General features: G+C 37.9%; 1 long non-coding RNA gene across 1 annotated transcript; it reads left to right on the top strand.

Annotated features, from left to right (window-relative positions):
- The first annotated feature begins 41,496 nt into the window (after positions 1–41,496).
- On the top strand, positions 41,497–51,636 carry LOC134159037 (uncharacterized). The gene is made up of 3 exons (XR_009963002.1): positions 41,497–41,560; positions 51,044–51,109; positions 51,390–51,636. It is a non-coding gene; the product is annotated as an uncharacterized LOC134159037 (long non-coding RNA).
- The last annotated feature ends 20,453 nt before the right edge of the window (positions 51,637–72,089 follow it).

Here is a 72,089-nt window from a genome sequence, read left to right as displayed (position 1 = left end):
GCTCCCGGAGGGACGGAGAGGAGAATCAAAAAGAATGCAACTCCCACGGGTTGAGATAAGAACAGTTTAGTAACTAAGGTATAACACAGATCACTACTGCTACCACCAGTGATTAATGATAAAGGAAATAACAAGGGAAGAGAATACAACACCCCAGCACCAGCCGACCGATTTACCAAGCATGCAGTCTCTTCCGGCTAACTTTAACATGGAATACCTCTTTGGTCAAGGTGTCCTGTCTCTGCTTCCTCCCGGCTTCCCCTCCTCCCTGGCAGAGCATTTCCTTGGCCAAACCAAAACATCCTTGTTATCAGCTCTGTTCCCGAGCCGAAAGTCAAAACACTGCACTGCACCAGCTACCAAGAAGGAGAAAAATGACTGCTACTGCTGAACCCAGGACACTAGTCCATAAGGCAATTTTATTCATGCTTTAACATAAGGTTTTTATCCCAAAGACACTGCATGATAATATAAACTAAGTGAAAATGAATGCTCTGATGAAAATTAAGAGACATCACCCATGACCCACAGATGGAAAAGCTCAGTGTATGTCAGCTAGCCATTAGATGTAACACACAGCAACTACACTCCAAATGCAAGAAAGGCATTAGAGTTATTACTTTATTTTCAATTTACCAATTTTCAATTTGCAAAACCATAAGTAACACATTTTCATTTTTTTTGCTATTCACAGGAGTATGTTTTACTCTTTCAACAATTTTTAAAATGTGACTATTTTTATTTCATTTAATCTTTTGAACATCAAGCAAAAGCTTTGTGTTTTCTTTAGTGTATAAAGCTATATCCATTGTAAATAAAGTTGTTATAGAACTAATGGTAAAGAGATGGGGCTATTTGGCAGCTAGGAGAAATAAGTAGAAGTCATTCATGCTTTTGAGATTCTTCACTAGTCTGTTCCACAAGTCTCACACATTTCTCTGTCATCACAAGATACGGAAGTGGTTTACATGCTAATAGAAGCTACAGGTAAGTATTGTGCCAAAATGTGAATAACGCAAGTATAAAGATGATGCCATTCTCCTGGCTTTCACTGCTCTTATTTTTTTAATCTTGTTTCTTATAGAATGAAATCCTTAAATGTGTAATTAAATATAAAAGTAGGATATTTGCTGAATGAGGCTTTTGATAGTCAGCATTTTTCTCACCTAATCTATTATTTTGCAAAGCAGGTGTCTTATCTAAACTATAATTCCAAGGTTATTGGAAGGACATCTCTGGGTGCCATATGCCTTGTGATGGTATGGATAATTGCCTGAAGATTCACATCTCATTTTGGTGCCTATAGAAAGGATTTGTGTATGTAGCTTAAAACTGTCAGAATTTTATTTGGCTGATATAAACTCAAATCTAGAAGAAAGCTTTCATTAGGTAAAATATACTCCCCATTTTAATCTGGAAAGAGAAGCACACATTTTTTTTATGATTGTTCTTTGTATCAAGATGAGATCTCAGGTACTTAAGAGGGCAGCATTTTCTTTGTAGGGAAAACCACACAAAGTCTTAGCACACTACAGTCATACACAATGGCCTTATTGATTCCCTGTTTTGTCTAGCCTTTAAATAGAAATAGCAGTCATAGATGTCTAATAATGGCAATTGAAAAATTTATTACCCAAAATACAAAAACTTAAAGAAAATTTGCATTTTTCTGTTGGGTTTTGTTTTTTCCTGTTACCTCTTTTTCATTTGTGTCATGTAATCACCTTTGAGTATCCACTGAAACTTTATACAGTTGGTATCATTTTAACATATGCAAAAATACAAAAAATACCAAAAAATAATTATTAAACACAAATTATATTTGATTATTTTAAGAAAGAGCACAGAACTAAAATAGGTTTTATGTATTTCTGTAGTTTGATAAAACATAGGTATATATATGACCTTTAAAGCTCTGTTCCATCTTCAACACCATAATATCTTACTATCAAACAATAAAGAAAAATAGAGAAAAACAGTAATAGTAACAATCATGTTTTTCATATGTGTGCCAGAGATCAATACAATATTGATGTTGCAGGTAAGGACTTTTGTTCAAATTTACTAGGAGTTTGTTCTACTGAGAGTTTCTCTGACTAAAATGAAGAATGAGACCAAAATTGAGCCTTTCCTAAATTCAAGCTTTTATCAAGTTAAAAGATGTAAAAACAAGAGAGCAGTTCATAACAGACTGCAACATTAATGCAGTATCACTGAAATTGAAATAGGCTGTAAGTATTATAGCATGAAAAGAATGCTGATACTAGTAGCTGAGAAATTTTGTTAAATTTCTGGTTATATGTATGAATCTCTATATCCCTTATTTTTTAGTAGATCATTCTAAATTACATGTTTTCTTTTTTTCCTAATTTTCTTTGCAAACTTCTAAGATATATTCGTTGTTGGTACGCATATTTGTCTGTTCTCTCAAATTACTACTTATCTATTCATAAGGCCAGACAGAAAAAATCAAATTATTATGAAATTTTGGAAAATGACCTGAGAAGGAATGATCTGTAACCAAATATATATGAAACTTTACATTCCTTTTGTATCCTTTTATTTATGGTATGAAATTTTATTTTAGAAGTTCAAGGTGAACACAACTTTTAAAACTTATGCTTAATACTGAAAAAAAAAATCTAATTTAAATTTTATTGAGCTGGGAAATAAATATTGGATGTGCAGATTATGTTAACGTTGTATATTGGAATGATCATTTTCATTTTGTCTGTCTGATTTACAAATTGCATAGTTGCTGTTCATGTTCTGTGAGACATAGTGCAGCAACTTTTAAAGCAAAAATGTTCTGTTTTTAGTTTAGTTGTTGTGTTATGTCAGATCAGGACAGATCACAACTCACAGGTGTGTGATACAGGCTACCATCTTCCAGTTGTCTTCTCTGTTTATTGTAAAGAAAAAAAAATACAAGCCAAAACCAGCTTTTAAGAAATTCTGCTGATGATCTTTCAAAATAGTGTTACTAATAGAGCATTATTCCACAAAATGAAAAGTGGGAGCCTGGTGCTTAATTTGCTTCTTTTAGTTAATTTCTCAGAGGTAGAAGTGGGCATGGTTTTACTTTTACTATATCTATATTCAGTATGTGTCTTTCATCTTTATTCTTTTAGGTATCCTTTTGAAGTCAGTCTGTTGGGGATTATTTAGTTAGGTTGCTTGTTTCAATATTACCAGCCAGTAAATGACATAAAGACCAAAATGAAATCAATATTCCTCTAAGAGCAAGGAAACAAGATCAGCTATATTCTGTTCACATTCACAATAAAGACGAAAGATGTAATTTTAACAGGACAATACAGAGTAAAGGAAAGGTAACATATTTGATACAGCTGCACTAACTGATAGAAAGTAGGTCAAAAGAGGAAAGAAAGACAAGTTGCTTGATTAAAACTAAAATTAAGGGAAACCTAGCTCATATGTCAATGTACTGTGGGCTATATGTTGGCATTTAGCCAAAGCCTTGAGTAAAAGATATCATCAAAGAAAAAAAATATAGCTCAGAATCACAATTCTTTTTTGCTCCCAAATTGTGAGGGTAGAAAAATACCAATGAAGTCAAAAGAAAAGCAATTTTCTCATGGCAGCTCTACATTCGGTGCAGTATGTTTTCCACCAGAACCCAAAAGTAGCACTGGTGTTCAGGGAGGAAGATAGACAATAAAAATACTGACTCTGATCTGGTCATCTGGCAGACAACATGAGAAGTAATTACAGTAACACTGGGGATACCCTGTGCAAAGGGTTATGTGGTAGCATTTCAAAGGAGGGGAAGAAATTGAACTTACATAGCATATACATTTGTATGCAATATAACATCATTCCATCAGGGATTATAACTGCGAAACTTTAAAAAGACTTCACTGTACACACGATTACAGTAGTAAAGGTCATCTCCCCAGACTTAAATACCACTACTACCTCACCCCCTGATTACGGAAAAGAAAGACTCCAAAAAAGCACATATTCTTGTTGCAATATTTTATTTGTAACTCACAACAGTGCTACCATTTAGAAAAATCATGGCAGTCTAACATTTCTAAGCCCTAAATTTCCTAGTGATAAAAGAGTCACTAGGACTATGTACTTTAATTTCCCTCATGTTACATTTCTTGCTTCATTCACAAAAATCTGTCATGGACAAGTGCATTTTGTAAGCCTTTGGAGGCTGATGTGTAAGAATGCATTGCCAGAGTCAAACTAGCTTTGAACATACTTTCTTTAAAATGGGAGAACATTATTACTTTTTGAACTTATAAACAAGTCGAATAAATAAGCCACAGCAGAGCATGGCAAAAAGTGATTTTGCTACATCAGTTAACTAGCAGTATTGCTTCATTCAAAGCAATCTCTACACAAGTGTGTATTTTGCTCTTTAGAAATACTTTGCTGCTTCTCATGTTTGGAAAACCTTTTACTCATTTTTCTTTCTGTGTTAGGCAAGCTCCAAGACTTATGCAAAGTCTATATAAACAGGTGATGCCAATGAGGACCCCCACTTCCTGTGGAGTGTTTAGCTCAAAGAGACAACCTGAAATAAACTTTAGTTCCTAGAAAAAATCCAGGATATAAGTAAAATGACCTTTTTGTGCTCAAAATAGAAGTTTAGGAAAGGGAAGGATATCTAAAAAGATAAATAATTTTGCACCTTATAGCACCGGCTGTCATGGGAATTGAAGGTAATCAGATTCATTCTGGTAGCAAAATCAGCTAATTCCTAGGATGATTTACATAACCCATGGTCTCAATTCCAGACCTTCAAACAAAAGCCATTCTTAAACCTGGTTTTCCATAAACAGAATCATAACTTACCTGCTCTTCTCTCAGTTCCATCATGGGAAAATACCCCCTTAGAAGTTTTCTACTACTTACCAATCCACAAATATTTCTGCCCCCTCAACTCAATTTGGAACTTCTGTGCTGTTTGCCACAGCTTCAAGGTCTGTTATACAGACCTGTCTTTGAAAGAGTCCTAGCTGCTGTGTGAATTCAGCTAGGACTAATACCTACTTGACTACAAACAAATCACTCACTGAGAAAGATTGAAGCAGACTCAATATATGACTGGAGCTGGAGAAAAACATTTACCTACAATGAATAAATTTCTCTTTGCTTACTAGAAAGACAGTATCTGTGTTCTGGAGTGACACAAGTGATATATTAAACACTGATTTTCAGAGCTTCTGTAATCATAGAACAATATTTTCCTTAATGCAAACATAACAATGCAAATGGGGAAGAACTAGCCTTCAGTAGAAACCAGGTGTAGTTTAGAGTAAGAGTTATTCAGAGTATGTAAGTAAAAGCTAGCTGTAATTTGGGAAATACTGTGACAAGGACCCTGAAGCATAAACTTCTTAACAGGTGAGACACACTTAACCAGTTCTTAACAAAAGTAGTTTAGAAAGTTGCTCCCCACCTGGTTTCATGCATCTGTAATGATAGCATCTAAAGTTTTCACCATGTTTAGTGCCTTCAGCCTTGCTATTTTGAATTCCAAGGAATGCTGCCTTCAGATATTCAAAATCAAATAAACCAAACCAAAAACAAACAAACAAAAAATCAAAACAACCAAACCCCAGTATAATGGGATAGCTGGAAGACAAGGAGTCAAAAGCTCCAGAAAGTCCTGTTACCAGCTATCTAGAGAGATATGAACACAGATAACATGAATGATCTCTTGACCAGGACCTACCTCCTCAGCCAGGTCAACAAACACCAGGTTGTTATGCAAAGGTGGTTAATACCCTTTACTGGCTTCCTCCACTGGAGCTAGCCTGGTATCAAAGTCTGAGAAGAAACTGTAGGGTGTGAAGCAGTTTCACACAGGTTTTAGTTAAAAGTGACTACATTGATGAGAAAGGCAAGATTTCAGACAACCCCGATTTGGGAGTTTGGCTCAGACATATTTCTTCCCCTCAGTCCTTAAGACATGCATGTGATCTTCTTCACTATATAAAGAACTTGCTTGTCTACTTCCATCTGCAGACTCTGAGTTAAATGCTTTTGTTTTGCCTATTTCAGGCAATTGTCTTAAAAGATAGTTGTCAGATTCATCTGAAATAATCTTCAGTAAGAGGGCACCATATATCATTCCATTGTCACTCTGACTATAGGGTGAAACATTCTTTAAATGTGAAACTTGGATACACTTCAGTCTACCATAACCCTGTAAAAGTTTTTCAGGAGGAGAACCCCAGCAAGTCTCTTGGAGTTCCCAAGAGACAGTATCCCCCACACTGAAATTGTACAACCAAGGTAGCTGTTTCACCATTCAGCTCAGAAACAAGAATAAACAGGTAGATGACAATGTAGAATAAGAAATACAAGTTAAGAAATACTGGGTCCCTTGTTTATTATTCCAAGAGAAATACTTTCCAGAATATACCATATTTTCCGTCTGTACTACCTAGAAACTGTGCTGTGATTTTTGTCTTTGTGTTAGAAGCAAAAGGACCCAAGGGGGGGCAGTGGGGTAGTTGCGCATATTTTTGTCAGAGTTAACCTACTGCTCATTCCAGCAGCAGAGTTCACATCTCTACCTGCTCCATACATGAGGCCTTTTACTTATTGTGTGGCTAAGGAAATGCCACAGGGCTGCATGTGCTCTATCTTCACAACAACTCCAAAAGAAGGATTAGACTTCTGCAGTTTTACATGCTGTGTAAGGTTGCCACAGCAAGGTAGTGAATTTTGCAGAAAGTTAATCCTACAGCACCTTATCAAAAAGAACAGAGTCTAAAATAAGTTTAAAAGATCCTTATCTGCTCAGCAAGAGGGCAAGAGGCAGAAAGCAGTTTGAAAGTGCAATCCAGCTCTCTGAAGTAAGGATCATGTTGGGAGGATTGCTGTTGAATTAGATTCACAGTGAAAATTTTCTGTAAACTACAGTATATTGCTTACATCCCCTTTCCACCCAAAGAAGAGGCAAATCGTGACAAGAAACAATGATGCAAAAGAGACTTCTAGGGCTAAACCTAGTTCTGCCTAATCTATTAATTTCTACAGAGAAGGATTATCAAAAATGCTGATATATCTTCTCTCAGGCCTGAAACAAGTAACAGTACTGATTTGTGCAAATTAAAGGTTTTGTATGGAATCTTTTATTGTGCAGTAAGATAATTCACCTTACCTAAAATAGGGAGCACCATGAGAAATGTGCGACATTCTTTTCAAGCTTACACAGAATTTAGAATAAAGTCTGTAGATGACATTTTGCTCTGGTCCTGGGCCCAGCAGTAGTTGTTGTTGGGCTGTAATGGAAAATCTCACTTTTCTCCTTTGTTTGACTCAGTGTATCACTAGTTTTCTTCAGATCTTAGTGAATCAGTTCAGGTAACAACGTAAGAGTGGAAGGGTTCAGGAAAAATATTATTAGAAACCTTGTGGAGATGAATAGTGTCCAAAGAATAACCCTTATGAGTCTGCCTGTGAGGCAGAGAGCAAAGGTAATCCCATTGTGTGAGTTTCTTGAATTCAGTCATAGTCGCAGATGCATGGTGTGAACTCTTTATTTAGCTATATTAATAGCAAATCCAAATCCCTAAATAGGGAATTGAAAGACAGCTTTTCCTTGCAGAGAAACATACTGAAAAACCATGCTTGCCATAGAAGAATAGTAACGTTAATGTGAGTTCAGCCAAGTTTGAATAGATATTTCCTCTCCCATTTTGATCACTAACTGATCAGATAGACTTTTCAGAAAAAAATAAATAAATTGCTAACACTGTGAATATTAACATAAAAAATTACTACAGCTTTATTATGCAAATATTTTTTAGAGCCACAAAACTAAAACTGCAAGATATCATATGTGTGACTTTGGTCTTCCATTCAGTCAAATTCTACAACTGCTTAAGATGAAAATGACTTCTCAGTGGTTTCTCAGGTAAATTTATTCACAGGAATAAACATTATTGTCTCATTTCCTCCATGTTAAAGTCCTTAGGTAATAATTGAATATTGAGAAATTACTGGGTTTTCCCTTTTTTCATTTCTTGCATAATAGTTGTGCTTTTTGTCCCACAAAACCTTTGGGTTTTTATTACAGCATGAAAACAACATACCAACAGTGTGCTGTGTTGTTTCGATATACTGACTACAGCAGAAAGTGAATAATATACATTCATTTAAAAAATTTCCATCAAAATAATCTATTCAAATCATTATTTTATATGTTCACCTAAAGCTGGAGGGAAACAAGCCATGGGAGACTGTGAAATTTTAAACAAGTGTTATCTAAGATTAGCATTCCGAGAATTATATAATTGATAAAGATTCAGATTGGGCACTGAGGAAAAATGTTTCTAGGTAAGGACAATACAGTATTTTGTGATTCCACAAAGGCTCAAGTCTGAAAGGGATTAATATTTTTTCTTAAATTTACGTATTCATTTAATAAGTGTTTTGAGTAATTTGAATTTGGCACTAAGATGTCAATAAATGTTATTTTTCATTTTCATTATAAAAGTCCATTTCTCTATTTCATTCAATTTCTTGAAGAAATTATTAATGCCTTTGTGGTTAAAAACATGTTAAAAACCTTAACATGCTGTGAAGTATACCTTTAGTCCAATATCTATATTAATAGAAACCCTCTGCAATTTACAACCTTGAAAAACAGCTAATAGCTATTACTTGGTTTTCATCTCATTTATTTAGTACTGCTTTAACTGAATGTTTTCTTGGTCTGCAATGAAATTCACCTTATTCCTACATACTGAATATCTTGGCAAGAAAAATACAGTATCCTTTTACTATCATTTAGATAGACTTGTTTTCTCCACGGATTCAATAAAAGGGTGCTTTGAAAAGTGATTTTTTTTTCTACTGACATTGTTTTGTAGGAAAGGTCACATTGACATTTTGAAATATTTAGGATGTAAAAATCAGATATTGTTGTCCTGTTTTTTGCTGGGATAGAGTTAATTTTCTTCCTAGTAGCTGTTACAGTGCTCTAGTTTGAATTTAGTATGAGAATAATGTTGATTTGTGTTTTAAATAAAAAATTTGAAATATTGCAATATTGAAATATTTGTAGTTGTGCTTCTGCAGTTTTCTTTATGTGAAAATTTTTCAGAACAACACTCTCAATGGCTAAGGGAGCAAGGCTTTACATGAGACAACCTCTAAAGAAATCTTATAGAGGCTGGGTGAAGGAATTTGCAACTGTTTTGTGGACATCTAACAATCATTACTCATGTTGCCACAACCTATGAACTGCTGTAGCTCTGTTTGTCCTTTATATAACCTTACATACAGTAAGCTAATTAGCACTGCAGACTTACTTTGCAGGGGAGACAGGTATAATAGGGGAAACAGTGCATGGGTAATGATCAACTATAATGAAAAACTGAAATGGTGAAAAATACTTGCTTAGGAGATTCATACTGGCAGTAGGCAGAGTTATTTGTCTGCATAGATGGCCTTGAGATTTTTATGGTTGTATTTGTATATTGTCATTCAGTTGCATTTAAGATTTAGAAAGAACTTTATTAAGTTATTAAACCAAGCCTATAGATGCTTTTGCCTTATTCATGAAGTAGCTGCAAATATTCAGTATGCTGTATTACGCAGAGAAGAAAGAAGGAAAAGAAAGAAGGAGACCCATTTGAGAAAACTCCAGAGAACTGAGAAACATTCATGAAGGCTGCTAGGCAGGTGAGCAGATTGATTCTACATATAACCTCCAGCAGCAGATATTTCACAAATGATGAACATCTTCCACATTGTGCTCCAAAATCTCAGTCCAGTCTCATTTTCCTCAGATACAATAGATAATGTGAAGCCTGCTTGAAAGCAAAAGAATTTCCATTTTAAAAAGCTTTTTCTTTCAGTCATCCTTTTATCAAAATCAAAATTAGAAATAACTGCATGATTCTTCATTTTCATTATAGACTGTCTAAGAAACTTTCCATTCTTTCTTTTAAAATGTCTCATTATGAATTATTTCCTTGAAAAAAATGAAAATCCCTTGATTTTCAAAAAACATTTTGTGTAATATGTGGGTTTGTGTTAATCTGAGAGCCTGGTAGCAAAGACAAGCACTGTTACTACCCCTTGCCCTGGCTCTACTTTCCCTTACCACTTTCAAGATCATGAGACACAGAAAGACCTGTGACGGAAACACCCTCTGTTTACCTACCAACCCAACAGAAGGTGAAATCCTGCTACTCAAAATTACTCTGGCTGGAACTTTGCAGCAACCTCATTGACGTCTGTGGGCTGCTCATAGAGCTACCTTTGATTGTGGTCCTGAGATCAAAGCACATGTATGGAGAATACAAAGGTCATACACAATTCATCTTAAAGAATTTATTCACGAACAAATTTTCAATACTCAAGGAATTAAATAATTCACTGATTGCTGGAGATTCCCTCACACTTACCAATATGTACCAACCCACATATCAATAATCAAAACAAGAACAATGAAAATAATATTTTACTAGGGGTTTCTATATTATCAGTATTTGTGCAACATGAGAAACTACGTACACTGGTGGTTTCAATTCTTGTGGTATGTTTGTCAGTTAAGTAAAAAGTCTGGTCAGTACCTGAAGATAAATACCAAAACACACCAAAAGTTAAAAACAATCTTGCTGAAAGCTGTATAGTGGACCTTAATGACCTTTAGTTCTGGGTCTGATTCTGATATTGATAATTCTTTATGTATGAAGTCTGAGTTGGTGACTCCAAAAGTAAAAAAGAGAAAAAAGTCTAATCCAATATATCCAGGAAACACAAGTTGTTTAAAGAAAACAGAGTCTGCAGATTAAAGATAAGAAAGAAGCATGCAGTCAGTTATCTGCATTGTCAGTATTTTAACTTGTGTCTTTGCTAAAATATTAGTCATGTTTAAGTACGTTTAGATTTTTAAGTCACTTAGCCTTTTCTCACTCCTTTTTCACTACAGGTTTGTTATAACTATCTTCACAGTTAACATTATTTTTCTTGATTTCTCTATTAGTTATAAATTATTTTCTGTCTTAGCATATGTCAATAAATATGGAAAACTGATGCATGAATGTGGATTTTAGGGTGTCATACATGTCATACACGTAAGCTGTTAATTCCATCTATCATGCAACTTTTCAGGAGCATTATAAAAAGGCAAAAAATAAATTAATTATTCTAAAAAGGAGATAGGTCACAGGTTAAATAAGGTTCAAGTATGGAAAAGTGTCTTTGGCAAAGGATTTCATGATTAAAGACAGGAGCTACACCTATGTGAGTAAGTTAAAAAGGGCCCAGACCTGGGCCCTATAAATTAACTGGCCATCTTGTTATATCATAGATTAAGTACCATGTCCTCATTTTGGCCTGTGCCAAGGAGTATTTTCCAAAAAAAATGCTGAAGCATCATCTGGGGCTTATCATGAACTAGTGACTATTCCCCAGTAGACCAGCCTCTTCCAGGGAATAAGAATGTTTAATAGAAAAGATATGACTGTGTCAGTTGGCTTCAGGATAAAAGGATGTATGCTGGCACTACTTATTTCATGGGTATAAATGTAGTCACAGGGTTACAGCTGATTCTGGACTATCTTCTCTTCTGGTGTCACAAGCCTCCTTCTTTTTTTGGAATGAGAAAGTCAGTTGACTTAAAAATAATTAAATGTAATTGAAACATGTCTATATATCTATGTTTTGCTTCTAGTCATTCCAGTCTGTTTGTTGCTAACGTAACTTTCTTATATTTATTTATCCAAAGTGATCTCTTATCACTTCTTCATCGTCTGCTATTTCAACTTTCTTATCTATTTTTCTGCTTTTTTTCTTTCTCCTTTTGCCATCCAGAGGAACTTGGACTAGCTCAGGAACCTCATAGGTTCCACAAGGCCAAGTGCGAGGCTCTGCACCTGTGTCAGGGAAACCCGTGGTATCAATATAGGCTGGGGGATGAAGGAATTAAGAGTACGCTAGAGGAGAACGACTTGGGGGAACTGGTGGATGAAGGATTGGACATGAGCCAGAAGTGTGTGCTTGCAGCCCAGAAAGTCAACCATACCCTGGTCTGCATCCAAAGGAGTGTGGGCAGCAGGTTAAGGCAGGTGATCCTGCCCCTTTGCTCTGGTGAGATTCTATCTGGAATGCTGTGTCCAGCTATAGAATCCTAAGTACAGGAAAGACATGAACCTGTTGGAGAGGATCTAGAAAAGGATCACAGAAATGATCAGAGCAATGGAGCACCTCTCATATGAGGACAGGCTGAGAGACTTAAAATTGTTCAGCCTGGACAAGAAAAGTCCCCAGGGAGACCTTATTGCAGCCTTTCAGTACTTAAAAGGGGCCTATAAGAAAGACTGGGAGAGACTTTTTAGCAGGGCCTGTTGCAGTAGGATGAGGGGAAATGGTTTTAAATTAAAGAGGGGAGATTCAGGCTACGTGTGATGAAGAAAATTTTACAGTGAGAGTGGTAAAATACTGGTACATGTTGCCCAGAGACATGGTGGATGCACCATCCCTGGAGACATTCAGGGTCAGGGGGGATGTGGTTCTGGGCAACCTGATCTAGTTGAAGATGTCCCTGTTCATTGCAGGGGGTTTGGACTAGATGACCTTCGAAGGTTCCTTCCAACATATCTATTCTATGATTCCATTATTAATTTCTCAGTATACTTAATTATTTGAGGATACATAGTGGCTCATAGAAACATCCACTATGTGGATCAAAACACTAACTTTAAACAGGCATGTTAACATAATGGTAAATTGAAATGCTTACAATTACAAAACCATAATCTGCTTCACATACCTGGTGTTTCTTATATAATCTGTAAAATTAGTTTATTTTGGAGACTTTTTTTTTTTTATCAAGTTCTTGAGAACATTTTCCATTCCTCCCAAGCATGTACTTTCCTTATTTTTTGAAGTATGCATTATCTTCATCAAGAACCCATCATTCAGAATTCCTGTAATCATGTCATTAACAAATGTTTTATATCACTGGAACTTGGATTAAATTATATACCACTCATTTTGATTCCAATAGTTCATTTCTTATACCAGGTTTCAAATATATATGTAATGTATGGTTTCTACAGTAAAAAAATATATTTGCCAATTGGATATTCAAGAAATAAACGAAGAGTTGGAGTAGAATGATTTTAAGTATTGCATTTACACTTTGATATTTAATATATAGGAAAGATAGAATTTACATGATTGAAACTGAGAATGTGAGATAGACTTACATGTTATGATTTCTGGTAACATCACAGTTTCCTTGATTTATTTCAGCATTTTGAGATTAATCTATGTCTTCCATCAGGATGATTATTTTTCTCCCACACTAGTAAAGTCAAGGTTGTAAATACCCTACTTTGTCAGTACCCATTTTATCATTGGCTACTTCAATACTAGCATAGTCTAAATAGTCAATTTCCATTATCTGCTTGCACAGCTTACTGCTCCATATGCTTCTGATACTGAAGAAGGAACAGAGAAGTAACATCTATGACAGCTATTGCTACTCTTACACATTAGCAGTATAACCATCATTTCTCTAAATTTCTTGTCTTATTTAGAAAAGAAGGTATTTGGAAGCTCAGTCTTTTGGTTTTGATAGCTTTTCCACTGTTTTGCCAATTTGCTTCCACATGGACTTGTTCTCAGATACATCAGACTATTTCTAATGCTAGACAACTTGGTGATTCGACAGCACCACAGTGTTTTACACTGCAACTGATTTCACCCACTATAAGCATTTTTGGGCTGGTGTCACTCAAATGCATGTATTGGTGGGCTGGGTCAAAGTTGCTAAAACTGGTAGAGGACAGTGAAGCATGCAGCTTGAAAGGTAAGCTGTATGTGGATGAAGGGGTGCAAAGCCGTGATTCTGACTCAAAGACAGCTGTACATTGTGCTGCATTGCACTGTGTCCAGCATGACCTTCCATTTGCCTTGTGCATGAAAAAGGATTTGGCATGCTGGAAGTCATCTAAACACAGTAGTTGATTTTGATAACAAGGAAAGAGAAAAGATGTATTTAAATAAAGTATGAAATTCATGGTTTTTTTTAATTTTATTTTCACTCAGCTACCTTTCTACAGGAATATATATTTATTTGTCTGTCAAATATTCCTCCTCAGATATTTTCAGTAAGTGATTTTTCCCATACCTACACTGATAGCCCTAGTACTCCTCACATGAATTTGTACTACAACTTTTAAAACTTTTATTTTATAGTTGCAATTTTCAGGCATTAATAAAAATATGCATGTTACCTTAAACAGCTTATTGCAATAGAGGAGTAAACAACAGATAGAACTGGAAGATATGGGTAGTGAAAAAAGGAATACAATGCATAATCGGAATATGCTTCTGAATATAACAATTGGTGGAACTCAGCAGCTTCCTCTTCAAAATCATGGAAAGTGATTCCTATTTCCTTCACTCAACTACATTGTATAAAACTATAATAACATAATACTTACATAACAAGACAAATTAGTAGTAAGAATGGGAAATAGGTTAACATCCTGAAGAAAATGGTCTGTTTTCTCTCAAACTTATTAAATATTTTCTCAGTTTGACAGTCAGCAAAGCTGGAGATAAGAACTCAGTAAGACTTAAATTTATACAAAGATTTAATTTGGAAGTTCTGTCTTCAGTGAGACAAATTACTAACATTGAAAAAACACCCAAACCCTCAAGCCTTAATCGGATAGGAGGTCATCTGACAAGATTTAGGCCTGAGCACCTTAATAAGGGAAGTAAACTGGGAGAATGATAGTCTTGCCAGTGACACAAAGTATCAGACAAGAAAATTCATATAAATACAACTTGATGTCTTGCTTCCTGAAAGATATTTATGGCATTATGTAAGATCTGTCTAAAAACAGAAAGGTCCAAAAATGACAAAAGAATAAGAAGAAAAAAAAAAGAAAAAAATAAGAAAAAAGAAAAAGCTGTACCAACTTCCACCTAACACACAGAACATATCACAGAAAAAATATGCTGTTATTTTTATTCCTGTGAAATGCTGACAGATTTCACAACAGTGTTTCCCCAAAAAAATATCGCATCTACATGGTTGCATTAACAAGGCTTAGACCTTGCAATAATTTCTTTCAGACCTTCCATGTTATACCATTTACTATGTTACATGCTATACCATTTACTATGGTATATACAGAATGATACAGAAATGTGCCAGTCCTTGAATACATGGGGGACAAAGGAACTCCTGTGGGCTTTTCAGAGTTCTGAAATGGTGGCAGTGTGGAAAGCATTTGTTTCAATTATCCATGCTTTTCTTTGTGTTATTGAATCTTCTAGCTCATTGCTGAGCTTTAAATAACTAAGGAGTGCAGCATATCAATGCATTACCCAATAATTTTTTTTTTCTGTGATATTTTAATTGAACATACTGAGTTATGGGTATCTAAACAAGAATTCTCTTTATATGATGGGTAGTGAAGGAAAAAAGTTTGCATTGTCTAAAATATTATGCATTTATTGACAAAATGTGCATTTATTGACAAAATAGTATCAGTACAGGCTCAATATTATACCTGTCAAAAATATTCATAGGAATATTTTGTATGTGTCAAAAACATTCATAGGAAAACCCAGCGAATACTTCATTTGTTGTATCTCAAGACAAAAGTTTTATCATTGTAAAATTCAATTTATGGATCACCGCACTTTGTCAATAAATTACAGTTCTTGAACAGGAGCTATAAAATGTCTAAGTATACAAAGGATGCATTGTTCCAAATGAAATATACCTAAACACATGATTTCATGTGCCTGAGGAAGAAGTTCTTAAATCTTGTCCTAGTCTTCATTTTAGTAAGTTCAAAACCATAAGCATCCTAACTAGAAGGAAGTGCAGCAGGAGGGCCAGGAGACCTCCTTGATGGATAAGGAGTTGCTGAGGAAGATTCAAATGAAAAAAAGAGGCTTATAATAAGTGGAAGTAAGGACAAGTGGCCTGGGAAGAGTACAGGGATGGTGTCCGAGAAGCTAGGGACCAGGTTAGGAAAGCTAAGGCCCAGTTAGAATTAAACATAGCTAGAGGTATTAAAGATAACAGGAAGGGATTCTACAGGTGCACAGCAAATAAAAAACAGACTAGGGAAAACGTAGGCCCCCTCAGGAACCTCTCGGGAGAACTGGCTACACAGGATTTGGAGAAGGATGAGGTTCTGAATGACTTCTTTGCCTTGGTCTTCACTGGCAAAGGCTCTGAGCAAACCACCCAAGTCTTGGAAGGCAGACCCAGGGACTGTGAGAATGAAGACCTTGGGCCCACTGTAGGAGAGGAACTGGTTCGAGACCATCTTAAAAACCTGAACATGCACAAGTCCATGGGTCCTGATGAGATCCATTCACGGGTCCTGAAGGAGCTGGCAAATGAAGTTGCGAAGCCACTGGCCATCATATTTGAGGAATCATGGCAGTCAGGTGAAGTTCCCAATGACTGGAAAAAGGGAAATATCCCCCCCATTTTCAAGAAGGGGAAAATGGATGATCTGGGGAATTCCAGACCAGTCAGTCTCACCTCTGTGCCTGGCAAAATCTTGGAGCAGATTCTGCTGGAAGGCATGCTAAGGCATATGAAAATCAACAAGGTGCTTGGTGACAGCCAGCATGCCTTCACTAAGGGGAAATCCTGCCTGACCAATTTGGTGGCCTTCTATGATGGGGCTACAGAACTGATGGACAGGGGTAGAGCAGTTGATGTCATCTACCTGGAATTCTGCAAAGCGTACGACACTGTCCCACACGACATCCTTGTCTTTAAATTGGAGCGACATCAATTTGATGGATGGACAACTCGGTGGATAAAGAACTGGCTGGATGGCTGCACACAAAGAGTTGTGGTCAATGGCTCAATGTCCAGCTGGAGACCAGTAACAAGTGGTGTCCCTCAGGGATCGGTGTTGGGTCCGGTCTTGTTTAACATCTTCGTCAGTGACATGGACAGTGGGATTGAGTGCGCCCTCAGCAAGTTTGCTGATGACACCAAGCTGTGTGGTTTGGTTGATACGCTGGAGGGAAGGAATGCCATCCAGAGGGACCTTGACACGCTTGTGAGGTGGGCTGATGCCAACCTCATGAAGTTTAACCATGACAAGTGCAAGGTCCTACACCTGGGTGGGAGCAATCCCAGGCACAGCTACAGGTTGGGCAGAGAAGAGATTCAGAGCAGCCCTGCAGAGAACGACTTGGGGGTGTTGGTTGATGAGAAAATGAACAAGGGCCGGCAGTGTGCGCTTGCAGCCCAGAAAGCCAACAGTATCCTGGGCTGCATCAAAAGAAGTGTGACCAGCAGGTCGAAGGAGGTGATCCTGCTCCTTTACTCTGCTCTCGTGAGACCTTACCTGGAATATTGTGTGCAGTTCTGGTGTACTCAACATATAAAGGACATGGACCTGTTGGAACAAGTCCAGAGAAGGGCCATGAGGATGATCAGGGGACTGGAGCACTTCCCGTATGAAGATAGGCTGAGAAAGTTGGGGCTGTTCAGCCTGGAGAAGAGAAGGCTGCATGGAGACCTCCTAGCAGCCTTCCAGTATCTGAAGGGGGCCTATAGGGATGCTGAGGATGGACTCTTCATTAGAGGCTGTAGTGATAGGACAAGGGGTAAGGGGTTCAAACTTAAACAGGGGAAGTTTAGATTGGATATAAGGAGGAAATTCTTTTCTGTTAGGGTGGTGAAGCACTGGAATAGGTTGCCCAGGGAAGTTGTGAATGCTCCATCCCTGGCAGTGTTCAAGGCTGGGTTGGACGAGGCCTTGGGTGATATGATTTAGCTTGAGGTGTCCCTGTCCATGGCAGGGGGGCTGGAACTAGATGACCTAAAGGTCCTTTCCAACCCTAACCATCCTATGATTCTATGATTCCTTCTATGATTCTATGAATACATTAGATGTTTTGCATCACTTCGCAAAATAGAAGATCAGGGAATACGAGAGGGAGATAGAGTACTGGAATCATACCCTACCTTCCCTGGGACAGGCACAACAGGAAGACAGAATACATGATATGAAGGATCCCTTATGGTCTCTCCACCTGGCTGAACATAGTGACTTAAAGGATAAAGAAAAATAGTGGCAAATTCCCGCCTGGCACACCCTGCATGTCTCCTCTGTGACTACGCCGCTTTCCCAGGTGCCGTTGCATAAGCATAGTAATTTTGGACCTCAGTAAAGGATTCAACAGATGTCTCTCAATGTCTCCTCCATATTTCCCTGGAGAAACTGGCTGCTTATGGCTTGATAAAGTGTATTCCTTGCTGGGTAAAAAAACTGAATGGGTGAGCCCTAACAGTGGTGGTGAATTGTGTCACATACAGTTGTCAACCAGTCACTAGTGTGTCTCTCAGGGCTCAGCATTAGGACCAGTCTTGTTTAAACTTTTTATTGACAATCTGTATGAGGTGATCAAATGCACTCTCAGTAAATCTGCAGAAGAGTCTAAATTAGATTGGAGTGTTGATCTGCTGAAGGATAAGAAGGCTCTGCAGAGGGATCTGGACAGGCTGGATCAATGGGCTGAGGTTCAACAAGACAAAGTGCTGGGTCCTGCATCTGGACCGCAACAGCCTCATGCACCGCTACAGGCTTGGGGAAGAGTGGCTGAAGAGCCGGTATGTTGAAAAGGACCTGGGGGCATGGATTGACATCTGGCTGAACACTGAGCCAGTGTGTGCCCAGGCTGCCAAGAAGGCAAATGGCATTCTGTGCTGTATCAGAAATAGTGTGGCCAGCAGGCCTAGAGAAGTGATTGTCCCTCTCTACTTGGCACTGGTGAGGCTATACTTTGAATCCAGTGCTCAGTTCTGGGACCCTCACTGCAAGAAAGACATGGAAGTGCTGGAGCTGGTCCAGAAAAGGGCAAGAAAGCTCGTGAAGGGTCTGGAGAACAAGTCTGATGAGGAGCTCCTGAGGAAACTGTGGTTGTTTAGTCTGAAGAAGAGAAGGCTCGGGGGACCTTAGCGCTCTCTACAACTACCTGAAAGAAGAATGGAGCAAGGAGGTGTCTGGTCTCTTCTCCCAGCTAACAAGTTATAGGACAAGAAGAAATGGCCTCAGGTTGCACTGAGGGAGGTTTAGATTGGATATTAGGAAAAAAAATTGTTCACTGAAAGGGTTGTCAAGCCTTGAAACAGGCTGCCCAGTGAAGCGGTTGAGTCACTATCCCTGGAGGTATTTAAAAGATGTGTAGATGTGGTACTCAGGGACGTGGTTTAGTGGTGAACTAGGCAGTGCTAGATTAATGGTTGGGCTATATGATCTTAAAGGTCCTTTCCAACCTAAAATATTGTATGATTCTATGATTCTTTACTGGCTGTCAAAACACTTGAGTTAAACTTTTTAGGTAGATGAGTCCACCTGGGCTTCTTTCCAGAGAAGAAACTACCCAAAGTAGTATGCAGAAAGAATTAGGAGATTTGCGGGCTTTTTATCTGCTAGGGAGCAGTCTTGGAGGCACGTATACGAGGAGGCACATCTTATGCCAAAACCCAGCAGCAGGGCTGTGCTCCACTGCCCCATCCACCTGTAGACTAAGCACACTGACATCTTCAATCTCTGATTGCCGTTAACAGGGAAAGCTGGTCCCTCTTGTGTAAAAGTCAGGCTGTTATAAGTGATGCAGCAATTTGGCCCCAGTAAAAATAGAACTGGTAAAGAAGAAACCAGTTACTGGAAAACAGGTTTACATTTTCTCCCCCAGTCCTCCAGATATCATAGAGGAACTTTTTAACTATATACTTTTTTTTCCTTAAAAAGACTGATTTCTTTCATTCACACAGCTCTCTGACAGAAACAGAACTTACATGGGTTGTGCAGGTGCCTGTGGTTATCCATAAATATAGCTTTTTTTAAGTGAAACAATGGGAATCTAATTGAATAACTACCTTAACCAGTCAAGAGATTTTATTTCTTTCTTTACACAATAATTGCAGACTAGAACATTTATCTATTTAGCGCTGTCTTCTTTAATCAAAAGCTTGCAAATAATTTATAAATTTCTTATGTACTGCTAAAGGTAAAAATTAATTTATACGTATTTAGAATTTCCATCAGATTTCAAAAGCCTGATAAATGGAGAATTGAGACATTGTTTTAGAAATCTTCAACCTGTACATCTCACATTCTTCTTGCAGGTATATACGATTATTTGTCAAAACATAAATACATTCTTTTTTTGCAACACAGATACATATATACAAATTAATGTCACAACTTTTCTGCTTTTTGAAGATCATGTTTTTCTCCTTTTTTAAATTGCTATATGTATTTTGCATAAACTAATAGCCAGGTTAGAAATGGCATAGCATTTTGTACAGTCTCCAGCTATAAATTTGGTATATGGCCATAAAAATCCAATTTTAAAGAGTGTTTGCCAGCTAATGGGGGATATGAGTTACTATTTGAATTTCAGAACTGCATAAAACATGTAATTCCTTGGGTGAAAATGTTCACTGGTAAGTTGTGGCATAGAGGTCTTCTGGCTACAGAGATAAGGCATGAGTGAATACAGAATGTATTTGAAGATGAAGTCACTTTCTTAATCTTTGAATTTCACAGGTTCTACAGTTTAATATGTCTTTTAAAGTTTTGCTAGTGTATTGAAGAGTTTCTTTAGAAAAGCAAAACATTCTTTAGAGCCAATAGTAAGCTTCATGTGTTTAAGGATACATCTGTAATCACTGAAAACCAGAGCTCAGATTTCTAGTTTCTGCATGGTTATTTTGTGAAGTTGACTGTAGAATTACAAGATGTCAATTCCAAATATAAATGCTACCTGTCCTAGGACCTGTCAACCTCAAGAATGAAAATGCAGCATTTCTGAAATAAGTGTGATTTATTTTGAAGGTCTTGTAAACTAAATGCTTACAATTGTTACATTTATATTACAGTTATTGAATATCTAGGAGATTAATAAAAAGATGACTTGCTTTCCTGATTTATTTCATTTTTTACTACAGATATTTTGTACTTTGTAGTGCTAGCTAGGCCTGAATTTTCATGCTTTCCATGCTGAAGTCTAACTCAGCAATTACAGACAGCTGCTACTGTGAATATTTCCATGTACAATGGAAATCTGCATATTTCCAGGAGCAAGAAGTACAGATATGTGATCTGTATGCATAAAAGTCGCTTGGCATATAAAAAATAAACCAGCGCTTCCTTTTATTTTTAAGTATCCCATGTTCATTCTAGAATGAACATACTTTCATAATTTGAAATATTACTATAAGGGTTAAACACATGGGAATCATAGGACTAGCTGGTGGCATGTGTATGCTAGGTTTACAAGGACATCTCATGCATAAAAAAGGATTTTTTTATGTTCACTGATCTACACAGTTTGATACTTGTTTTTCATAATGTCTCTGGTTCAATATTGGCCAATTTGTCAGTCTGTGACCTTGCTGTGTATGTGAACAAGACTTTATGGAGTACACAAGCAAAAGGGTGTGTTCTGTATGCTAGTTATGGAAGCAATTCAAGCCATGTGTGGTAGCCCAATATGTTTTACTTCTCTTAAATCAGGTCATCATATTATTCCTTAAAAATTCCATTTAAAGGCTTACAAATGTCCCCAGATGTTAGACTCCCATAGGAGTTTGATGTGTAAATATGAAACATTCTTACTATTACATTGTCATTAGACTTTCTTTTCTTCTTGGCGGTCACCCAGCCTTAGCAAATGTCTTTGTCTATTTCTCCTACTAGTGTTGAATTTCCTCTTTTGCCTTTTTCAACAAACATGCATCATGAAATTTAACACAGAAAGTAAACACTTTATCTTTTCAACACCTCAGAATACTCCAGTCTTCTATATACCTGTATATTTTTAAATGTTTAGGCTGAAAGGTAAGTTGAGAAAATGTCATTTAGGATTGCAGAAGAGAAATCCTAATTGAAAAGAGGTAACCCATAAACTTAAGGTTATATACCTGCTTATGCAGCTTCCCCAGGTATGATTATTTGTCTAAAGAAAATCACAAGGAAATAAAATTTCTGTTCGCATTTCATTGTACATAGCACTCATCACAATCTTCATTTCCTTCAAAGATTTCTTATTTACCTAAAGTGAGAGTGGACTGAATACTTGTGTGCTTGTTCAATGACTCATTCAGTGACATGTTAACTAGGCAGTGCATTATATACATTTATTTCATATTTAACTAAAATGTTCAATTCAATACAATCCAGGTGTTTGACAGTGCATAGACATTCCCCTTAGTATTGGAAAACCTCAACTGAAAAATATTTAAGAAGATGAAATCAAACAAAAAGGAAGACCATTTATTGCAAAAGCATTTTTTTCATCCTTGCAGAATATATAATTAGTTATTACATTTCAGCCAGATTACATGTATCAAAGCAAAGACTTCTGTTTTCGAGATCCTGCCTTTTCGCAATACTTCTAGTTGAGTCAACTTACAGTTGACTTCAATTCAACTACTTCAGGGAAGACTTCAATAAAATACTAGAAGGATTAATATTCCTACTCCCATTAGGGGCATGAATATCAGATGCTTACTGTATGATTACATTAAACAGATTAAAATCTTCTGTGAGTAGCTTGCAGTGTTGTTAGGATTTTTACTGTTTTGTGTCTCAGTTCCTTATAGTGGCTTTTACAGATTAAATGAAAACACAGAACTCATCTCTCTTTTCCATGAAATGTTTTGCCCTAGTGATTATTCTTTACTTGCATTCTTGGTTACATCAAATAGACATTCAAGATCATAGGCCTGATTGAATTATAATATACCAATGGGTTGTCTAAACATGAAAGTTGTATCTTTAAAGAGACAATTCTCCCAGTCTCATCTTGCAAAGGCACAAAATAATGTTTACAAATAAAATGAATGCTTTCATGGCCCATCTACTTTCCCAGTGGGAAAAATGAAAAAATAGAAAATGTGATGGGTATATGTCTTCTTTTCAGTCTTCCCTGTAAACTCAGCCCAGTGAATATTGTCTTCCTCTCTCTTTTTACCACAGTGAGGCAACAGCAATGCAGAGTAGCTTTATAACATCAACAAATTAAAGGGAAACAGCTTAGGCAGTGTTTTCACTTGTACATTTATTAGCGCAAATGTATTGCTATTATACCTCACAGTACTCGACAGCAGTCCCTGTGAAGTCATAAATATAACTTTCCCTGTAAGACCTTTACAGATCCTTTGGATAATTGAATAACAAAATGCAATGTAATCCAATTTTACAGTAAAATGACAGAAATTGCTTTCCTAACACTTTAACTTCATTTTTATTAGTAACCAAATAAAAAATTTGAAAACTTGAGAAGCATACTAGCAAATGCCCTGGTAAAGAAGATCTCTACTGGTGCTGCTAGGAAAAAGCTGTGGGTCGTAGTAGTAGGGGACTCTACACTGAAAATGGACAGAAGCACTCACCTGCCAGCCAGACCCCGTCTCAAGGGAGGTGTGTTGCCTACCAGGGGCATGGATCAGGGATGTGGCAGAGAGGCTGCCTGCTCTAGTAAGTCCCACTCCTGGGGATACATGTGGGTGCTAGGGATATAGAAAGTAGTAGCCTGGGGAACATAAAGAGGGACTACAGAGCCCTGGGGGAGGTGGTTAGGGGCTCTGGAGCTCAGGTGGTCTTTTCATCAATTCTCCAGGGTACAGGGGAGGACCTAAAAAAAAGCCAGGATGATTAGCCAGGTTAATAACTGGTTAAAAGGGTGGTGTCACAGTCAGGGATTTGGGTGTCTTGAACATGGGACCCAAGCTTGTAGGCCAGGTCTGGTGGGGGCTGGTGGAGCTGCTCTCATGATAAAGAAGGGAAAGAGCAGTTTTGGTAGGAGGCTTGCCAGACTGGTCAAGGAGGCTTTAAACTAGATGTGTTGGGGGGGGAGGCATCATTCCTTTCCAACACACCCAGTCAGTTGCCAGAACCTATAATAAATGCTTGGAGCAATGTAGAGATATCCCAGCCGCTCCAGCCAATGAGCCGGCTTCAGTTGGAGCTCGGCTCAGATGCCTCTATACAAATGAGCGTTGCATGGGGAACAAACAAGAGGAATTAGAGACGTGTGCACGTCTACGGGGTATGATATAATAGGCATCACAGAAACATGGTGGGATGGCTCCTACGACTGGAGTGTTGGAATGGAAGGTTACAGACTCTTTAGGAAGGACAGGCCTGGCAGGTGGGGAGGGGGGCTTGCCCTTTATGTAAGGGATAAGCTGGAGAGTATGGAACTCTGTCTGGGGACAGGTGAGCAGTCCACAGAGAGTTTGTGGGTCAGGGTTAAAGGGAATATAGCTATGGGAGACATTACTGTGGGGATCTGTGTCGTGGTTTAAACCCAGTCAGGTAATTCGTTCGCTCACTTCCCCCCCTTTTCTTGCCCTCCCCCTGCTCTCGGAGGGATGGAGAGGAGAATCGAAAAGAATGCAACTCCTAGGGGTTGAGATAAGAACAGTTTAGTAACTAAGGTATAACACAGATCACTACTGCTACCACCAATGATAATAATGATAAAGGAAATAACAAGGGAAGAGAATACATCATCTCACCACCAGCCGACCGATAACTCGCCCCCCCAGCCCGACCAAGCTCCGACCGATACCTCCTCCAACCCCTCAGTCTCCCAGCCCTTCCGGCTAACTAACACAGCACTGTACCAGTTAACACAAAGGAAAAACATGACTTAGCAACAACCGAGAACATCGGCTTCACCAACACTGTTCTCAAACTGGAAGTCAAAACACTGCACTGCACCAGCTACCAAGAAGGGGAAAAATGACTGCTACTGCTGAACCCAGGACAATCTGTTACAGACCGCCTGATCAAGGAGAACCTGTGGATGAAGCACTCCATAGACAGATAGGAAAAGCCTCACGCTTGCAGCCCCTTGTTCTCATGGGTGACTTCAACCACCCTAACATCTGTTGGAAGGACGGTACAGCCCGGCACAAGCAATCCAGGAGGTTCCTCGATTGTGTGGAAGACAACTTCCTTCTGCAAGTAATAGAGGTCCCGACAAGGAGAGGTGCCATGCTTGACCTCGTGCTCACCAACAGGGAAGGGCTCATTGGAAATGTGGTGCTCCAGGGCAGCTTTGGAAGCAGCAATCACGAGATGCTTGAATTTGAGATCCTCAGGACAGTGAGAAGAGCGTGCAGCAAGCTCACTGCCCTGGACTTCAAAAGAGCAGACTTTGGCCTCTTCAGGAACCTGCTTAGGAAGGTTCTGTGGGATACAACCCTAGAGGGCAGAGGCACCCAAAACTGTTGATTGATATTCAGGGATCACCTGTTACAAGCTCAGGAGTGTTGCATCCCAACCAGAAGGAAGTGCAGCAGGAGGACCAGGAGACCTCCTTGGATGGATAAAAGGAGCTCCTGAGGAAAATTCAAATGAAAAGAGAGGCTTATAATAAGTGGAAGCAAGGACAGGTGGCCTGGGAAGAGTACAGGGATGTTGTCCGAGAAGCTAGGGACCAGGTTAGGAAAGCTAAGGCCCAGTTAGAATTAAACATAGCTAGAGGTATTAAAGATAACAGGAAGGGATTCTACAGGTGCACAGCAAATAAAAAACAGACTAGGGAAAACGTAGGCCCCCTCAGGAACCTCTCGGGAGAACTGGCTACACAGGGTTTGGAGAAGGCTGAGGTTCTGAATGACTTCTTTGCCTTGGTCTTCACTGGCAAAGGCTCTGACTGCATCACCCAAGTCTTGGAAGGCAGACCCAGGGACTGTGAGAATGAAGACCTTGGGCCCACTGTAGGAGACGAACTGGTTCGAGACCATCTTAAAAATCAGAACGTGCACAAGTCCATAGGTCCTGATGAGATCCATTTGCGGGTCCTGAAGGAGCTGGCAAATGAAGTTGCGAAGCCGCTGGCCATCATATTTGAGAAATCATGGCAGTCAGGTGAAGTTCCCGAAGACTGGAAAAAGGGAAATATCACCCCCATTTTCAAGAAGGGGAAAATGGATGACCCGGGGAATTCCAGACCAGTCAGTCTCACCTCTGTACCTGGCAAAATCTTGGAGCAGATTCTGCTGGAAGGCATGCTAAGGCACATGAAAATCAACAAGGTGCTTGGTGACAGCCAGCATGGCTTCACTAAGGGGAAATCCTGCCTGACCAATTTGGTGGCCTTCTATGATGGGGCTACAGAACTGATGGACAGGGGTAGAGCAGTTGATGTCATCTACCTGGTCTTGCGTAAAGCATTCAACACTGTCCCACACAACATCCTTGTCTCTAAATTGGAGCGACATCAATTTGATGGATGGACCACTCGGTGGATAAAGAACTGGCTGGATGGCTGCACACAAAGAGTTGTGGTCAATGGCTCAATGTCCAGCTGGAGACCAGTAACAAGTGGCGTCCCTCAGGGATCGGTGTTGGGACCGGTCTTGTTTAACATCTTTGTCGCTGACATGGACAGTGGGATTGAGTGTGCCCTCAGCGATTTTGCCGATGACACCAAGCTGTGTGGTTCAGTTGATACGCTGGAGGGAAGGAATGCCATCCAGAGGGACCTTGACACACTTGTGAGGTGGGCTGATGCCAACCTCATGAAGTTTTTCCATGCCAAGTGCAAGGTCCTACACCTGGGTTGGAGCAATCCCAGGCACAGGTACAGGTTGGGCAGAGAAGAGATTCAGAGCAGCCCTGCAGAGAAGGACTTGGGGGTGTTGGTTGATGAGAAAATTAACATGGGCCGGCAGTGTGCGCTTGCAGCCCAAAAGGCAACCATATCCTGGGCTGCAGCAAGTGGAGCATGAGCAGCAGGTTGAATGAGGTGATCCTGCCCCTCTACTCTGCTCTTGTGAGACCTCATTTGGAGTATTGTGTGCAGTTCTGGTGTCCTCAACATAAAAAGGACATGGAACTGTTGGAACAAGTCCAGAGAAGGGCCACAAGGATGATCAGGGGACTGGAGCACCTCCTGTATGAAGACAGGCTGAGAAAGTTGGGGCTGTTCAGCCTGGAGAAGAGAAGGCTGCATGGAGACCTCATAGCAGCCTTCCAGTATCTGAAGGGGGCTATAGGGATGCCGGGGAGGGACTCTTCATTAGAGACTGTAGTGATAGGACAAGGGGTAAGGGGTTCAAACTTAAACAGGGGAAGTTTAGATTGGATGCAAAGAGGAAATTCTTTCCTGTTAGGGTGGTGAGGCACTGGAACAGGTTGCCCAGGGAAGTTGTGAATGCTCCATCCCTGGCAGTGTTCAAGACCAGTTTGGACGAGGCCTTGGGTGATATGATTTAGCTTGAGGTTTCCCTGCCCATGGCAGGGGGGTTGGAACTAGATGATCTTAAGGTCCTTTCCAACCCTAACTATTCTATGATTCTATGAAAATTCAACTACCTTTCCGAAGTTCAAAAGTAGGATTTAAACAAAGGAAATGCAACATCATGATATGCATCCAGAAGATGAGAACAATTCTTTTGGTAGACAAGTAGACATCTGGTGGATCACCTACCAGAAGGATTCAAAATCTAAATTTCCAGTAGGTCAGAAAAAGGGTGACCCATCTGTCTTTCTGTAACTCTCTAGAAATGGTGCACAGCACTGTAATCAACTGTCCTTGTTATTGTAGTGGCTAATAAACAAGGGCTAAGGGCTGATTCATAAGTCTAACTCCTATCTTGGGAAGATTAAAGGTATCCCAGAGACAGGATTTCTCTGAACCACATTTCTGAGGCCATTTCAGAATCGGGACCTATGTTTGTGATAGGCTGAGCTGATGGGTAAGCCCTGTGTGTTGAAAAAGTAAATAAACTTGGATATAACCAAAAGCCTAGAAAATTAAAAAGAAGACAGAATACCAGAATCACAGATAATTCAAGGAGTGTCATATTACTGCATGAATTGAACATTGCTCTACACTAAATATAACAACATTGAGAAAATCTCAAATATACTGAACATTATTAGTAAAGCACAACTAATAAAAGTTAGGTTTTTATTAGCTTTAAAAAAGATGGCCTAAATGAATTATTGGAGATCCATGAGCTATGTACTTATCTTAAGAGTTCAAAGTTTACCAATTTCACTCAATCTTCTGTATGCTCAAGTATCAAGCGAGAATGACAACAGTTGTAACCTGGAGTTTATACTATAAGATGTAAGCTAAGTTCACTTGTAGAGAAATAACCAGTGTTCTCCACTTTTTAGACCTACTAAAGTCTAAAGCAAATAGGCATACATGTATGCATGTGTCCTGGTTGTGGGCTATGTAACTCTTTTAAAAAAATTTCTTTTGCAATTTACTGAAAATTTCCATAAAATATGAAAATGTTTGTATTTATGAAGCACTGCTCCAAAACTGCTAGATATATTCCCAGATAAAACTTTATTCCCCATATTCACTATAATTTGAAATATACTCATTAAGTTTTCATAAATCCATCTTCTTTCTGTTGTTTTCCAGATCCCGTTTGTTTGGTTTTTTTTTATCACAGCAGCTTTGAAGCCTGCATTTGATTTCTTCTTCTTCAGATGGAGATTTTCAAGTGTTTTCACAACATATTCCCTGATCAGAGACTAGCTCCAGCTGAAATATATGTCTTTATTTATCCAGTCAGGTTCTTATTATATCTGTCTAAAAACTGACAGAGACACTCAACAGAGGCTGCAGATGCCACAATATCAAACATGAAGAATGAACAGAAGATGCATATTTAGTTTCTTTTGTCAATGAACAAGAATACAGAGGTGATCTGTAACATTCACAGCAATCATTTTGACATTAGATAACAACTAGGTAACAAGATGTGGAACAATGAATACTTAAATACGTGTATCAGCTATGTGTACAGGCAAAGATATACTGATAAGAGTAAGAATAATGTAGACTCAGTATAAAATCTACTACTCCATAAAAACCTCAAATATGTGCATGGTAGAGTAGTGGGTTTCAAAAAATCTCATTAATTTTACTATTTTTCCCGTGATTTAGGCATCCCGTGATAGACATAGCACACTTAGCTAGTGACTTTGATTTTTAACATGTATTATTCACAAAGAGCTGGTTAGTATTTCATGGGTATAGCGGGGATAAGAACAAAGTGCTCCACAGACAAGTAGAACTATTTACTAGTTTATACAAAGAGGGGTATGACTACAGGCTTTCTTTCGGTCAGAGTATAGTCATGCAAAATCAGTTCATCTGACTATATGGTGGTTTAATAGTAAGTTAGTAAAAAATTCAGATATTTCTTGGAATCTTTGATCTTTTCTCATTTCAGCAGTTACCTGAACCAGTACAAACAAGTGTTGATCAGTTTAACAGGACCTGAATCCTGATCCTTCTACAGAGAGAAACACGTAACTTTGCCTGTGGTAGTTTTTTGATGGAGGAAGTCTTATGTTTTATGTCAGCTTCAACTACATCTATTACATCCTTTCATATACACTTTCAATTTTAATTTATGGTTTTGTTTTGCTTTTCCTTTTGGTTTATTTTAAATTTTCTTTCAGAAAAGGGAGATGATAACTGGGGATCTTGAACCTTCTTGTTTGTTTTATTTTCCTTGAGAAATTCAGAAAAATCTAGCTCTTTACCTCTTGATCTAAGGAATGCTGAAGCACCATTTGGAACTGTAGAAATTGTTATGGATCATTCGTATATGTATCATTTTCCAACCTACAGCACATACCTTCAACTGACTTTAGAGAAGTGTACAAAATTTAAGGGCTTGATATTCTTTCCATTTATGACTGGCATGTAATTCAGCACTTCCTTTCCTTTGCAGAGCTACTTCTCATTTCTATCAAAACCTGTTTTTTGCAAAAGAGGAAGGGAAATAGTAGATAAGAGAACCTCTAATGTACTCAGTTCACACAGTCCGATAAATACTCCCTCTCTACAATTATCTTGTACAAGTTTTAGCAGAGAGTCACAGTTCTGTGTTTAAACTTTTTCACAAAATGATTAAATACTTTAATCTTTTCCAAGAAGAAATAAATGAAATTTTTCACCCCCTTTTTTTTTTTAAGACAATGCTGATTCAGGGGTACTGAAAGAAGGGTTGTCTCAGAACAAAAAAATATAAAAGGGAAAGCCAGAAGCTGAAAGAGCTGCTCATCAGTTCCTCTAAGCTAATTAATATTATGCTGGCCACTGTTACTACTTAAATTGGTGACACTATAAAGAATGTAATAAGGATTAAAAGCCTTAAAGTTAAGGCCATCTGTTGTTCATTTGCCATTTCAGTTTTGATGACATAAGAAAGGTCAGATACTGAGGATGGATTGCTCTCAGGCAGGTATGGCTGTTTAGATAAGTAGAATGTCCAAAGCCTAAATCTTCAAGCCTAAGGCTTCTCTTTAAAAGAAGTGTGATCAATTTAAACATACGGCAAACATAGAGGATTCCCTACTTTCATGTAACAAAAAACTACTTTATCTTCCTGGTTAGCTACTGTGTAAAGAGATGAAATTGACAAAAATTAAATCACTATTCATAAACGTGTGGGAGACACACAGAAAAGTCAACCAAGCATTATTTCCCTCAGTTCTCTGAAAGTCTAAAGAAGTCTTTCATATAAACACTATGTTGTAAGGAGCTCTGAATAGACTTGAGAGCAGTTGCTGTCTGAACAGATGGAGCTCTACACACAGCCTCCTCTGGTAGACAAAAAATTTTCTGATGATGTTACTACCTTGTCCTTACATGTGGCTGATGCAGTGGTAAATAGCATTATACACAATACTGGTTAACCAGTGCTGTCTGTGGACTGTGACTCTGTGAGAAGCTTGCGACTCACGTAGTCAAATAGTCCCTACTGTGTCTTTCAGCTGTTTCTTGCATAGAAATTCCAACCCCCTTGCAATAAGCAAGGGCATCTTCAACTCAATCAGGTTTCTCAGAGCCTGACCTTGAATTTTTCCAGGACTGGGGAACCTACCACCCCTCTGGGCAACTGTTCCAGTGTTTCACCACCCTTACCATAAAAATTTCTTCTTTATAGCTAGTCTGAATCTACACTCTTTAAGTTTAAAAACATTGTCCTTTGCCCTGTTAATATAGGCCATACAGAAGAATGATGCGTGCACTGCTCTGGTCAGCATGACCCTGTATGCATACCTGTATGACTATGAGCCAGCATCTGCAAGGTGCTCATGTTTCTCCTGTGCTCCGTCCTGTCCATTCTCTGGTGGTTTCACAAGAAGAGTTTTGCATAACCGCCCTCACCAGCAGCGGTCAAAAACACCAGCAGATGGAGAAAAGACTGGAAACAGCAGGGTCCAAATTATCTGTTTATTTGCGAACGTTCTCTAAGTGCAGTTTCCTGAAGGAGGAGGCGACTTAGGTCACTTCAACTCATTAGTTGGGAAACAACAAAGTCATTGGTGGGATTATTTACACATGTCGGATCTAATAGTACATTTTAACAGTGTACAGCTATTAAAAGGATTTGTCCCTCTGTATGGGTTAGGTAGTGTTCAGTTCTTGGTTACAAAATAAAAAAAATTATGTCCAGAGATTCACCTTCTAATAAATAACTCTATATTAGCCAATTTACATAGTACTTTTCTGAAAAGAATTTACATTTAAGATCAGCTAAACATGATATGCAGAAGGAAAATACCACCCAGCTAACAGGTACCTATATTCCCACTCCTCTAGGAAAGTCCTCTGGTAAATCTTGGACAGGGAATATCCAAGTACTTCTTACTTTGCTAGAACTGACCAAGCAAAAAAGGAGAAGCACTGCTACTATTATAAAGGTGTAATTTTCTATATACACTGGAAGCATGATAATGATGATGTTTTCTTAATTGTTAATCCTTTGAAATTATTCTTCCTAGAAACACTTTTCCCGTATCAAAGCTTGTACAGTTTGACGTAAAGTGGGACAACCTTCTTAACCTTCAGCCCTGCAGAGAAGGACTTTGGGGTGTTGTTTGATGAGAAAATGAACATGGGCCGGCAGTGTGCGCTTGCAGCCCAGAAAGCCAACTGTATCCTGGGCTGCATCAAAAGAAGTGTGACCAGCAGGTCGAAGGAGGTGATCCTGCCCCTCTACTCTGCTCTTGTGAGACCTCGTTTGGAGTATTGTGTGCAGTTCTGGTGTCCTCAGCATAAAAAGGACATGGAAATGTTGGAACAAGTCCAGAGGAGGGCCATGAGGATGATCAGGGGACTGGAGCACCTCCTGTATGAAGACAGGCTGAGAAAGTTGGGGCTGTTCAGCCTGGAGAAGAGAAGGCTGCGTGGAGACCTCATAGCAGCCTTCCAGTATATGAAGGGGGCCTTTAAGGATGTTGAGGAAGAGCCCTTCATTAGGGACTGTAGTGGTAGGACAAGGGGTAATGGGTTCAAATTTAAACAGGGGAAGTTTAGATTGGGTATAAGGAAGAAGTTCTTTACTGTAAGGATGGTGAGACACTAGAATGGGTTGCCCAGGGAAGTTGTGAATGCTCCACCCATGGCGGCATTCAAGGCCAGGTTAGACAGAGACTTAGACGACATGGTTTAGTGAGAGGTGTCCCTGCCCATGGCAGTGGGGTTGGAACCAGATGACCTTAACGTCCTTTCCAACCCTAACTATTCTATGATTCTATAGTAATAATAAATATTGGCTACCAAGTTTGGAACCATTCTCTGGGGTGATACCACTGGCTAATAGGTACAAGTAACTGTCCCAGGTGCTGCAGAAAAATGTCTCATGTTCCTACTACCACTCTTATATGAATATAAGAGTGGGTCTTCTGGAGCAAGTGCAGCATGCCACAACATATCAGTCTATGGTCAAGGGTTGGCTTACACAATGTCAACAGATATGTACAGTTCAATTCCCTGCTTTTATTTCCATTTTCAGCTTTTTATTTGGACCATCCTGTACCATTCTTCATATCACATATTCCTTTCTTCTCATTTTAGAAATAGGCTTTGATATAAAGCTGCTCATGAATTCTGTTTCTGAAGATGATTGAAGGACATCCTCCTTACATAACTATTTTCTTAATTGGAAGCATTTGTTATATGTCATATTTCCATATACTTCTCCTCGTATACAAGTCTGTCATTCCAGAGCTGAAAAACAACTGCTTCTAATTCCAGGACTGAAAAACAGCTGCTGCTACTTCCTTTAATATAAACTGTAAAAATCAGACAATTCTTGTCAAGAAGTACTCTAAGTTAACTTCAGTCACTTTGTCTTTATCAGTTTCAGATCACAAAGAAATTCAGCTTAGCAAAATTTTCCTTTTCTAGATATCACATTGAAGTTTGACTGCTAGTAGTTAAACACCCAGCTCTGATAACTATCCATACCCAATTTTTATTGTCCTTCAGCCTTAGTTGATTTGATTGACTTTGGTTTAGTTGAGGAAGATGATGACAGTGAAGAAAGAGGCTGTAAGAATATGTAAGCCAAAAAAGTTACATTCTATTCAGTTTTTATAGGCAGCTCAAATCCTTCTAAGAGTGGGAACTGTCAAAAACCAAAATGACAGAAGGCCAATATCTCCTCTGTCTGAAGATCCTTATAGCCCTGTTTCTGCTTCTGTTTGTTAAGCCGTATAAACTGTGCTTGTGTATTTAGATTGTTTATATTTCTCAGATCTCTGCAAAAAAACCCACACTCCCTCTGCTTTCCCTATGTTGATTCTTACAGGGAAAATTGCTTTGTTGCTGTTGAATTGTTAACTGTCACACTTGTCATGAACATGATGGATAGCTGAGTATGGCTGTACTAAAAATTCCTATGTTCTCATATACTGAAAGGGGTAAAGAAACCGTATTGCCCAATGGATCATTGAGGGCATGAACAGATACTTTTTTTTTTATTTTACATCTCTCTAGGTGCCTTTTGTATTGTGATACATTTATGGATGAAGATGAATATATGAAAGCTCCAGTCTCCATAAAGTGTCCAGTCTAGTTGTACTCAGTTTTCCACTGCAGCAACGCAGTTGCAGCCTGTACATTTTCATTGCTACTGCAATGACCAGGATGACTAAGGATATTCTTTTGCTTTAGCTAGCCTTCAATAGATATGAATGCACTTAGAGACAGAATAAAAACCTCTGCCATGAAACAAAGAAGACTTTTTTTCTGTACTGGAATAATAATAAAAAAACAACTATATAAAATGAGCACTAAATGCATGCTGGATGAGTATTAATTGAATATTTTGTAAAAGAAATGTGTCAGGTGCTGAGAAATCATGTCAAACATATCAGTCTCCTAAAATACTCATTCTGTGGAAACTTCTGAAAAATACTGTATAATATTTGGGGTTTTACTGTGAAAAAAATTCTATCAGCCAGGCTTTTCAATAGACCTACACAAACAAATTACTGGCTAGTCTTTTAAACTGAAAAGAAGGAAACAATCTTCTCTCTGGTAATGGATTAAGGTTATCTGCCCATCTCTCTCCTCCACATATTTTCTTTCTCAACAGATAATAGTCACCAATACACTGGAAAAAATAAGTGGAAAGGAGGAAAAAACTCTTTAGTTCAGATATTTTTATTCTCATCATCCCATTTCACACCCAATTCTCATAGCATATACCAATCACATCATACAGTCAGTCACAATGTCTTTCTTTACCAGAATCTTCTGCAAATGGTACTGGAAACTGATTATAAAAGAGGAGTAATAATGTCCGGGATTCTAAAGCTTGATTGGTGATCTCATTAGGAAGGCTTAGGGATGACTTCTCTTGTTGCTATCTAAGGCAAAATTTTTACATCAGAAATTCACAAAAGCCAACACAAAAGATAGGTTATTTAGAACTAAATGGGCTCAGTGCAAACACTACACCAGCAATCTGACAACTATACTAGATTTCTTAAAAAAATCTTCTATATCTAGGAGTCACTAATTTCTGTGTAACACCAATGAAAACACTGCTTTTCAGAAGGCACTTGGCATACTGAATTGCTGAAACACCAAATAAAAGTTATTTTGGTCTACAGAGACATCATCTGTCACCTGCAAATGAATACGAAATGACCCACCAACATTGTTGTTAAGTGTATTAAGTACAGTTATACAACAGGGCCCTCTTGCACACCCAGATATTTGTTTCAGATCCTATTGCAATTCCCTTTTCTCTTGTCAGCCAAAAAAAACTCAAAAAAACACAGGCTGGAGAAGAAACAATAATACCCATCAAAGAGAAATTTGACAATTTTTTTTTTATTAATCCAAGAAACATTTATGAGACATGCAGATTGGCTGTGAACATTCTTAGAATTCGCGAGAGCTTTCTGAATGCTCTGGATGTGTTATGCAAAGATGACAGATTGTTTACATTGGCTGTTCAGTTCAACTGTTCTTACAACATTTCTGTTCCTTTACTGCCTGACAAATTTATTAGCAGCAGAATAGTTACTAAAAAATAGGAAATAATACATTAATGAAATATCAGAATTTACAAAATGTCTACTGAAAGCATAATGAGCCTTAGCTCAGCTACCCAGTATTCAAAAATGCCACACCTAGATCTCTAAATGAAAAAAATCACCTTGTCATTTAAGCAGATCTTATGACTCATCAAAATACAGTTTAATGTCCTAAGTGAATGTATATTCATATTAAGGGATGTGTTTGTATATAACATAACACAATTTTGCTTGAACATGCTAGGTCTTGAAAGTTCTGTTTCTTCAAGGAGGCACACTTTGGATAAACTTTCCTCAACAAAATTCTGTGTTGTATAAAACAAATAGGTGCAAACACAAAATTAGCTTGAAGGGGTCGTTTGGTTATTTCTTTCTCAGAATCAAATAAAAAAAGCTGCACTGAGAGTAGCAGCATCCTGGTGTGAGCACCACATGCTTATTCTCAACCAGTTTGTTTTGTCAAAACCTAAAATCATAGGAAAAAGGTATCACACAAGGACCAGTAACAACAGAAAGGCCAGGCTCCAATTTCGGTTAGCCTTCTTTTGTATAATACTTAAACCCATTTTGTTGAAGTGGGACAATCAGCAGAGTCTTTGTCAACTAATTAATAGCTCCAGAATTTCCTGTGCAGGAATAAAGAGAAAGCAGTGAAGGAAGCAGGGGCTGTAGACACAGTAATCTCTGGAACTGTGAGAGAACTGCAGCAAGCCTGCCCCCTTTCTTGTAGCAGAGAGAATATCAATTGTGGTAACACGGAAGTCTGTGGTCTGTGATTAAAATACGTATATCTAGGCATGGGAAGTTGTTGTGGTTTAAGCCCAGCAGGCAACCCAGAACCACCCAGCCACTCGCTCACTCCCTCCCCCTTCTTCCTCCGCTCCTGGAGGAATGGGGAGGAGAATCAAAAGAATGTAACTCCCACAGGTTGAGATAAGAAGCCAAGCGTTCATAGAGACGTTGCTTTTCTATCCTTCGATGTTGGCTCTTCCTATCATTGTGAAGCAGAATTCACCAAGATTGTTCACCCACTAATAGGGAACGTGAGCTGGGATTGGACCGTTGTGAGACAGGTTAGTTTTACCCTACTGATGATGTGTTGTTGCAATAGTGATCCTGCTCAGTATGAGAGGAACTGCCGGTTCAGAACCCTGGTGCATGCGCTTGGCTGAGGAGCCACTGGCGCGAGGCTACCATCTGCGGGCTTATGACTGAACGCCTCTAAGTATCCTGCCTAGATGCTTGTTGTGCTATTGCATCATCGGTCACTTGTGATTGACCCAGGAGATGACAGTCTTGTTCAGAATGCGTGGGTGAAAGTCTTCCTGAATCTTTGTTAGCGATGAGAGGCCTTCCTCATGGGAGAAGGAAAACTCCTATCTTCAAACCCGGGCTGATGGAGCTCGCCTAGCCTTGTATGGTCTTCCATCAAAGAGAAGGACATTCTTACAAAACCTACGATTTGTGGACTTTGCTGTCGCCATCCTAGCTAACTGGGCCATGGCAGTTAAACCTCAGGTTTAAAGGTTGGGGCCAGTTCTGCGCAAGCTGTGCTTTACCTAAAAAATCCACTGCGCACGCTGGAAGGGCTCACTCTCACTTGTCTGTATGGACAGATGAGGGTCGAAATGGTTGGTGACAAGGTGCATGGGTAGCTGCAGATCCAACTTTGCATGCAGGCGGGCCAGCGCATGGGTAGGTCAAGTTAGCTCAGGAGTTGACAGTCACGGTCGGACACTTCCTGATTGCCTAAGCACCCTTTTTTTTCCAACCAGATTTGCATATCCCACATGCCCTTGGTCATCGTGCTTGTAGTAAGCGTGGTTAAAGCCCTTCCCAAATCTTCGCTCGCAAAGCCAAGCCATCAATTTAGGTATAACACAAACCACTACTGCCACCACCAACAATAATAATAAGGGAGATAGCAAGGGAAGAGAATACAACCGCTCACCACACACCGACCGATACCCAGCCTGACCCAAGCATTGATCTAGCCCTTCCCAGTGACTCCCCCAGTTTATATAGTGGGCATGACGTGCTGCAGTGTGGAATACTTCTTTGGTTAGTTTGAGTCAGGTGTCCTATCTCTGCTTCCCCAATGCTTCCCCTCCTCCCTGGAAGAGCATGAGGCTTAGAAAGTCCTTGGTCAGACTAAACATTACTGAGCAGCAACTAAAAACATCAGTGTTATCAGTGTTGTTCCCAGGTTGAAAGTCAAAAGTACAGTGCTGAACCTGCTACTAAGAAGGAGAAAAAATGACTTCTACTGCTGAACCCAGGACAGAAGTATAGAGAAAATTGTCTGGTACAAGTCAGTAAGAAAATATTCTATAAAAATTGTTTCCTGAAGCAAAGAGGTTGATAATTCTGTGGAAGCAACTTTGGGGAACATAACTCTGGCTGTTTCTTTATAGCCTCATGCAATTTCATTGAATCCTAAATTTTCCTACAAGGTATTCTGTGTATCTGTATCGACAGAAGAATTCTTCAAGGAAAAAGATAGCATTCTGCATGTTCTCATGCAAGTTGAGCTGCAAGTGTAAGTTTGCCAATTAGGAAATCAGTACCAAGTCTGATATACACATAACCTAGGCTTCATTACAGAAAGCTTTAAGAACAAAGTCCCAACATGTTCGTTCCTATTTTTAACTGTCATTCAGATGTATACGTAGTGGGTTGACCCCAGCTGGATGCCAGGTGCCTCCCAAATCCTTTCTATCACTCCTCTCCTCAGATGGACACAGGAGAGAAAACCTGAAAAGTTTGTGGGTCAGATAAGGACACAGAGGCATCACTCAACAGTTACCATCATGGGCAAAATATGCTCAGCTTGGGGAAATTAGTTTAATTTATTACCAATCAAATCAGAGTATGGTAATGAGAAATAAAATCTAAATCTTAAAACACCTTCTTCCCATCCCCCCTCCTTCCCGGACTCAAGTTCACTCCTTAGTTCTCTACCTCATCCCTATCAGATGCAGAGGGCAACAGAGAAGAATGGAGGTTATGATCAGTTCATCACATGCTGATCCTGCCCTCATTCCATCTGAGGGAGAGGACTTGTCACACTCTTCCCCTGTTCCAGCATAAGTCCTTCCATGGGGTGCAGTCATTCAGGAACAGACTGCTCCAGTGTGGGTCCCCTGCAGGTTTACAGCCTCCTTCAGGCATCCCCCTGCTCTGGCCTGGGGTCTTCCATGTGCTGCAGGTGGAGATCTGCTCCACCATGGCCCTCCATGGGCTGCAGGGGCACAGCTGCTTCGTCATGGGCTCCATCACAGGCTGCAGAGGAATCTCTGCTCCAGAGCCGGGAGCACCTCCTGCCCTCCTTCTGCACTGACCTTGGTGTCTGCAGGGCTGGTTCTCTCACATATGCTCACTCCTCTCTCTGGTTGCAATTGCCACAACTTTTCAGTAACTGTTCAGTAACTTTTTCACCTTGCATTAGCACCATCAGACACAGGGGAAGTTTTCAGCAGCTTCTCACAGAAGCCACCCCTGTAGATCTCCCACTACCAAAACCTTGCTACACAAACCCAATAAAGTATAAAATGGAAACAACACAGCGGGTGCCTCCAAAGTAAAAAGAAACAAAGAAAAAGGAAAATTACCACACAGGCAATATTTCACTGTACTTATGCTGGTTGGCAGTGTAGATGCTTGGTTAGACTGACGTTAATTATATCACTGTTGTGCAGAATCTCTAATATTTTGTACTTTCTGTATCTTATAGTTAGTAACTTTCTAAACATTTGTGTGTGACTTGCTTCTATTATTTTTTTCTTCTGAGAGAACTTCTAATCCATTTGCAGCACTACAAGCTTGTCAGTATGCATGTTGAGGTTCAGTAACTATGCTTGCCTTTATTTTCAGCCATTGAAGATGTGTTACAGAAGAGAATTGGGGATAAATAGCATCTCCAGTTCGAAGTACCTAAAACACTCACTTTGCTCCAGGAATGCTGTTACTCTCTCAGTTCAGTCTTTTCATTCAATTCTGAGAAAAAAAAAACAAACAAATAAACAAATAAACAAACAAACCTCCAAGATAATTTACTTTTTGCACTTATTTGTTTTATACAACACAGAGGCGCAAGTGAGGTTTATTTAGGATGCCTCAGACTGCCATAGCCCAGTACTGATCCAGCTGATTTTGGCTGAAATGAAGAAGGGACACACCAGAGGAGAAACTCCTACAGTAGATATATAGCAATTGGCCACAGGTAGGTTGGGGGTAATAAACTGCTAAAGAGTCTGTAGACAGAAAAGGGTAGCCATATATTATTTAAAATCACCTCAAACAGGAGAGGAAAACACAGCTGTAAGAGTTAAGCTCTTCTAGAAGAGCATATCTGTTGACAGTTAGGCTTCAGTACTTATTTCCTGGCTCATTGTCTTTCATTTCTTCTCTGCTTTGGATGAAATAAACCAAAACTTCAGATCTTCTGTGGAAAACAGAACAAGTCAGGGAATTTTCATTTTCTAAACAGACATAAATGCACAAACTTTTATTGGTTATTTGTTAGTGCATGCTCTGAATTTGAGGAATCCTGTCTGAATGTATGATTTGGTAACTTGGCTCTGCTCTGAGAGCCAAAATTGTGAAGCTGACTTTGCGTGCCTAGAGAGCAATTGTTTTTTGGTTGCGTAATATATCAGAGACACAACATGGAGAATTGCTGAAATATGCAGTTGTCTGTAAAATAGACAGAATTGATGCTCTTGAAACAAGCAAATTAGTCCAACCCAAATTTCTAAGAACAGTTGGACAAAAATTTTGGCAGATCTAAGTCCGAAATTTTTTTTTAAAAAAGGAAATGCCCCTAAAAAATCTAAACAAAACCACCACCACCACCAAACTCACAAATTTGCTTTAGAATCAAAGGTCCCAATACCAGTAATCCAATAATAAGGATGTGGTTTGGAAATTGGGAATTCTAGCTATTGTAAAGAACAGCAAAAAGCCCTGAACTTTCTCAAGAAAGAGATGGTCAGATTGTACCAAGCTTCAGTTTGTTTGCAATGCTGTTTAATGCTTGTATAAACAGACTGTCCCGTAATAACTGTGCTAACTCCACTTGGCAAGTGGCAGTTCATGCCTGCATCTAGCATAATAAATGCTTCATTTGAAGAGGATTATCTCCTCCCTCTCCTCTTCAGCTTTGCCTGAACAAAGCAGGAGGTGGAGAGAAGGAGGGGGAGAAGGGTTTATCATGCAACACTTCACACCTGCCAGGTAAGTAATAAATGCTGCATTCCAGAGGGATTAGCATAGTAGTTCTTGCTTGGAGCATAATAAAATATTTTCAGACACTAGACCAAGCACTTGGGACTGAAGTCCAGACAGGGTTCTGCTATTTATTATTTCTTATATACCCACTTCATTTGTATGTTTTCTCAGTAAATCAATAGAATAGAAATAGAAAAAACTGAGTTTCTGGATGTGTTTGTGTCATGAGAAATACTGAGCATGTTGATAGGAACCAGTGATAATGAAATAACATTTTATGATTTAAAAATAGATATTTCACAAAAGGAAAGAAGGAAGCAGAGGGATCTTCATGAAGCCCCCATTGCGTACAATGAGTGGCTCTTGAACTCAAGACATTTTGGAGAAAGTTCATGCTATTTAGTGTGATAGTATCTTCAGAGTGCAATTCAGCAGCATGTGACGTGCTCTGTCTGCATCTGACTTTTGTGGTCATGCTTGTGTTTTTCTGATCTTCCCATTGTATTTTAATACTTAGAAAAGTATAAAACCTGATATATATTTGGGTATTATATTTTAGTTATTCTGTCCAGAATTGTTTTTTGGGGAATTGAAGAAGTAGGTCTAATCTGAGCAAAGGGGACGAAGAGAGACCCTGAAAACTCCAAACAATGGGAAGAACAGGGTCTCTTGTTCTCTACATATCTTTTTTTCAGATTTTCTGTTACATTGTTCGATGTAATATGAAGATAGCATTACAGCTGTATTATATTAGTGATGCCTTTCTCCATATTCACTTGAAGACAGACATCCAAGTAGATGACAGGCAAGAAACCAAAGGGCACCTCAAGCGATTCCAGATGCCTGTGTTTATCTACCTGAATCATGCTCTACATTGGTACATGTAGTAGGTTTTAGATTGAATTCCTGTTTTTCCCCAGGCTTCTAATACAGGAAAATAAATAACAGATCCCTCCTCTTCAAGACAGCTGCAGCTAAAAGAGGTAATCTATTACCTTTCTTCCACCAAGGGTGAATAGACTTTTATTCTCCTTATTCAAAGATGTAGTATGAAACTACATGGACTACATACAGTGTGAAACTGAGGGACGGGGGTAGATCAGTTGATGTCATCTACCTGGACTTGTGTTCAACACTGTCCCACACAACATCCTTGTCTCTAAATTGCAGAGACATCAATTTGATAGGTGGACCACTCAGTGGATAAAGAAATGGCTGGATGGCTGCACGCAAAGGGCTGTGGTCAATGGCTCAATGTCCAGCTGGAGACCAGCAACAAGTGATGTCCCTCTGGGATCAGTGTTGGGAACGGTCTTGCTCAACATCTTGTTGTTGACATGGACAGTGGGATTGAGTGCACCCTCTGCATGACACCAAGCTGTGTGGATCGGTTGATACGCTGGAGGGAAGGAATGCCATCCAGAGGGACCTCGACACACTTGTGAGGTGGGCTGATGCCAACCTCATGAAGTTTTTCCATGCCAAGTGCAAGGTCCTACACCTGGGTTGGAGCAATCCCAGGCACAGGTACAGGTTGGGCAGAGAAGAGATTCAGAGCAGCCCTGTGGAGAAGGACTTGGGGGTGCTGGTTGATGAGAAAATGAACATGGGCCGGCAGTGTGCGCTTGCAGCCCAGAAAGCCAACCGTATCCTGGGCTGCATCAAGAGAAGCGTGACCAGCAGGTAGAAGGAGGCGATCCTGCCTCTTTGCTCTCATGAGACCTCACTTGTATTGTGAACAGTTCTGGTGTCCTCAACATAGAAAGGACATGGAACTGTTGGAACAAGTCCAGAGGAGGGCCACGAGGATGATCAGGGGACTGGAGCACCTCCCATATGAAGACAGGCTGAGAAAGTTGGGGCTGTTCAGCCTGGAGAAGAGAAGGCTGCATGGAGACCTCCTAGCAGCCTTCCAGTATATGAAGGGGGCCTTTAAGGATGCTGAGGAAGAGCTCTTCATTAGGGACTGTAGTGGTAGGACAAGGGGTAATGGGTTCAAATTTAAACAGGGGAAGTTTAGATTGGGTATAAGGAAGAAGTTCTTTACTGTAAGGATGGTGAGGCACTGGAATGGGTTACCCAGGGAAGTTGTGAATGCTCCATCCCTGGCAGCATTCAAGGCCAGGTTGGACATAACCTTGGGTGAGATGGTTTAGTGTGAGGTGTCCCTGCCCATGGCAGTGGGGTTGGAAGTAAATGATCTTAAGATCCTTTCCAACCCTAACTATTCTATGATTCTATGAAAGCACGTAACATCATCAGGCTTGGTGGCAGTCTCAGACACAGGACAGCTGAGTGATTCCCCTCACTGGAGAGGTCTCAGCTAGGCTTCAATTACTCCCTTCAGTAGAAAACTACCTCAGGAGCTCATAAATTTGAAGTGACTATGTTTTACTGTTAGAGTCATAGCATCATAGAAAGGTTTTTGTTGAAAGGGATCTTTAGAAGTCATCTAGTCCAACTTCCCTGCAATGAGCAGGGTCTCTTTCCACTTAATCAAGTTTCCTCAGAGTTCCATCCAGCCTGACCTTGAATGTTTCGAGGGATGGAGCATCTACTACCTGTCTAGAAAGCCTGTTCCAGTGTTTCACCACCCTTATCTTAAAAAATTTCTTCCTTATATCTAGTTTGAATGTACCCTCTTTTAGTTTAAAATCATTAGCCCTTGTCCTATCACTACAGTTCTATTAAAAGTCTGTCCCCATCTTTCTTAAAAGTGTTTTTTAAGTAAAGTATTTGAAGTACTGAAGCTGCAATAAGGTCTCCCTGGCGCCTTCTCACCTTCTGGATAAATCCTGACTCTCTCAAGTCTCTTACTCTTTAGAGATAGCCAAACAATTGTTTCTGTCTAGACATGATAAAGTGCCAGGGCTCTGTTAAGGTCTGTTACAGGTCAGTAAAGATGAAATCTGAATAGGTAAACCATGTGAAAGGACTTTTCATGTCACTTTGTAAAGGTGTAGGAGAGACTATAAATGAAACCTTTTATCATGAAAATCTGGACACAATATGCTGAAGCCCAAATTCAAAATAATCAATGGATTTTGTTTGGTTTTCTGGTTTGTGGTTTTGGGTTTTTTTGTTTTGTTTTGGGGTTTTCTTGTTGTTTTTGTTTTTTCCATTTTAGTGCCTTCTTGCACAAAATTAGAAAAGAGAGAGGTACAACAAAGACAAAACAATAAATAGGAAAACCTTTTGCTGTCTTTAACATCCTCCTTTTAATTAGCTAGACAGGGAAGTGATATCTTGTTATCTAACATGCCTACTAGTAGAGGAATGTTTCAGCAAGGAATATCACTATGTAAATTACAACTACCCTTAACTTTGCTGAACGTTTGCTGGGTCTCTTAAATTGAGCCACTGTAAACAGGTAACAATTTTATGATGTTGTCATGCCTGAAGGAATATATGGAGGACCATACATCCCTTCAAGTTTCTAATTGCCTTGCCAAACTGACTGTGTGGTCTTTTACCTAACTAGTGAAAAGAGGCATTATTTATACTTGATACATATTTATTTTTAAAACCATAATTCTTGATAGGTAGGTCAATAATTCTACCTGCTATGGCAAAATTAGTGGAGTGTATCATAAAATACTACATTGTTGCTGTGATTTACCTACTCACTATCATTCTATCTGGGAAGCAGAAAGCATTCTAGTGGCCAGTTCAAACACTAATATTGGTTATTGTAATTTTGTTTTCTTTCAAAAAAGAAAGTAAAGAAACCCAAACAGTAGATAACCTAGTATATAAATACAGAATAATAAATACCCTAAGAAAAATTTTAATGCTAATTGTCCTGTCTCTTCCTTTCCAAAAATGCTCAGGGAAGTCTAGCTAGTACACCGTGTTACCAAAGTCCATAGTGTAGGCAAGTGTTCCCAGAATTCATAGTAGAGTGCTGGTAATGTGTTCTCACTGTACAGAACATGAATAAAAAGACAATCAAAAAACAGACTCAGAAAATACAAAAGGTTCTGGGAGGCAGAGTAGAGTGAAACACACAAAGTTTATTTCTTTTGCTTTTGTTTATCTCATTTTGTTCTCTAAATTCAGTGTTAGTGAGGAGACAGGCAAATTGTGTTGCTGTTTGCAATAACTGTAAATGAAAGTGAATTAAAAGAAGGCCTGGCTATTATACTATCAAGTTTGTGAAACTTCACTTTCTGAAAAGTGAGGATGGGTAAAAATACAACATTTAGGCAGTATAAGAGAAATTACAGATGAATATAGGTCTCTACTGGATCCTTTAGCTAAAATCATAGAATCATAGAATAGTTTGGGTTGGAAAGGACCTTAAGATCACCTAGTTCCAGCCCCACTGCCATGGGTGGGGATGCCACACACTAAACCATGTCGCCCAAGGCTCTGTCCAATCTGCACTTGAACACTACCAGGGATGGAGCATTTACCACTTTGGACAACCTGTTCCAGTGCCTCGCCACCCTCACTGTAAAGAACTTCTTCCCTATATCTAACATGAATTTCCCCTGTTTAAGTGTAAACCCATTACTCCTTGTCCTGTCACTACAGTCCCTGATGAAAAGTCCTTCTCCGGCACCCTTGTAGGCCCCCTTCAGATACTGGAAGACTGCTAGGAGGTCTCCATGCAGCCTTCCTTTCTCCACGCTGAAGAGTCCCAATTTTCTCAGCCTGTCAAAATAGAGTTTGTGAGGAAGAAAGAATGCACAGGGGGGTATGATCAAAGAAGTAATGTGGGCAGATGATTTAAGATAATATTTTAAACTGCATGTTAGAAGATCCATAAATTATAATGGAAACTTAAGTAATGCCAATAAATAAAAGATTATACTACATAAAGTGTATGATGTCAAGGTCTGATTGGATGAAAACCAGTGTCAGAAATACTTTGCTCACGAACCCTGGAGTGAAATTAAGATGCAAGTGAGGTCAAGTACAGCAATCGGTCAGTTTGTTTGTTATAAAAAATAAGTCTTAAAAAAAAGATTATTATTCTAAAAAAAGATAGCAATAGGACAGATCAGAAAAAAGGATAGAAATTAAACAAGAATTTGGAATGAAAAGAGAGATAGTGACCACTGTGGCTCCAGTGGCATCATAAGGGTCTGTAGTTGTTGCCTTTGGTGGTAGTTGGCCCCCTGGCGATTAACTTTTTTCCCATTTATTATGTTTTAGGAGGAAGTACCCCTGTTCTTAATGTAACTTACTACACATTTTTGGTGGCTCACTTACATTCAGTTTCACTGGTCTTGCAGATAGCTTTTCAACTCTGCATGTCTGTCAGCAGTCCTTGAGATAACGGACAGCAATTCCTCACACTAATCCTCAAGACAATGACCAGTGGAGTTGTATTTCACACCCATCTTTGAAACAGTGGACCTCAGCTCCTTATACCAATCTTTGAGACAATGGAGATTGGAGTTTGATTTCAGTTCAGTCTCTCACATATGAACACAGCGCAGCCAGATGATAAGACAACAGAGTGTTAAAAAGTAATAGCATGGAGGAAGAAGAGACAGGTTATGATAGCTTGTATGCATTCTAAGTATTTTTCAAAGAAGAGAAAAGCCATTAATGATAGATCTATAATAAAGGCCTTTAAGCACTGCATGAGATCTTAGAGATTTATCTTCTATAAAATGATGCAGTAGCATGTCATGGCAACCTACATGTTGCCAGATGGGATAAAAGTATGAATTTCAGTTGATTATTAATGAGAGATGAAGGAATAAAAGCCCAGTCAAAGTTTCATATGAAAATCTGGAAGGCATTTTGCAGTTCAGTTCCTCTAAGTCAAAAGATCTGACAGAAGTTACCCTTGAGTACAAGGCTCAACCAATTGATTTTTTAATTTTTTAAAAATGAAACTAAACATTTCCCAGTGCAGAACCATCAGACTTATGTTCTTAGAAATACAAGAACATATGGGTAGAATTTAAAATGTAATGCAGAAGCCATTGTTGCAGACAGTGATAAATGCTAATTAAAAAAAACGCAACAATACCAAAACAAATTACACGCCTCCCTCTCCAAACAAACAAACAAACAAACAAAAAAAAACAAAAAACAAAGGAAGAAAATATGAGATCTAGATGATAAAAATAATGTGAACAAATTATAAAGAACAACAAATTTGCTTTTATTTCTTTGCAGAACTTTTAACGAGTTCATTTTCTTTAGTGCCTCTCAGACTGTTGTCATATATTTATTTCTCCTGTTATTCTAAAGATTCTGTAATAAAAATCCCCACTATGACTAAATGACAGAAGTCACAAAAGTTGGATTTTTTTTTTTTTGTCAGCAGGGTTATGTTAAAGTGTGTTACATCTTACTCACAAGGAACAAGAAACAAAACCAAGCATTAACCTTGTCTTGAAGATCTTTAAAAATATCATAGAAAATATAAAGGGGAAATATATACACATATATGGAAATACATATAATAGGACGTAGATATTAGCATGCATGCATACATGCATATATATAAATGCACAAATGCACAACTTTTTAATCCTTTCTCTTGCTGGCTTTTTTTCCTGACAGGATTTACCATGAATTTGTCCAATCAAGGTTTAAACAACTCAAGTCAAGTGTCTCCTGCTTTTTAGCTAAAACCATTAGTGTCCTCATGAATAAGTGATTTTTTTTTTTTTTAATCTTGTCAATAAGCTTACTTTGGTAATTCCATATGTAGGAAGGACATTGTAATTGGTGATGGTACCCTTAGTCTATATTTGTGAATTAGTTGCTGCTATATGGGATATATTTGCAGAGATTAATTATTATCTTTTGTGGTGGAAGATGGAGATCTCTGCAATTCAAATAAATCATTCATTATTGAGTTCATTAAGTGTTCTTCTGTCCTAGTGCAAAGCAAAACTTACTTGTTGAATGACAGCTTGGAGTCTCTGCTTGTGAAGAACATGATGACATCTATTTTACAAGCCCCTTTGACTTAATTTTATCTGATAAGTTCCTTGTTTTATCCTTACAACCATCAGAAATACATCTCATAATCATCTTTCTCTTTATTTAATCAAAGTTTTAAGTGGCAAAATAGTACATGATGTCTCCTTGCATTCAAATGCCAATAATTCTCCAAGACAAAAAAAAAAAAAAAAAAGAAATTTTTCATTTATTAAGTCAGCCTAAAGTTATTTTATTATTATTATATATTAACATCAATGAATATAATGCACCTGTGTAGAGAAATATTGAATTACTGCTCTTCCAATCTAGTAGTCCAGCAAAACCAGTAAAATAACAGCCTTATTTACAAAAACCTCTGTGGTCTCAAAGCATTTTTTGAGCCATGTTAAGGTCTGAGTATAAGATAGATAAGAATGTCTGAAGGGAATTTAACACGTTTTTGAGGTTGTTAATACAGACCAGAGAAATGAAAACCCAACTATGAAAAAAACAGTGGGATTTGGAACATAATATCTTTGGAAAGAAGGGCCAAATATACTGAGAAAAGAAGATTTAACTGGAAGTGGAGAATACATTGAATTAAAAAGAGTAAACTCATGGAATGAAAAAGCAGAATTTTAACAAAAGGGAAAAAAAAAAAAAGCCAAAACAAAACAAAAACAAAAAAGAAGAAAAGAAGGCCTGTGAGGATTAGAGACTGAATTGTTGAGAATACAGAAAAAGAGAAAGAGCTTAAGCTGGGGGAAAAACAGTTCCACTAGTGGAGAGAACAAGGTGTTGAGGTAAGTGGCAGGGAAGTAAGGCAACACATGACTGCTGGTGGCAGCCTGGAAAGGAGCAGGAGGAATGCTGGCAGGCAGAGGCAACCGAGAGTATGATGCTGGAGGTGAATGTAGAAGTAAACAATTGGGCCAAATAGAATGAATGATGGAAGCAGAAAGAAAGTGGTATGTTTTCGTGGGCACCAGCAAAGAACACAGCCATCATCAGGGGCGGGAACGGAAGGTGGCAGTATAGTAAGTAGAGCACTTGATAGATGAAGAGGGAGAGCTACAATATGCTTTGATATCAGTGTTCAGTATTTGCCTGTGTTCAGTCTTTATCTTTTGCCCAATAAAATTATTTTGTTGTCCTTCATACTCAAAAGTAAATTTTCCCCAGGCTCCTCTACCTGTCAGAAATCCTGAAGAAGCTAGTGACCCCCACAGACAGAAATCTTGTGATTTTTATATGACTAGGAAAGATGATTAACCAGGTTATCAATGATATTAGAAGCTTAGAGCTAGTACCATTCAAATGTGTGGGATTTGTCTATGAACTGCTGTACACCTCTCTGCTCTACTTCTCTTCTAGTGAGCACATCCTTGTCATGTGACGTTATTAAATACTGACATAAATATGCAGCACTGCTTCTTGGAATATTTATATGATGACACAGAGCTATTGTAATTATGCGCTTCAGCTTCTCAGTTCCTCTTAGCAGGAAAGAATGACATTTAAAGTAACATTTAAACAAAAAAATAATAATCTAAATTTCCACTTTACATGTAAGACAAAGTAATCATTTGAAGCAGAAAATCTGTAATAAAAATGAAAGGCAAAGAGAGGTTAGGTACACTCACAGATTGGTTCTGTTTGCATTAAAATTCAAATTACTTTCTCTGGTTCTTGAAATCAAATAGTATTAAAAACAAGTTTAGACTGAATTGAAACATTCTGTGTAAACATTCCAATATTTCCTGTATTGTGCCAATCTTTCCAAGTAGTTTAATTTTCAATTGTTATAACAGTGAATACAGAAGAAATGAGTGTTTGGGAAAAGCTTTACCTTTCTGAACACTTCTAATGCCTTTGATGTGTTTAAGGGTATTTAATATTTGCAAAAGGTCTCAAGATGCCAGCAGTAGAAACTAATGTTTTTGCAATTTCATGCAAAGCAACATTTATTATTCTTTAAAAAAAATTAATGATTTTGAGAAAAAAAATTCAATCCCAGATTCCCCAATTTTATCTTATACATTTTTTTTTTCCTCGCAGTTTTTGCAATGGACAGAAATCATAGTTTTACAGTGATACATTCTGCCTGTGAGTAATCAGGAAGCTTGTAACTATGCAACTAAATCCTCATTATTGTGTTTCTTTCTTTTTAGAAGAAATTAAACACACTACTAAAAACAACAGCATTCTTAGTGGATAATAGATAAATCAAATTACATTTTGCTTTACATATGTCTGTATTATTTGGGATATTTTGGAGGAGTAATTAATTTTGTTCATACATCAGTACATTAGATATTACCTTCTTTGACCTTATGCATTTCCATTTCCACAAAATAACAGTCCTGACTGGCATGTTACTGTATGCAAAATACTTGGATGTCTCTTCCATTTTACACAGAACTGCAAATGTCACATTCAGAGTTCAAATGGATTCAGTAATCTTCGATATTATTCAAGATTGTTTAGCAGGTTGTCAGAACAATACAAGCAGAATTCTTCAGTTAATCAAAATATTGCATTTCTTTTCTATTCAACTAGAATAAAATGAATGAATGAATAAATAAATAAACCCCAAGCAACACTTACCTTTGCTGCTACCCTGCTGAAATCGGCACCTGCATGTAGAATAGCTTGAAGCCATAATGTGCAAATAATAATAAATGAAGTAGCAGTTTAAATACTCTATATCATGACTTTCAATGAGGGTCAACATCTATAAAATTATATGGACTCCAGCTTGGAATTTGCTCGACTTCCATAGTGTTTTGTAGTACCAAAGAGGCCATGACAATAAAAGATTTCCCTCCATCTGAAAGTGACCAGAAGACTGAAGCTGAAGTACCTGCTATGGCAAAATGCAATTCTCTGGTATCTTATTTTAGTAGCTACAAATTGTTTAATTCTGCATCAAAGCTACAGTAGTTTCTTTCTCAATGTGATAAATTTAATTCAGGTGTCAGTGAAAATCTTCTGGCCCTATGCTTCAGGCAGAGCTGTTGGTTATTTCTTCGCCTTTGAGTATAATCATAGGCAGTTATGCTTCCCTTTAGCTGACCCCTGCTTATCTGTATTTTTTTTGTCTTGATATTCCATTAGGGGACTAGCACACCTAACAGATCAGCCAGTTTCCTTCCATGTTATTATTTTCCATTATAGATATATAACCATGTCATTGAAACAATGAAATTGTCACTAATTAGAATGCTTCTTGCAAACAGAACATAAATTATCTGGGCCTGAACTACTGTTTTTGCTTTTAGCAGGAAATAGCCACAGGCTCCAGGGTCCAGGAAAAAAAGAAAACAAAAAAGGCAATCAAAGAGCATAACTTATCTTCCCTGTTATTTTCCTTTCTGTGTAATGTTTTATAAATCAATCACATATTTCCCTATGTTTAAAGTGCAAATAATGATTTAAAAGCCCCTATTACTGTTCTACAGAATCTGTCTTTAAGTGCCGTACACTGCTTGTGGTGGAATGATAAGAGCTTCATCACAGAGAGCCCACATTAGTGCTCTGATTAAAAGTCTCCCTTTTGTCTCCATTTTCAGGACCTTTTTTCCACAATGAACTGCTGTTCTAAGAAATAGCCCTCTGCTGAGATCCCCTTTAAAATTGTAAGTGCTGTATAATGCCATCTATCAGCCAATTGTCTGAGTAAAGTAAAATCTATAACAATAGTCATTAGTAAATTATGTAGAATCTCTTTCTCCTCTCACTTTTGAAACTTGAATTCCTTTGAAAAGCAATTGGTTTTTTGTGCTTTATGTTGGGACTAGGGGAATGTGCTTAGCTGGATTACTGCAAATCACTGTTTTCAAAGCTGAACCTGAAAACAATTCATAACCTTCTGATGATACAGAGTGTTTGTATCTACTCTGCCTTCTCTTTTTTCAGCCTAGCAGCATTCACCCTGTCTCAATTGCTAGTGCAACAAGTTCAGTCTGGGTACTGAATGTAACAATTTGATGACTGTTTCTGTGTTCGGAATGGAGGGGTTCAAAGACTGCAAATAAAACCTAGTGATGTCCCAGTAGGACCTTGCCAACATAAGGATATTTCAGAATACTCTGACTTATGTAGTGTAGATATAATGGGACAATCTGCAGATGGTAATGAGCTAGATGTTGCACTGCTAATTACAACCTAGGCTACCTGTATTTTCCATGAGCTGCAGATGCTATATCTTAACACCCAGTTAAAATAGGATCCATTCCAAGTAAGAAAGAGTTCCAAAGCAAACATGGCACGCAATTTAGCTGGACTACAGAAACATACATTACATATGAAGCTAAGAATTCATTAATAGTCCAGTTAAGATCTTGATGGCCTAATCAATGAATTATTTTTGGTGTGGTTTTGATTATAATAATCATAATCAAAATTATCCAGTTATTACAACTCATTCCCTATAATGATAAAAACTGATACACACAAATCTCACTCTTTCACTGCTCTACTAAAGTTCTCCTCCCAAGTCATGCTTCCAACTGTAGGGAAAGTTGAGGTGAGAATTACAGTATCTGAATATCTTTGCTGAGAGAAGTATACTGTTGATGTTGAGAAGCATGTTGTTGGGAGTGAATCAGGGAAAAACAAGAGGTGGAGCTGTACCAAGGCATCTAGGAGAGGGAGAGGACTGGTTCATGTGAGATAGAAAGGTGCTTAGTGCTGGAGAGTAAATGCAAGACTCTGATGTGCTACTATTCTTGGCCTTGGTTACTATCTGAAGCCTTCCTTGGGGATCATGAGTCAGCTGTGGAAGGTCATGGATGTTTAATTCACATGGAAAGTATTGTGCAGTGGATACTACAACCTTATGGTGGTTCCAGTAGTGACACAATTTTTTCAGTCCCTCATTGTTCTTCAAGAAATGCCTGCACAAATATTGTTTATCAAAGCACATGTTTATTATGAGGTCTGACAGAGATATATCCATATTACCAACCCTTATACAGATTATACTACACCTACATATTACCCATGTAGCTGTAAAACTGTACTTAGTCTCTTCATTACATGTGAGTTTCCTTGTTCAGGAAGACATCTGGAAAGCACCAATGCAAAATCCAAACATGCCCAAACACATAGAGGATGTTTATGGTATGGTGGAGGTAAAAGGACAAGATGCAGAGTTGGGAGAAGAATATGTGAAAATGTAAGTATACTCTGTATGAATATAGTCTCCTTCCAACTGATGGTAAAAGATCATGTTCCTTTACTTAAAAGATCACTAGGAAATTTTAATTTCATTGTGATCTGTGACAACAGGAATTTTTCAATGGGTTGTGGTCCTATTCAGGCAGTCCGATTTCAGCATCTTATTGCTGGTGAGATAAAAAAGCTGATTTTTTGGACGTACAGAGCACTCAGAAAAGATTGCATATAACACTTCCCCCTTCTGAATTTTCCCTTTTCTTCACTCATCCTCAGAAACACTATGAAAGTAAATTGCATTAGTTAAATTTTTGCCTAGTCTAAACTCATATTGTTCCTTTTTAAAGTAACTGCTCCATGAAATTAATATAAAGGTGAAAAGTGTCCATGTTGAAAGCTACTTTTGGTGTTTATTACTTGACATTTTTTGGGACATTTCACAATCCTTGTTGCCACAAGAGCCACTGGTTAAACACATACTGGATTTACTCCCAGCTGAAAAACTTTTAGTTACAGAAATCATGGCAAAGGTCTTCTGCTGTAAGCAACAGCCCATTGTTAAAACTGTGGTCTAGTCATGTTGATCTAGTCAAGAGATCTAAGGAGGTGATTAAGTGGATGAAGTAAACGCTAATTAAAATGTTTGACATTTCCTCTTTGAGGTTTTTCTAAGTGCCTATAAAGTCACTGCTGAGAGTTAAACTGTGTTTCAAGGCAGAGCAGGCATTTTACCTTTTGTGTGTGAGCTACATCAGTGTTTTTTATCTGCATTTGAGTGGAAGGCAGTAGATTACAAAGTTGGTCCCTCTGCCCCCTGAAAAGCCAGCCAAACCAGATCCCACTGGAGTTCATCTGCTGGGGATGCTTTCATATTTCTGCAGCAAAATTCAGGCTGTTTACAGCTCTGTAGGGAAAGAAATCTCTTATGCTAAAAAGTCCAGAATAACAGAAAAGCAGATGATAGTTTTGTATGCTTCTAACCTACTGCACCATCCCTGAGCCCTGTGAGATGTAAAAAATCAGGAAGCAAACTTGCTTAGGAGGCAGGGAGAAAAAAAAAAAAAAAAGTTGGGTCAGCATTTGATTTTCATAAAGGCAAAAAGTTACAAGACACATGTTAGTAAGCTTTTCAGTGAGCATCTTGGGTTTTGTGTTTATTCAATATCTTAAAAAAGAAGTGATCAGAGAAGCAGAGACACTTGCAGAACAATGAATGTGACTTGTATTAGTCTGAAACCAGAGACAACCAAGGAATTTTAGAGATCTATATGAGATACGCAAAGATAACAGGATAACAATGAGTTTTAGTATCAATGAATTCTAAGTATGTCTCACCACAGGGGAAAAATAAAGGGCTTGTATGCTTTAGAAAGTGGTATTACCTGTCACTTTTCAAAAGGATCTGGGAATATGCAGAAATCTCACTTCTGCTCAATGTGCAACTGGTAGGAAAAACACAGTCAAAGTTGTGTTAAGAATGCTATCAGAAATCAACAGCAGTGCCCCATTTGCGCTGCAGTTGTGCACTGAATACTCATCTGAATATGTCTGTATGAAATAAATAGTTCTGAGAAGGTTGACAAGGCCATGGTCACACAAAAATCCCCTTTCCTATAGGAAAAGTTTCCTATAGGGCTATAGTAAGTCTGGCATTTTGTTGGATTTTCTTTTTTCTTTTTTTTTTTTTCCATTTAGTAAAGAGACAGGTACAAGAAATCATGAAATATTTTAAAAACTGCAGTAAATCCTATAACATAATATGGAGTAATTAGCTCAGGAACATTTCCTGAAAAAAGCTGTCTCTCTTCTCTCTGGCATCTAGGTATATCCCTTGACCTGCCATGTACTAAAGGCTATTCCACATAGGGCTCCATGATTCACAAACCTTAAGAGTACGTTAATTTCAGTTTTTGTCTTCAGAACTTTACTGAGCAAGTCAAACACATCACACCAACTGAAAGGGTGAAATATACTGTTATAGGCAGTGGCTGAGATCAAGAGTTTAGATTCAAAGGAGATCAGACAACATAAGTATTTAAAGTTGCCATTAATGATAAATCTTACAGAAGGGATACATTAAAATCCATGGTTTGAGGTGTATGTAAGGATCTGCACAGTAACCAGATGAAGCCTATGGCTAGATGAACACTTGATGCAGCAGTCGTCTTTCTTATTTGGACACAAGAGATCGTTGAACCTTCTGGATACAAGCTTGTGCTGTTGCTTTTGCTGATGACAGGTTACAGGACAAATGCAAATTCAAATCTGATTTTAAGTGACACTGCTATATTTTTGTGCTTTGTTTTACCTATCTTCATACTTCTCTACTAATGAGATATTTCAGGGAGATGGAAAGCCCTGAAATAGTGAGTAAAACCCATTCAGTTTCCTGTAATCAAAGTGGGTTTTTTTACAGCTGTACAAAATCAAGGGACATAGTCATACTCAACGGTGAGAAATTTTTTAGATATTGTGTGAAAATGTCACCTTCTAAAATTCCTAGCAATCCTGTCATCAAAATTACCAAAATTTCTCATCACAATTTGTTTTTGTTACAAGGAAGTTAGAAAAAAAATGTTAACCTTTTTCCTTAACTCATTTTGAATTTTAAGCTGGACAGTACCTTCATGCTAATGACCAGTAAGAATTTTATATGTTTCTTCACTAACAGGACAGACTGTGCCTTTCAGGCCTACATCACAGGCTAATTCCACCCTTGCAAACCTCAAAGGTAACCTTGCTTACTGTAGACGCACAGACCTGCATTTAAGGACACAACTGAAAGGACAGAAATGGGGAAAGGGCACTCGCAGCAGACACATTTTGCTTAGTGCTACAACAGCAGAATGTTTCTGGCATCCTTATCTGCTCACCTTGGTCTGACTGATAATATCAATGTGCAAATACACGCAGAGATCACAGTGCAGCAAAAAGTCCAATTTGGGGTTGAAATGGAGCCACCTACTAATCCAATACCATGCCTATTTATTTATACATTTCTCACTTAAAACTTTAGAGACTGAAAACCTAAATAAAGATTAAAATATGTATAAGATAGAAAATTTAATATTTTATATAATGAAACAGCAAACCAAGGATAGCTTTGCAAGCAAATGCTTAGCTTTAAAAAAAATATATTTCAGTTGGTAGTTCTCAGTCACTTTGGTGATATATACAGTAACTGTTTCTTATTTGCTCAGACTTTTTAGTATTTTGTTTGGTAAATTTGCAAAGTTATGAAATTGGCTGTACTTTTGTTTTGCTTAAGTAAAATCCAAGAAGTGTTCTCATTAACATTATGTTTTGCTTCAGCTTCTCGTTTTATTTTAGCTCCCACAGTAACTAAGCTTGTTAAGGATTTTCAGCCAAACCAGCCAGATGCTCCTCACTCCTATAACATTTTGTAAAGTCCTCTTGTGGAGCCTTGAACAATGGGCTGTATTCCAGTACAACCAAACTGAACCTGAAAAAATAAACAGAAGATAAACAAAAGACAGACAGAGAAAGGGAGGGAATATTTGGCACTTGAGGTATGAAAATCCAAGTGGCTATTGCTCACGCTTTTTTTTCTGCTACTGGCATCCAAATATTGGTTTGATTACATGAGGGGTTTTAAGCAATATTTAATTCTGTGCACTCATACAGTTAAGACAGAATGTTTAGCCTACAGTTAATGATATTCAAATGCTTTTGGAAGAAAAAAAGCCGAACTCCAAACAAGCAATTGGAATTTGAAACAAGAATTTTTCTTAGGAAGGTGAAATGGGAATCACTGTTAATATAAGAGAGTTATCAACCAACCAGTGGACCCAGATACATCCCAGCCCATCTGCAGCAAGTGCAGAGTATCATCTTCATCCATGAAGTAGAACAATTTGGAGAAGGAGTGTAGCAGAAAAGCCAAGAAGCGTAGATACATGTCAGGGAAAGTCATGTCTCTGGTGAGCCCATTCCACTCATGAGTCAGATGGGAACTTTGCAGTTGTGTTGTCAGGATACATTTCCATGACCAGCTATAGATCAGACTGAGGAAACACTGTGGAAAACGTTAAAGGTAATATGCTAAATAGGTAGATACATAGGTCTAGGTGCCAAATTCATTTTTTTTCTGTTTTTCTTCCATCCACTAAGGTGCAAGGGAAGTGCTGCCATCTGTTAATGTGGTTGGAATTATTTTTTAATACTCAAATGCCTTGTGCCAGAATCCTAGGATTTCCATCTAGTATGATTTTATGTAGATTTAAATGGTTTTATAATGAAATGGAAGGAAAAAGTGCCCATAGGTAAGTTCAGCTTTCTGAGGGTGTTAAAACAAGCTACTAGGTACCACTAATTAATACCTTATTGAAATGTGATTTGACAAACACAGTGTTGCCACTTCTAGTAAAAGGCCATAAGCACTGTACTAAGATGGGAAGGCCTCAGGACTGAGGTTTGTAGGCCTTGCAGTATCTGAAATTTTCTTGACCTGTAACTTGGTCTGGCTGTGAGAGTAATTATTTCTTTAACTGGCCAAGCTCTTTTGTTTATGACTGGTTTGTTTTACTTTTGTTTACCTCTGTGTGGTACAATGATAGTTTTATATACCTAACAGGAACTAGCAGTTCCTTTAGGTGGAGTGAGCTATTTTTGACTCTCAACACAATACAATGTAGAGAAATACAGGCCTGGTAGGACAGCAGAGGCCTTGAGAAGCAGAGACAAAAGATGTGGTGCAGAGGATCACAGGCATGGGTTGACAAGTTTTGGGTGCAAACCCAACAGCTATAAAAAAAAATTCACCGGCAGTCAGAAATGCTGGACAAAGGTGATTTTAGAGGTAGCAAAGGAAAGAAATAGTTTCTGACACAAGTAGAAGGTAACATATACAGAAAAACGTGTTATCTGGAGGTGCGAAGAGGTGAAGAAAGAGGAAAGTTGTAAAAGCAAGCTAGCAAGCATGGAAAAATGACACTAAGTGCATCATAGAGCAAGGAAGAATCAACATCCCTTTCCTCCCAGTGAGCTATGGTGGGTGCTGACACCCTTGTCATCACCACTACTGGCCATGAAGCCACAGAGCTCAGGAGCCAGGGCAGCCTGGAAAGACTGAGCATAAAACCAGGAAAAGGGCTGGAAACATTGTATATAAAATAATTTTAACTGCATTCTTCCTTTTTTTTTTTTTTCTGTAACAATTTAGATCTGAACTAACAATGATTAAACATTTAGACTTCAGCTATATTAATGATAAATTCTTATTTTTAATTGCATGTAAGGTGTGTTTCCTCTTTGCCCATAAATCAGGTTTTGAATGTAGCAGTGTTAATATATTGTTTTATATCATAAATTCTCAAAAAAAAACCAAACAAACCCAAAACATTCAAACATTATAGAATCATAGAATGGTTAGGGTTGGAAAGGACCTTAAGATCATCAAGTTCCAAGCCCCCTGCCATGGGCAGTGACACCTCCCACTAAACCATGTCACCCAAGACATCGTCCAACCTGGTCTTGAACACTGCCAGTGATGGAGCATTCACAACCCCCTTAGATAGGGAAATATGTAACTGTTAAATTTAAAGAAATTGAAAAAATGAACAAGACTGTGAGAAGAACCGCAAGAAATACATAACTGTTCCACACTTATCAGCCATCTGATGGTACTTTAATAAATCACATAGAAACTGCCTCTTAACCATTCTATGATTACTTGCTCACACATTTCTTTTCCACAGTACACTGTATCTGTTAAAGATTATTTCAGCTCCTAAAGGCCTAGACCTTGTAAGAAGCTTGCAAATATGGAGATGGTTAAATGTTTGTTTACACACACACTCCAATTTTCAGAAAAACTCATTTTAATGCTTGTTACTTTGGCTCTTTCTGCAAAACTGGCTGCAATGTTTTTTTCCTGCAATGTTTATTATTATGTTCAAATATTCAAATATTAAGATGCTTGTATGCAAAATAAACATTGAAAATAAACATGCAAAAAAACCCCAGATACGTCCCCCTAAAAATTATCTCAACCAAACAGAAAATCAGACTAAATGGAAGGCAGAAAATTTTCTAGTCTTTTTCAACTAATTCTGTATTGCACAACATGAAAGCAAGGTTATATTTGGGTTTGTATTGTGTGTCTGTATAGGAAGCATGGGATCATAAGTACAATTCTGAAATGTCAGCACTGTGAAAAAACATCTGAAACCTGCAAATTAGAAATTAATGAGGGATAAAAATTTAATGACATTTAAATTATGATATTTAAATAGATCATAAGTCTTTCAAAAAATGTTTTACTTATTTGGGTGTGTTTAGACATGATTAATTCATTAAATTAGTAACTTAAGATCTCAGAGTGAAAGAAGAGTTCCATATTGCCTTTTCTCTTTTAAACTATGTAGAAGAAAATGAAAATCAGATCATAGCCTTCAGTTGAAGACACAGATTTGTATTCTAAATGGATTTTATTTTGGAGATTCTGGATGCCACCATTATCGTAGTCTGGAAATTTTGTCTACTTTTTATTAATTTATTCTCACAATATACCTAGCAGACAGGTTTTGGGGTCAGAAGAAAATCAGAAGGTGAATGGTCAGCTCTTTGAAAAATGCAGACCTGTACAAAGACCTAGGTTCATTTTATGTTTCAAATATATAAACTGAAACAAGGAACTGAGGAGTCCTAGTTACTTTGGTTTACACTCTAGTTAATTATAGTAGTTATCATAAACATAATATAACCTTGTAGTACTTTAGTGCAGTATTGCCATGACTAATAATAGGCTACAGTCTAACTACTGGGTTTGCAAGGACTCAGGACTGAGGCTTGCTTGGTTTGCTCAAAAATAAAGATTTATTTTACTGAGTTTAGCTTTGGCAGCTACTTTTCTGTTTGGCAGGGGGATATGACTTTTGTTTTTCTTTTCCTTTTTGTTTTCTTACATATGGTAGTACTATGGTTTTAAGACACCAATGTAACCTGGTGACCATAGGACCTAGGTATGCAGGGAAAGGCATAATGTCAGAAAAAGGGATAGAAATTAAGTATATTATATTCTGTTATATTACACTTTATATTATATTATATTATATTATATTATATTATTATTATTTTATTATTGAAACTGTTCTGCCTAGGTGGAGACTTATTTTCTGACTTTTTTTTGTGTGTGAAAGATACATGTGTACCAGTAAGGGGAGAACATACATAGGAGGCTACAGAAAGAGGAAGACTCTATAAACCCCTTGAGAAATAAAAAATTGCTTTCTAAAGCTGTAGGAAGCAAAGAGTGTTTTAAAGAGGTGATCACTGAAAAAAGACATCCATATCAAGAAGAGTGGAAAAGAGGTCAGAAATTTTAGCTGTAGATCTGTTGTAAACCATTTGAGAAAATTAAATCTCAAAGCTTCACTCGTAAAAGCAAAGAGAAAAAGGAAAGTTAGCATACTGAATATAAGATCATGACTAGAAATAATCTAAATGTGACTAATACTGGACAATTCCTTTGGCTCTGTTTTTGGAAAGGAGGTTGAGTATAAGGGTAAACACATGACAGCAGTCATGCCAAAAACCAGCATGAAATTAAAACTTCAGGTACTGAATATGCTCTAGCTAGATACTAGGCAACCATAGTGCCTTTCATCTGGAAAGTTTGGCATTAATATTTTCTTTTGTCTACTGCAATGATATTACAACATTGGACATTATTTAGCAGAGTACCTCTATGAAACAGGAAAAGAAAAAGTGATCCAGGCAACTATCAAACTGACTGCTTTATCACAGATAGAATTATTTTAAAGCAAAATCTGGTTAAATGTATGCAGATAAAGGAAGATATAATCTGACAGCATATTTGTGGTGGTATGTCATGTTAGACTAGTTGTACAGTTTTAATTGTTAAAATTATAGGGTTTAAAAAAAAATCAACTGTAAATTTGTTGGGATTTCAAAACAGCAAATGACCTCATTCTCTGTAAGAAATGATTTGTTAGGGTGGGACACACAAGACTTAGTAAGAAACATGCAAAGCAAAGGAAAAATTGCTAAAATAGTATTAAAAAGTAATTTATCAGACTAGAGGAAGACTAGTAGCATAGCTTCTCAATAACTAGTCCAGCAACACATCTTTCATGTTTTCATCAATGAATTTGGCACAAAAATGAAAACGTTGATTAAAATTGTTTATGACAAAAAGTTAAGAGGAAAGAAAATATAAAGGGGAATTTGGATATCATGCAAAAAGTATATAATGATCCTGAGGATTACTGTAGTAGAAATGGAATTGAATTTAACTCAAACATGAAGCCCAATGAAGAGGGACTAATATAATAAGATTTTCCACCATTTATATGAAGTTCAGCAATGACTTAGAGATAAAAAACTCTGACATAGTAACAGTTTCCTGTGCTATGAAAAACTGCCAATATCATGGGTTTATGAAAAAGTAAATATGATTTTTAGGCGTTTTATGTGGGAAAATGTTCATGAACAAAACACTGTTTGGAGAGCTTTACCTACAATATCTTGTACAATGTTAGTCACTTGTGTTGAACAAAAATGAACTGAAACTGAAAAAAGCTGCAAAATAAAATGTGCAGATAATCCAGGTAATGAAGAGGCATTGAAAGAAAACATGAAAAGTTTATTACACATTAAATAAATCAAAGTCCTAAGGATAAAGCTAGAAGGAGGAAAGAATCAAAGAGAGGTGAAAGAAAAAAAAAAAAGGAATTCCAATAATATGAGTATATTCTGCCCAGGAACAGAAAGTTTTTCCATGTTGGAAAGTTGTTTAAGCATCACAGAAGTGAGGTCCTGGACTAGATACTTGTGAGGAGTAATTTTTTTGAAGATCTGGCTAGAATTTAATATTTTATTAAAGCAATTTTCTGATGTCGGTTCATCCAGTTATATAATGAATGCCCTACCATGTTATTTCTATTGTTAGTTTCTCAAATTTTCAGGTTTCCTGTTTGTAACATTAAAAGGAAATTTGGTCTGAAAGAAGATTTCCCCCTATCCCTATAATACGGGATTTATTAGTACTATTAGATACATATTACTGTTATTAAGCACAATTTGCTGTTTATCTCTGCATTTCCACATTCACTGCAGGCTCAAACGTGTAGTCTTTGCACCACAGCTGAACTCAGACTAGGGTCAATTTCTTCTAAGTACTTTAGGCGGGATTTTTTTTCCTTCTTTATATTATGTCTCCTGAAAGAGTTTGGACTACCCCTTAGTACTTTTGCTCAACTTGCATACACAATTGGTTAGCTCAGTACTTTCTTATTCCAATGAAGAAGAATAATGTGAAAGTTAATAGGTGATTAAGGAATATTCTTAAATCTAATGACCTTGAGCGACATCAATTTGATGGATGGACCACTCGGTGGATAAAGAACTGGCTGGATGGCCACATGCAAAGAGTTGTGGTCAATGGCTCAATGTCCGACTGGAGACCAGTAACAAGTGGTGTTCCCCAGGGATCAGTGTTGGGACCGGTTTTGCTCAAATTCCTTGTCGGTGACATGGACAGTGGGATTGAGTGCACCCTCAGCAAGTCTGCCGATGACACCAAGCTGTGCGGTTCGGTTGATTCGCTGGAGGGAAGGAATGCCATCCAGAGGGACCTTGACACACTTGTGAGGTGGGCTGATGCCAACCTCATGAGGTTTAACCATGACAAGTGCAAGGTCCTACACCTGGGTGGGAGCAATCCCAGGCACAGGTACAGGTTGGGCAGAGAAGAGATTCAGAGCAGCCCTGTGGAGAAGGACTTGGGGGTGCTGGTCGATGAGAAAATGAACATGAGCAGGCAGTGTGCGCTTGCAGCCCAGAAAGCCAACTGTATCCTGAGCTGCATCAAAAGGAGAGTGACCAGCAAGTCGAAGGAGGTGATCCTGCCCCTCTACCCTGCTCTCGTGAGACCTCACCTGGAGTATTGTGTGCAGTTCTGGTGTCCTCAACATAAAAAGGACATGGAACTGTTGGAACAAGTCCAGAGAAGGGCCATGAGAATGATCAGGGGACTGCAGCACCTCCTTTATGAGGACAGACTGAGAAAGTTGGAGCTGTTCAGCCTGGAGAAGAGAAGGCTGCATGGAGACCTCATAGCAGCCTTCCAGCATCTGAAGGGGGCCTATAGGTATGCTGGAGAGGGACTCTTCATTAGAGACTGTAGTGACAGGACACGGGGTAATGGGTTAAAACTTAAACAGGGGAAGTTTAGGTTGGACATAAGAAGGAAATTCTTTCCTGTTAGGGTGGTGAGGCACTAGAATAGTTTGCCCAGGGAGGTTGTGAATGCTCCATCCCTGGCAGTGTTCAAGGCCAGGTTGGACGAGGCCTTGGGTAATATGATTTAGCGTAAGGTGTCCCTGCCCACGGCTGGGGGATTGTAACTAGATTACCTTAATGTCCTTTCCAACCCTAACGATTCTATGATTCTAATGTGTCTTTGAGAGTTGCAATTTGCTATAGTTTGCAAGTTGTACATCCTTTGTCAATGATGCATTCTTTTGCATGCTTATTGGGTCCATAATACCGCTTCCCTCTATTATTCTATCAACAGACTTTTAGAGTTAATGTTAAAAAAAAAACTTTTAGAAACCATGCACTTTTCACATGTATAAAAATGATTCATTGTCAAATATCATAAAGCTTGATATAAACTTCCTCTTTCTGCACCCCTTGAGTTTTAAAATCAACATACGTATCACCTAATCAAGTTTTCTCATTTTAAATTCTTTGTCTTTACTTCAGGAGGACTGCTGCTTTGAGGGAGACTTATTTTACTGTATCTAGAAATAGTCTCCCAGTCTTCTGTCAGGAACGATGGACACTGCTATGAATACTAAAAACTGTTAATGCTCCCATTAAAATTGAGGCAAGCTACCAGCAGTTTGAAAGTGTGATTAGACAAGGCCTATGCAGAAAAAAGACCTTGTTCTCAGAGCTATTAAAATGTCCTGGTCAGGTCATCAGCTTAGTAATGTCATGAAAACATTTTGTTGCACTGCAACTAATAGTTTTTATTGAATTTATGTTAAACAGGAACCTGGCTGTCAGTATTATGATAATGATGATCGTTATCATTATTATTATTGTTGCTATCATTATTGCCATTATTATAATCATTGCCACTACTATCATTATTATGGTGTTATTAACAACATTTTTTGTAGACATTTGGGATACTGGAAATAAATATTTAACATAATTTTCATTCATAAAAAACAGTATTGCTTAACTTCGCTTCTATTAATTTTCACTGTCATACTCTAAATGTTTTAATTGGGAAGCATTTTTAATGAGGTGTTGCTAGTTTTCTTTTGAAAACCTTTCCCTTTCTCATAGAATTCTCTTAAGTAGTTGTGCTCTTAAATCCAAAGGCTGCTCTAGGTGGCAGGCAAATTAAAGTGTTAGGATATGAGTCAGATTTGTTTCCACCAGTCAGCAAAGGAAAATGTTTGTACAAAATACGTACAGGCTTCAAGACTCATTTCCTCCAGTATAGCAGGTACAGGCTGCAGAAATTAAGATCATTTAGCGTTTTCTATCTGTGCTGTTAACCCAGACGAACTTAAGCTGCTCCTTTCTCAAATCACTTGAAAAGTCCTTTCCAGAAATATCTTAACTTAGAATTTGTATCTAAAACCTTCTGCTGTTTTATCAAGTAGGAATCAATCTTATTGTACTTTCCAGGCTCTAGTCTAACTATAGGACTACATAAAAATTGGCGGTAGAAGGAAAGAAAGTCAAAATGTTGTGTGACATGTGCTGCTGACTTCCTATATTTGAGTCCTGGATAATGCATAGGTGGTTGATTTAAACCTAGCTTGACAGATCTGAGTGTAAAGCTACTTGATCCTAATCCACTCTCTGTGTATTTTCCCCAGTTCTTGTTGCCTTCCAGCTGCTTGGGGAGTGGTGTTAAGGCAGTGGAATTGCAAAGTCTGAAGTTTTGATGTAGCATAGAAGTGGCTGGATCAATTAGCTTAAAAAAAAAAAAAAAGTATGTTAATTCTATTAAATCTTTGTTTTTTTTTTTTTTTTTTGTTTTTTTTTTTTTTTTTTTTAAATTGCTATCCTGAGATTTACTGAAACAGAAGGTCTTTAGTTGGAAAAGTATGGTACAGATTGTTCTATTCTTTCATTCTTAACATTATCATCTTGGTTTAGTGAAAGATGTCCTTGCCCATGCCAGGGGGATTGGGACTAGATGATCTATAAGGTCCCTTCCAACCCAAACCATTCTACGATTCTATTATTCTATGAGTCTATGATGCTATGATTCTCTAATCCATTTTTCTCTGAACCTTTCAACCTGACTTACACTTTTGTCTTTGTCCTATTGATTTGGTTGTATAGCTGCTGAATTGCTGAATTTAGAATGGATTATAGCCAGGCTATAACTGATTTACTTCATGTAAAATGTGTTGGATAACAGATCAATTTTCAATTTGCTGTGTAAGATTCAGATCATACCCTAAAAATACTTTCTCTTGCATACATATACAAAGACATATGCCACAAAGCAGAGAAACTAAAAGAAGTATGAGATTAACAAGGAAATTAATGAGATTAACATGGATTTTTTAAAATTTCTCTTATACCTTGATGGTAAGTAGTCATGGGTAAATTAGCATGAATAAGAAGGAAACTGGGGCTTTATACAACATACAGTGGCAAAAATGCATTTCTGAGGGGAACAGTTATTTTAAGTATACCCAAGAACTATTCCCCATCTGCTTTTATAGAAAAAGCATAAAATTCTGACTCTAGAGAAGTTAATGGAAGAAGTCTCAGTCTCTTCCAAAGAACAAGACTTCATCTAGAGCTCCCCAAGGTCTTCATCCAGATAGGCAGACCCACATAAACACAGGTAATTCAATTAAGAGCGCTGAGGTAAGCAGGCTGGCTGTCTACAGGCTTAGATCATAGGCACATATACCAGCTAAAATGTAGGTTAAGAACATAGTCATGTTATGCTGCTTCTGTAATCAGTATAGCAAGCAAGGGAGAGAGGCAGGTCTTTAGAAAATAATTCACATTTTTGTCTATGGAGTATCTATCTATACTGTGCAGTATCTGTTTCCCTTAGTGACATGGTTTAGTGAACTTGGCAGTCCTGGGGTAAAGGTTGGACTTGATGATCTTAAAGGTCTTTTCCAACTTAGCTGATTCTGTGATTCTATGATTTTCTGTTTCTGCTGACCACAGCAGAATTTGAAAGCAACTATAGTACTTTATTAATATAAGTACTTCAACTAGGTACCTGAAGATAGAACAATCTACCCAGCTCTATCAGACCACAGGTCACATTTTCCCATTTCATTTTTTCTTTGTTAGGATACTGCAAAGATCTCTCGTCAGATTTCTAAGCTTATATATGCTTGATTTGTCCAGGAAGTAGCACCCCATGTTACATAACTAAAAAAGATCTAAATATTTTAAAGAATCTTAGCTTCAGTTCAGAAAGGCATTCAAATATCTTTAGGATCTTAATAGAGGTCTGTATCCATAGATAATATCATGGATTGATCCTGTACTACATCAACCGGCTCAAGTTACACAGCAACTGGGTTTTCATTTCTGGGAATTTGGTACAACTGCTGCCTGGAATAAATGTGAAGTTAGTCATGGCAGATGGTCTCTGCCTATCTCCTGGTGGGCGGATTTGTCCCTCATATACTTTCCAGAAAAATAGCTGTAGAAAAGAAGCAGGTCATAATAACCAACAGCTGTCAAGTGAGAGCAAAATAGCAGCTACATTCCGCTTTGGGTTGGCTGTGCTTCAGTAGTGTCACACTGGTGACTTTGTGCTGTGTTTATAAAGCTTGGTAAGAGTCTGGAACAGAAGGTCCTGATAAGTGTCAGACTTCTATATACCTATTCATAGTAGTAAAATATTCATTTTGGGCTGGTAGTTATCATTGCATTTCTTTCGGTTCTCCTAGTTTAAAAATAATGGTTCTTTATCAGGCAGGCTAACGATAACACTGGTGTTATATAATTCTAGAAAGCAGAAATGGGTTATGTGGAACTGGATCCATAATAACAACACAGACTGGAAAATTAAAATAAGTGATTTATCAACAAAATGGGCAGGATTCATCTCTGGCAATCATAATGCATTCATCATCTGAATTTATTTTTTTTCCAGAAAAGCCTTAGTCATACTAATGACTTCTGCTTTTGTGTTCAAAATACATGATTGCACATTTCAAAGTCAAAATGTGTTAATAATAGACTATATTGTCGAGTAAAGCATTTAGAAAAACATACTTGCACTTTGCATAGCATGATGCTACAGTTCAGATATATTTGTCACAAATATTTGTTTCCAGTTTGGGTTGGGGAGAACATGCTAGTTTGGATAAACTTCTGCCACTGCAATTTACACAAATTTCTTAAAACAGAAAGTACTGGCTTGGTACTTGTGAATTAGTTATGCAGGGTTTCTTGGAAAGACATCATTGGCCTTTAAATATATAACCAGATGAAAAATAACCATAGTGATTTAAAAATTTGTAAAATGGCTTATTCAGAAGATGTGCTATGACGTATTAGGTGTGTTCATTTCAGTATTTTCCCTAAATAGATTGTGGGAAGGTAGAATAGCTTATATCCTTTGTTTTTTTTTATGAGCTTAATAATAAATAAAAAATAGTAATACAATCTAAAGAGGATTAAAAAAATGAAGGAATGATTTTATTTTTATTTCCATCATTACAGAACTGATGGACAGGGGTAGAGCAGTTGATGTCATCTACCTGGACTTGTGCAAAGTGTTTGACACTGTCCAGCATGACATCCTTGTCTCTAAATTGGAGAGACATCAATTTGATAGGTGGACCACTAAGTGGATAAAGAACTGGCTGGATGGCCACATGCAAAGAGTTGTGGTCAATGGCTCAATGTCCAGCTGGAGACCAGTAATGAGTGGTGTTCCTCAGGGATCAGTGTTGGGACCGGTTTTGCTCAAATTCTTTGTCGGTGATGTGGACAGTGGGATTAAGTGCACCCTCAGCAAGTTTGCCGATGACACCAAGCTGTGCGGTTCGGTTGATTCGCTGGAGGGAAGGAATGCCATCCAGAGGGACCTTGACACACTTGTGAGGTGGGCTGATGCCAACCTCATGAGGTTTAACCATGACAAGTGCAAGGTCCTACATCTGGGTCGGAGCAATCCCAGGCACAGGTACAGGTTGGGCAGAGAAGGGATTCAGAGCAGCCCTGCAGAGAAGGACTTGAGGGTGCTGGTGCATGGGAAAATGAACAGGAGCAGGCAGTGTGCACTTACAGCCCAGAAAGCCAACCTTATCCTGGGCTGCATCGAAAGGAGTGTGACCAGCAGGTTGAAGGAGGTGATCCTGCCCCTCTCCTCTGCTCTTATGAGACCTCACTTGGAGTATTGTGTGCAGTTCTGGTGTCCTCAACATAAAAAGGGCATGGAACTGTTGGAACAAGTCCAGAGAAGGGCCATGAGGATGATCAGAGGACTGGAGCACCTCCTTTATGAGGACAGGCTGAGAAAGTTGGGGCTGTTCAGCCTGGAGAAGAGAAGGCTGCCTGGAGACCTTATGGCAGCCTTCCAGTATCTGAAGGGGGCCTTTAAGGATACAGGGGGCGACTCTTCATTAGGGACTGTAGTGGTAGGATGAGGGGCAACAGGTTAAAACTTAAACAGGGGAAATTTAGATTAAATATAAGGAGGAAGTTCTTTACTGTGAGGGTGGTGAGGCACTAGAATGATTTGCCCATTGAAGTTGTGAATGCTCCATTCCTGGTGTTGTTCAAGGCCGAGCTGGACAGAGCCTTGGATGACCTATTTTAGTGTGAGCTCCCCCTATGGCAGGGGGTTTGGAACTAGGTGATCTTGAGATCCTTTCCAACCCTAACTATTCTATGATTCCGGGATTCTATGGCTGTTCAGCTGCACAGATAAGAGAATTAGTAGATGACCAGCAGCAGAAGCAGGTTTTCAACAATGAAATAAAAGGAAGCATTTTGATCAGGTATTACTTTGATGTAATTTTCCTCTTGCTGAAAGCAGTTACTTTTTTTCCAGATATCATGTACCATATTTGCTGTATCCAAATGGCTTACCTGTGTAACTGTAGAAGGTGAAATTCTAGTAAACTTATCATTTGTAGTAGGTTCTGGTGAGTCTGGATAAAGATAAATTGAACTTTTTTTCTAAACAAAATTGTCTTTTCCTAGATACACATTTCTTTTCTATTCTCTGCCAGTTCTGTCATCCTATTTAGCAAAGAAGCAGTGAATATTCATAATAATGATATTTTAAATAGTCCTAAGAAGTATAAAATATTAGAACTTTCTAAAGACTGATATAGTATCAAAGATAAATGTTTTCATTTCTTTGGTGAATATTAAGTAAGCTGGTTTTGGTTGTACTCTGGATGTACTTGGTTGTCAGTTTATTTCATTAACTGAAAATTTTAATAATATTTTAATTAAATACTTATAAAAAAAATCACACTCTGAAAATGAAACACATATCCCTTGACAGTCAAGATGGTTTCCAGGCTCATATCAGTGTTTTCTAATACTCATATTTTTCATTTACTGTAGCTTAGAATTTCTGTTATGTGTAGAGATCTTAAATCTGACCTTACTCTAAGTATTATTCAGGGTATCTTTTGCTTTTTATGTGTTTTTTTATTTTTCCTTAATGAATATTTAGGCACTACATTGACTACAGAATATCAAATGTGATGAAACTCCCCTTTTTTTTAAAAGCACGTTAATGTGCTTTGGGTAAGGCAGCCAAAATGTGTTAAGAAGATGAGTACCTATGAGTTAGATCAATTTAAAAAGATGATAAAATTTAGCTAGTTACTGAGAAGATCTGTTGCTTGAAAAAAAACTAACAGCTTTAGCTAGATTATACTTTTTAAAAGTGATGTTTGATGACTGTAAGTTACAATATGGTGCTCAGTAGAACATTAAAGTGCAATAAATCAGGTTAAACCATATAAAATGTATAGTTGACATTTTAATACTCATCAGTTCATAAAAATTGACAAATTATTTACATGTTTGCCACTCAAATTATGTGAATCATTTTTTATGGTTGAATTTGTCAGTGTTTGACAACCATTTCTTCCAGTTTATATTGAGTTGGTCTTCCATGACTTCTTTATTTTCACTGATTCAAAGACCTCAATTTATGATATTTTATTATTAGCTTACTATACAAACCTTGTATGAAGGCTTCCACTCTTTTACAGTGTATGCAAATGTATTTTGAATATTTAACTTATCTAATGATTTAAAGACAAGTTTTCACATTGTCCAAAAATATTTTGAAAGATCTGAACAGTAATGTAATCTTGAAGTACTTGACTCAATGAGATAAGTGACTGGAGCCATTCATTAATCTCAAACTGTATTCTGAGAAAAGTTTAGTTTTTATATCCTGCTCATTTTGGCACACATAGCTATGTTCATATCAGCTGTCCAATTTGAATTTGGCTGTCAGTTCCTTGGGGCAAGATTGGTCTTTGATTTCCAAAGTAATAAATGTACTGCTGACAATCCACAGAAGTCATCCACATACCAGTCAGCCTCCTATCCACATATATTTAAAAATTACTATTAGAGGCTATTTGACTCTTCTACATAGTTGCTCCTCACACAGATATACAATTTATTGAGCTTTCCTTGTAAATTTTCAGTTTAATTGAACTTTTTTTTTCTTTTTATTTAAAGTACTGCTTTCACAATACTGAATAACCCTTATGGTAATATTTTATTAGTAGTAAAGATGAACAAGCACTTAAAGGCTTTAGAGTTTGAGATTCATAGCTAACATTTTCTAGTTCAAGTACAGTAGATAGCATAGTGCATATAAAATGATAGCTTAGTCAAAGGTAAAAATGATTTGAAGCCACTAACCCTGAAGATACTAGCAGTAGTTCTGAGGCAGTTTCTGTCTGCTGCACAGATGTGTAAAAATAACAAAGATAATAAATATTACTGTGTAGGAAATAAACACAGACAGCAAATGACAGGCAGTATAACTCACCGTGTTGCATGAGTGGAAAAATATCACCCTGTGAACCGTAACAGTAATCACAAAACTTCAAATATTTCAAAACAACTGTCAGTCATTGTGTAAGAAGCCTGTATGACTCCAGGGGTAAGGTTAACTTCATCTGTGGTGAGAGTGCATAAACAAGCAATACAAGTCATCTGTACAAGATTTTTACTACTTTTAAAAAAATATAATTTTTCATATCATTATATTTTTTTTTAGAACAAAGCTTTCAGGCTTTTTTTTTTTTTTATTACAGTGCTCAGCAGGAATCAAAGCAACATTCAATTTTTATAATTCCCACATTATTCTGGCTTTGCATGCAAAAGAAGTATGTCTGCCAAAAATACCAGTTAATATTCTGCACTAATATTTTTATCTTCTTTCCTGCCGTCATTTATCTTTTTAATTTTATAGGTTATATTTACAAAATGCTAAAAATTTTGGTACTGATAGGGAACAAAGGGTAAGCAAAGTATACTTAAAAACTTAAATTTGAGGTATTGAGTATCATACTGTATACACAGTTCCAAAGTCACAGTAAGAGTTAATAGTAGTGCAGAAAAATGCCAGAAGTATCATTCAGTTGAATGAATATTTAACCCATCTTTTTCTAACATAGTTAAGGCTTAAACAGATACACACAGTCATTAACTTACATTCAGTTGCAAGATACCTCTCTTATGTGCTTCCTGAATGATTTCTTTTTTTTTTTTTATGACATGAAGACCTTTAAGATATACTTAACTAGTTTACTACAAAGCCCATTTCCTCCTCAGATTACTGCAGATCAAGGCATTTTTCATTGTCTTTGTCCCAGTAAAGTTAGGTAAAAGCAAAAAAAAAACGCCATTCTGGCATGGCTGGTTTCTTCAGCTTTTTACACTGACAATATTTTTTTTCCAGATTTCCCTGATCACCAATGAAAATGTGTTCAGTATAATCACGGACTGTTATTTTTCCCTTGTCCCTATTTTACTCTCACATGGACAAGATACATGTTTAAACTTGACTGACTTGGCTTTTATAAATCACTGTCCAGAATCTCATAGTTCATGAGTTCTTTTATCCAAAATAACACTAAAATGCAAGCTCATTATTAGAAAGAATATTGTTTCCTTTACAAGATCCACTCCAGTAATTCATTGCTGCTGTCTCTAGTATTACACTTCTAAAATTCTGATTTCTATCCATGTTTTAGCCAGGGGAAAATCTCAGTCTTCATAGCATGCCCTGTTGTTAGCCTGGTAGGTAAATCTTACAAGCATTCAGTTGATACAAAGTGCTGCTGACTATGACAGAAAAAAAATTAGCTGTTTGTCATTTACCTATATGACATAAGGTGCTACAACTTCTCAAAAGGCATGAATAAGTCAAACAGGGCTTCTGTC

This window comes from Pezoporus occidentalis, unplaced genomic scaffold, assembly GCF_034315485.1.
Source record: "Pezoporus occidentalis ecotype Australia unplaced genomic scaffold, CSIRO_AGI_Poc_V1 ctg14, whole genome shotgun sequence".
In the NCBI taxonomy this organism is placed as follows: domain Eukaryota; kingdom Metazoa; phylum Chordata; class Aves; order Psittaciformes; family Psittacidae; genus Pezoporus; species Pezoporus occidentalis.
Note: the sequence above shows the minus strand (reverse complement) of the source record. Positions and strands in the feature narration are given on the sequence as shown.